Genomic DNA, 72089 nt, shown 5'->3' with positions numbered 1-72089 from the left:
TTAAACCCAAAATTAGTCTATATTGTAAAATTAAACTAATTACCAAATTATAAAATTTATAAAAATTATTTGATCCTAAATTAAAAGAGAACAAAGAACAATAATCTAAAATTATAAACAATAATTGTAAAAATAAGCCAATTTTGTGATTTTTCCCTTTTTAACAAAACAAATAACTAATTAATTAACCCTGTAGACTAAAACCTAAATGCAATGCATGATATTTTTATACTTTTTCACGATTTAAATAAAACAAACATGCACAGAAAAATGCAAACAATTAACAAAAATCCTACAAAAAATCTACGAAATTGCAAATAATGGGAAAAAATTATTTCTTGAATTTATGGGAGTAATTCATATAGGAAAAAAATCATGTGCTCACAATGACTTGGCGGACTTGAATACTGCAACTTTAAGACCTAGCGGGCTTGAATACTTCAAATTGATGATGTAATAGGCTTGACAAAATCAACTTGACTTAGAATTAGAGCCTTCAACTTGAACATTTAGCCTCTTATTAAAGTAACTACAACCATTCCATCAAAGACCTCAGTTTGACATGGAAGTCTTGCCCCCATTGATCCACCAAGATAAGACAGAGAGTTCAACGAAAGAATACATGTACACCTAATTTTCAAGTGTCAATCAAGTGAATTACACTCCATCAGACCTCATCTGAATAATGCCTTGGGTATTATGTATTTTTGAACTCATATGACTGAACTTAGAATGAAACTCTAAGCTGCCTACGTACCTCGGTGAAGAGGATCAAGTCATTCCGTAGTTCGAAATGTGTGAGTTTTTTTTTTTTTTGCGTCCTAACATTTGCCTAGGCCGCCTCTTTCGAGATTTTCAACCTAGCGGACTTTATTTTTTTTTGATGTCCTAACTTTCGCCTAAGCCGCCTCTTTCGAGGTTTTCAATCTAGCGGACCTTTTTTGTGGACCGTGCACAGTTTATACTCTTGCGGGCCAGGAGTAACATGTAGTTTATGCTCGTGCGCCGAGGAGCATATTTGTTTTCTTCAAGGATAGTATCTCTTCATGAATTTCTCATTGATGGGGCCAATCCGCAAACCTTCTGAGTCAACTATCTTGTAAGCGCCACTTGAATATACCTCTTGTACAATATATGGTCCATCCCACTTAGCAGAGAATTTCCCCCAGATCGACAAGAGGTAATAATAGGCCTTTTGACCACCATAACTTCAAATAATAATAATAATAATAATAATAATAATAATAATAATAATAATAATAAACATGGTGTAAATCGTGGGTGCGTTTCACATGGCGCGGCTTGCAATGTGTACCAAAACGACAAGTGTACGATATCGTAACTTGTTCAAGAATTAACTCCATAAATACTAAAAACGGTTACAATTCTACTTAAAAGTGGTAAAAGATAAAATGCACAATAGGCTTTTAGACATATAATAAATCAGATAATTATGCCAACTATTAATTTTTGAGCGACCGTACTAAAATCACGAAACTCAGGAGTGCCTCACACCTTCTCCCGGGTTAACAGACTTTCTTACCCGGTCTTCTGTGTTCGCGGACCATAAATAGAGTCAATTTCCTCGATTTGGGATTTTAAACCAATCCGGTGACTTGGGACACCATAATAACTATCACAAGTGGCAAATCTAATTAAATAAACAATCTCATTTCGAACAATGTCACTTTAATTGGAAAAACTCCCATATTCTTCGGAAAAAAAGGTGCGATAGCTCGGGCGACTCTGCTAGGGAAACTAACCCAGAACTTCTGGTTCAGGGTTCAGAATTCGAGCTTAGAATATCTATTATACTTGGTTTTGTGATTGTCTGATATTACGTGTTTGGGCCTAATGTGCTAATTGTCGCGCTTTACCGCTTTGATATTTCATGAACTATATATAAAATTGTTACAGCACCCTTCTTCTCTCTAAGTCTTCTAAATCTTCTAGGAAGCGTGCGCTTCGCGTGGCTTCTTTTCTGTTACAGTCAAACCCCTAATTTTAAAACGAGGATCGGACAAGTTTCAAAGCCGGTCAGCTTATGTATTCCCGATATGCTGCCCTCCTCGGCTCGAGTTGTCCGCTCGGGTAAGCCTTGTTTAGAACTCCAAACCGTGAGGTCAAAGCTTATAAGAACAAAGCCTTATGCCGGTTCCCTAATAGGTACGCTTGTTTGCATCATGTGCATTTGATTTTAGGGACTCAACACAGGGGTTGGGTCCGTCTAGGACAGGTGTGCCCCCAAAATAAAATACCATCCTGATGCATCTTACTTGTTACTTGTTACATTTGTTTGATCTAGTTTTCATGTTGACTGGCTTCTAAAATAGGGAAGGAAAATCAAGAAAAAATAGGAGAGAGAAGGTAGGAGAGAGAAAATTGACTAGGTTCCTAAAAATCCCGGTATTTGAAAAAAAAAAGATCCTGAAACTCTGCAGAATTTGTAGGAGGTTGTCACAAATGAGTCCGAGTTTTCAAAATAATGACATTTTCCCCCGGTCCTGAAAAACTGGCCGAACTACGTGAATCTGATTCTCACAGTTCCATAGCTTCTCGAAGATAAGTACACACGTCTCCGTGCCGATCCGCGAGACTCTAATAAACCAGTTTGTTACTCACGACTCCTATGAACCTAGAGCTCGTATACCAACTTGTCACAACCCAATTCCTCCCTCCGTGGACTGTCGTGACGGCACCTAGTCTCTACGACTAGGTAAGCCTAACGCATTGCAGAAATGAAAACAAAAGCATGAATATTAACTGTTGGCCACCCAACTATCCATTAAGCAACTAAATTCCACTCGGCATATACAGTCAACACCTCAGAAAAAGTACCGAACAATGCCCAAAACCCGAAAACTCGCAAAGTCACAAGCTACGAAGATGTTCTAACTGTTCTATACATCATCTCTACAGAAAGAAATAGAAATTAACATAAGGGGATAGAGGGGGACTCCGAGGATCTGCGGGCGCGGGCAGATGTACCTTGAAGTCTCCAACAGGCAGCAGCGACTGCAACTAGTGATGAGGCAGGTACGATGAACCTGGATTTGCACACGAAAAACATGTGTAGGAAAGGGCATGAGTACACCACAGCGGTACCCAATAAGTGACAAGCCTAACCTCGGTCGAGTAGTGACGAGATCAGGTCAGGGCCCTACTGGTTTATATATATAATAAGATAAAACAGTAAGAAATATCGCAGTAAAGATAAATACTAGCAGTCAACAAATATGAAATCACAGAAAAACAACAACTCAGTACATAGAGATAGCAGCGGGGGATCTCCTAAGATACCATCCCGTAGTCCCAAACGTAAATGTACAGAGGATCTCCCGTGATACCGTCCCATAGTCCCAAACATAAATGTTCATGGGGATCTCCCGAAATACCTTTCCGTAGTCCCAAAGTAAATATATCCAGTACAGGGGATCTCCCGGGATACCGTCCCGTAGTTCCAAATATAAATGTGCAGGGGGATCTCCCGGAACACCGTTTCGTAGTCCCAAAATAAACATACGGCTCAATCAATATAAATAACAGTTTCAATAAGAAATTCTATAGTTTAGATTAAATTCATATCATAGAAGACAGGCGATCCTTACTCTAAACATGCTGCACACAGTCCAGGTAGGCAGTTAAGACAGTTAAGGCACGTAAGCATGATTTCCTAAGTTAAACAGGATGGCTACATATACTAGTACTACTCAATTAAAGAAAAACATAGATATTTACTCAGTGAAAACGGGATTTTTCAACAATTATCACGTGTACGCACTCGTCACCTCACGTACACGTCATTCATATAACAACAGTACCAAATCTTAAGTGGAGTTCCCCCACACAAGGTTAGGCAAGCCACTTACCTCGAACCAAGCTCAAAATCAATCCGAAATCATGCTCTTGCTACGAGTAGCCAACTCCAAGTGGCCCAAATCTAATCAAATCAATTACATAACGTAGATATAGCTACAAGCAACTAATTTAGCTAATGAAATCAAAGCTAGGTTAAGAAAATAGAAAAACGCCTAAAAATCATCCCCGGGCCCACGTCTCCGAATCGGGTAAAAGTCACAAATTACATGAGTTCACTCATACAAAAACCATCCAAAACCGATACCTAATTCCCACTCAACATCAGATTTTCGATTGGGGAACTTTTTCCCCATTTTCCAAACTTCCACTCTCAAATTACTTAATTAGATGAAGAATACAACAATAGATTAATGTAATATGATCAAAATCGAGTTAGGATTAGTTACTCAATAGCTCTCCTTCAAAATCCCTCGAAAAATCGCCTTCCACCGAGCTCCAACTTGAATTTTGTGTTATGAAATTTCAAACCCTCGAAATCCCCTTTTCTGCCCAGCGATTTCTGCCTCTGCGCTCATAGGACTGCATCTGTGGTCCCGCACCTGCAGACAAATCATCGCAGGAGTGAAAGCCACTTAACTGGGCTGGGGCCGCATCTGCCGGCACTGGGCCGCATCTGCGAGCCCGCTTCTGCGGTCCCGAAGCCACACCTGCGGTCTCAGCTTCCAAGATCCATATCCGCTTCTACGGCTCTCTAGCCGCTTCTGCGGCACCGCACATGCAGTCCAATATCCGCAGGTGCGACAACAACAGGTGCAGTAAACTTCAGCAAAGGCATAAGTCCCAAACCAATCGGTTAAGCATCTGAAACTCACCCGAGGCCCCCGGGACCTCAACCAAACATACCAACCAATCCTAAAACATCATACGAACTTAGTCGAGCCTTCAAATCACATCAAAAAATGCTAAAATCACGAACCACCCTCCAATCCAAACTTAATGAACTTGAAATTTAAAAATTCTACAATCGATGCCTAACCCGACCAAACCACGTCCGATTGACCCCAAATTTTGCACACAAGTCATATTCAATACTACGGACCTACTCCAACTTCTAGAATTGGATTCTGACCCCGATATCAAAAATTCCACTATCGGCCCGAAACTCCAAAAATTCGACTTTCGCCAATTCAAGCCTAAATGAGCTACAGACCTCAAAAACACAATCCGGATATGCCCCGAAGCCCAAAATCAGCCAATAGACGGAATCGACAGAAATCCATTCCGCAGCCGTCTTCACACTGTTCCGACTACGGTCCAAATTCTAAGACTTAAGCTCTCATTTAGGGACTAAGTGTCCCAAAACACTCCGAAACTCACAATAAATCATCCCGGCAAATCACAATAGCAGAAAAAGATACGGGGGAAGCAGTTAGCAGGGGATCGGGGCATTAATAGACGACCGGCCGGGTCGTTACATCCTCCCCCTCTTAAAATATTCGTTCGTCCTCGAAAGAGCATAGAGACATACCTGAAGTGGTGAAAAGATGAGGATAATGGCTGCGCATATCCTGCTCGGTCTCCAAAGTCACCTCCTCGACCGGCTGACCCCACCACTAAACCTTTACTGATGCAATGCTCTTTGACCTCAACTTTTGAACCTGCCTGTCCAATATAGCCACTAGCTCCTCGACATAAGATAGATCCTTGTCCAGCTGGGCTGAACTGAAATCCAACACGTGAGATGGATCGCCGTGATACCTCCGGAGCATCGAAATATTAAATACCGGATGAACTCCTGCCAATCTGGGAGGTAAGGCAAGCTCATAAGCAACCCCCCCCCCAACATGCCGCAACACCTTAAAGGGGCCAATAAACCTTGGGCTCAACTTGCCCCTCTTTCCAAATCTCACAATGCCCTTCATAAGCGAAACCCGAAGCAAGACCCGCTCTCCCAACATAAATGAAACATCGTGAACCTTTCGGTCCGCATAACTCTTCTGTCATGACTGGGCTGTGCGAAGTCTATCTTGAATCACCTTAACCTTCTCCAAACCGTCCTGAACCAAGTCTGTGCCCAATAATCTAGCCTCACCTGGCTCAAACCAACCCACCGGGGATTTATACCGCCTACCAAACAGAGCCCCATACGGTGCCATCTGAATGATGGACTGATAACTGTTGTTGTCGACAAACTCCGCAAGTGGCAAGAACCTCCAAACTCCATCACGCACGCACGGAGCATATCCTCAAGAATCTGAATAGTGCGCTCGGACTGTCCGTCCGTCTGGGGGGTCAAATGTTGTGCTCAACTCCACCCGAGTACCCAACTCATGTTGTACGGCTCTCCAGAACCGTGATGTAAACTGAGTACCTCTATCTGAAATGATGGAAACTAGAATACCATGCAAGCGAACAATCTCTCGGATATAAATCTCAGCCAACCGCTCTGATGAATAGGTAGTACACACAGGAATGAAGTGTGCGGACTTGGTCAGCCGATCCACAATCACCCAAATAGCATAGAACTTCCTCAAAGTCCGTGGGAGTCCAACTACGAAATCCCTGGTGATCCGCTCCCACTTCCACTCCGGAATCTCTATCTGCTGAAGCGAACCACCCGGTCTCTGATGCTCATATTTCACCTGCTGACAATTGAGGCGCCGAGCTACAAACCCAACAATATCTTTCTTCATCCTCCTCCACCAATAGTGTTGCTTCAAATCCTGGTACATCTTTGTGGCACCCGGATGGATAGATACCGCAAACTGTGGGCCTCCTCTAGAATTAACTCCCGAAGCCCATCAACATTGAGCACGCATATCCGGCCTTGCATCCTCAATACCCCGTCATCACCAATGGTCACATCTCTGGCATCATCATGCAGAACCTTGTCCTTGAGGACAAGCAAATGAGGGTCATCATACTGACGCTCTCTGATACGATCAAACAAGGAAGACAGAGAAACCACACAAGCTAGGACCCGACTGGGCTCCGAAATATCCAATCTCAAAAACTGGCTGGCTAAGGCCTGAACATCCATCGCCATGGGCCTCTCTGCTGCTGGTAGATAAGCCAAACTCCCCAAACTCTCCTCCCGACGACTCAAAGCGTCGGCCACCACATTGGCCTTCCCCGGGTGGTACAAAATAGTGATATCATAATCCTTAAGCAGCTCTAACCACCTCCTCTGATGCAAATTAAGATCCTTCTGCTTGAATAGATGCTGCAAACTCCGGTGATCAGTGTAGATCTCACAAGGGACACCATACAAATAGTGCCTCCAAATCTTCAAGGCATGAACAATAGCAGCTAACTCAAGGTCGTGGACAATAGTTCTTTTTATGCACCTTCAACTGTCTGGACGCGTAGGCAATCACCCTACGATCTTGCATCAACACCGCGCCGAGGCCAACTCGCGACGCATCATAATAGACTGTACAAGACCCCGAACCTGTAGGCAATATCAATATTGGGGCTGTAGTCAAAGCTGTCTTGAGCTTCTGAAAACTCTCCTCACACTCTTCTGTCCACCTGAACGGAGCACCCTTCTGGGTCAGCCTGGTCATAGGTGCTGCAATAGATGAGAATCACTCAACAAATCGACGGTAATAACCCGCCAACCCAAGAAAACTACGGATCTCTGTAGCTAAGGATGGTCTGGGCCAACTCTGCACTGCTTCCACTTTCTTCGGATCCACCTTGATCCCTTCACTCGATACTACGTAACCCAAGAATGCCACAAAATCCAACCAGAACTTATATTTCGAGAACTTCTCATATAATTTCTTTTCTCTCAAGGTCTGAAGCACTGTCCTCAGGTGTTGCTCATGATCTTCCCAACTCTGGGAGCACCTCAAAATGTCATCAATAAAGACAATGACGAACGAGTTAAGATATAGCCGGAATACACTATGCATCAAATGCATAAATGTTGTTGGGGCATTGGTCAGCCCAAAAGACATAACAAGGAACTCGTAATGACCATACCGAGTCCTGAAAGCAGTCTTCGGGTTATCTGGCTCCCGAATCTTCAACTGATGATCACCTGAATGCAAGTCAATCTTAGAAAACACTCAAGCAACCTATAACTGATCAAACAGGTCATTAATACGAGGCAAAGGATACCGGTTATTCACTGTAACTTTGTTCAAATGGCGATAATCAATGCACATACGCATAGAACCATCCTTTTTCTTCACAAACAAGATAGGAGCACCCCAAAGTGACACACTAGGCCGAATAAAGCCCTTATCAAGCAATTCCTATAACTGTTCCTTCAATTACTTCAACTTAGGAGGAGCCATACGATAAGGAGGAATAGAGATGGCTGAGTGCCCGGCAACAAATCAATGCCAAAATCAATATCTCTCTCGGGCGGCATGCCCGGAAGATCAGCTAAAAACACATCAGGGAAATCGCGCACTACTGGGACTGAATCAACTGTAGGGGTATCAATACTGACATCTCTCACATAATCCAGGTACGCGTCACACCCCCTCTCAACCATTCGCTGAGCTTTAAGAAATGAAATAACTCTATTGGGAGTGTAATCTAAAGTACCCCTCCACTCTAATCGCGGTAAACCTGGCATAGCCAGCATCACGATCTTGGCGTGACAATGAAGAATAGAATAATGGGGTGACAACCAGTCCATGCCCGAGATAACATCACGATCTACCACACAACAAGAGAATCTCCCACAGGAGTAGAAACATAAACAGGGGAACTCAAAGAATCCCGAGATACGCCCGAATGTGGGGCAAAATAAGAGGACACATAGGAATAAGTGGAGCCTGGATTGAATAGAACCGATGCATCTCTATGACAGGCCGGAATAATACCTGTAATGACATAATAGGAGGCAACATCCTCAGTACGGGCAGGAAGGGCATAGTATATGGCCTGGCCTCCCCCTCTAGGGCAACCTCTACCTCCCCGACCTCCATGTCTAGTTGGCTGGGTAGGTAGGGTGGCAGCTGGTGTTGTCATCATAGCCTGGGAACCCTGTGGAGCACGCTGTGGCTGAGAAGTCTGTGGAGGCGCACCCCTCCTAAGTCTAGGGCAATCCTCACCATATGGCTTATGTCGCCACACTCAAAACAAGCTCTGGGAGGGCGTGGCAGCTGTGACTGGCCCTGGCCAGGTCTGCTGGACTGACCACTAAAAGCACCCCATGCAGGAGGCGCACTAGATACTGGAGGTGCATAATAAGGCTCCTGAGATGTAGGAGGAGCTGGAATACCACTGGCTGCTAGAAGAGCTGAATGAACGGGGCGACTCACATAACCCCTACTATGATGAACTGCAGCTGGGGCACGAGCACCAGAATAATGGCTCGGCTCTCGAGACCTCTTGGCCTCTCTCTCCTCCCTATCCCGAGCAAGCATTCCCTCTACTCTCCTAGCAATACTTACCACCTGTTGATAGGCGATATCCATCTCTAGCTCCCGAGCCATGCTAGACCTGATGCTGGGAATGAGCCCCTTCAATAAACCGGCGAACTCTCTCATGAACTGTAGAAACCAAGGCCGGTTCATGTCTAGCCAAATCACTGAAGCGGACAACATACTCCGAAATAGTCATAGTACCCTGGCGCAAATGCTCAAACTCCGCGCGCCATGCATCCCTAAGGCTATGAGGGACATACTCCCTCAAAAACATATCCAAGAACTGGGTACATGTAAGGGAAATTGCCTCAGCCGAACTGTCCAACTCAAAAGTACACCACCACTGATAGGCTGCCCATCAAAGCTGGAACGCAATGAAAAAACCCCACTCGACTCTGCTATGCCCATTGTGCGGAGGATACGGTGACACTCCTCCAGAAATCCCTGAGCATCCTCTGATGCTAGACCACTGAATGTAGGAGGATCGTACTTCTTGTACCTCTCAAGTCTCCGCTGCTCCTCCTCTGAAGCAGCTGCCTTACCCTCGGGCTGAACTAGGATTACAGGCGGTACCGGTACAAACTCTGGGATCTGATCAACCTGAACCCGCTGCTCTGGGGTGCGGGTGGCGGGAGTCTGTGCTCCTCCCCTGGCCTGAGATGTGGCTGCAGCAAGGGGAATCAACCCTGCCTGAACTAAAGTGTTGTACATGCTCATGAACTGTGCAAGGTCTCCGGGAGAGCTGGAAGAGTAGTAGTAGTAGGTGTATCAGGCGCCTGGGCTCCGGCAGGAGCTACTGATGGCTCCTCTATAGCAGCTCGCGTGGGTGCTCTGGCTGCACCACGTGCGCGTCCTCGGCCTCTACCCCGGTCCCGGCCTCTGGCGGCTCTGGCAAGGGGCTCGGGTGCCTGGTCATCTCCGGTAGCACGTATCCTCACCATCTGTGAGAGAATAGAAGACAGAAGTTTAGAATTTTCAAAGTCAATAATCTTGCACGACAAGGAATCAAATGAAGTGGAATTTTCCTAACAGTTCCATAGCCTCTCGAAGATAAGTACAAACGTCTCCGTACCGATCTGCGAGACTCTAATAAACCAGCTTATGACTCACGACTCCTATGAACCTAGAGCTCTGATACCAACTTGTCACGACCTAATTCCTCCCCTCGTGAACAGTCGTGACGGCACCTAGTCTCTACGACTAGGTAAGCCTAACACATTGCAGAAATGAAAACAAAAGCATGAATATAAACTGTTGGCAATACAACTATCCATTAAGAAACTAAATGCCACTCGGCATATACAGTCAACACCTCAGAAAAAGTACCGAACAATGCCCAAAACCCGTAAACTCACAAAGTAACAAGCTACTAAGATGTTCTAACAGTTCTATACATCATCTCTACAGAAAGAAAGAGAAATGAACATAAGGGGATAGAGGGGGACTCCAAGGATCTGCGGGAACGGGAAGATATACCTTGAAGTCTCCAACAAGCAGCAACGACTGCAACTAGTGATGAGGCCGGTACGATGAACCTGGATCTGCACATGAAAAACATGTGCAGGAAAGGGCATAGGTACACCACAGCGGTACCCAGTAAGTGTCAAGCCTAACCTCGGTCGAGTAGTGACAAGATCAGGTCAAGCCCCTACTGGTTAATATATATAATAAGATAAATCAGTAAGAAATATCGCAGTAAAGATAAATACTAGCAGTCAACAAATATGAAATCACAGAAAAACAACAACTCAGTACATAGAGATAGCAGCAGGGGATCTCCCAAGATACTGTCCCGTAGTCCCAAACATAATTGTACAAAGGACTCCCGGGATACCGTCCCGTAGACCTACTCGAGACCACAACCAAATATACCAACCAATCATAAAATATCATACGAACTTAGTCGAGCCTTCAAATCACATCAAACAACGCTAAAATCACGAATCACCCTCCAATCCAAACTTAATGAACTTGAAATTTCAAAATTCTACAACCGATGCCGAACCCGACCAAATCACGTCCAATTGACCCAAATTTTGCACACAAGTCATATTCAACACTACAAACCTACTCCAACTTCTAGAATTGGATTCCGACCCCGATATCAAAAATTCCACTATCGGCCCGAAACTCCAAAAATTCGACTTTCGCCAATTCAAGCCTAAATGAGCTACATACCTCAAAACACAATCCGGACACGCCCCCAAGCCCAAAATCACCCAACGGAGCTAACGGAATCGACATAATTCCATTCCTGAGTCGTCTTCACACTGTTCCGACTACGGTCCAAATTTTAAAGTTTAAGCTCTCATTGAAAGACTAAGTGTCCCAAAACACTCCGAAACTCACAATGAATCATCCTGGCAAATCACAATAGCTGAAAAAGACATGGGGGTAGAAGTTAATAGGGGATCGGCGCGATAATTCTGAAACGACCGACCGGTTCATTACAATATATATATATATATATATATATATATATATATATCAAAATCCAAAAAAAATTCCTTGTTAGGAGCTTCATGGTTTTATTTTTGTAAATTAAAATAAAAAGAGTTAGTTTATTTATTTATTCCTGATCTTCCCGAACTACGCAAAGATCTGATTCATGTTTTCATATTATACGTAGGCAACCCACATTAGGTTTTGTCGCGCCCCTTTTTCTCGCGAAAGCGGGTTTCGACATGTGACAACTCTTTTAAAGGAAGGGTTAAAAGAGAAGAGTCGCCACCTAACGATTTTTAAGGTGCATTAGGGCACCTATCTGCAAATGACTCAGGTTCAACTAGTTTGTTTCACTAAAGATTGGGTAAGGGCTCGAAATTACCTCGAAGAGAAGGTGTTAGGCACTCTTCGAGGTCCACAACTGTGGTCCCGGCCGAACTTGAATTATATGGATTAGTCAAATAAACAAAGAGAGAGAGAGAGCATAAAGTTTTGGAATTTTATTATTATAAAAGACTTTGAGTAAATGAATACAAACACTTGATATGGTAAAAGGGAAATAAGATGGGGGTCCTAAGTTTTTTAGCCAAAAGGATCACCCCGTGCAACATAAATAATACTTCGTAACTCCCTCTAAATGGGGTGTTACTCGTATTATTCAGCGGGCATAGACTATTATCTCCTGCTACCCGGTTACTATCTTTAAGTTGTTACCTAAAGCGCACTAGTTCAATTATAAGTCGTACCTTATGCGTGCACTACCCGTCCCATGCCTATGGTCCAGGAGGCGTTGGACCTCTCTTTTAAGTGGTTCTAGACTTTACTTAGGCAGCTCAAAAAATGTAAAAAGCTAGGTGACATACAAAACACATTGGACTTCACATGCGATGCAATTAAAGGCTCAAATTAACCTCCACAATTAAACAGCAAATGCACGCGAAAAACAGATTTTCATGTTAAGCAGTTCAAGATTAAAGAACTTAAATCCCTAAAGACATGATTTCTAGGTGACCTTGGATTCAAACGCGCATATATATAATTACATCCATAGTGGCTTAGACGAGGACGCAGTAGACCATTTGCTGTTAACGGTGGTTTTAGATACCAGTATTTAAAAAAGTGGCGTTGTCCTATAGGCATGATATCTAATAGTGACATAGTTAAACAAATGAAGATAATTCTGGGAACCCAGCCTTGACAAGGGGATAAACAATGTTAAGCGAGTGACAGTATCCTATAGGCAGGATCCCTAGCAATTGACAATCGAATTTTGATTTTATAACCCATTACCTTTATTAACATGTTATCTAGGCGGAGCAATATGAACCATAGCAGTAGATTATTGGTAAGGTCCTATAGACATGATTTCTAGGTGAAAATCAATAGAACATAAACTAGTGAGATCCTATAGGCATGGTGTCTAACGAATATGCTATAGTCATACAAATCGAAAGAAAGTTCATTGGCATTTATTTCCTGCATGTTGTCTAGTAGCACATAGCAGTAGAATAAATAGAGTGTTTACACCCATGTTTTGATGGTGGACAAGTTATGTGTGTGTGTGTGTTTCCTAAAGGCATGGTTTCTACTAGTGGAAGTTAAACGGCATATATAGCAAGTCAAGTAAATCACATGAATCCTATGGGCATGTTTTCTACCCTTGCATATTAATATTACAATCTACCCCATCCGCTTTTACTAACACCCCAATCGCTTATACAAAGATATTATTATAGACCTAAGTTAATAAGTAAAGTAGTAATATTACATGACAATAAACAGGCCTATAGCAGGCCCCAAATAAAACAACTAAATACCCAGCCTTGTTGGGCCTTCAATACTACTTACATAGTGTACTTAAGCCTTCAACAAAGAAGCACACGATCACAGACCCATAGGGAAGTCCAGACCCCTTTCAATGAACCACAGCACCAAGTGCTGCACCACTTGGAACAACCAGTCTAGAACATAACACATGATAGGGAAATAGAGTATTAGGGACTGTTTTGGAGGTTGAGGAAATGATTAGAACCTAGCCCTAGTGTGTCAGAGTTCACAAGGGCCTCAATTGGACCCCAAGTAGTGCTCATACTAGGGAGGCCAACAATAGAACCTAGATAGCCTTGGCTTTCAGCCGGCTAAGAATAGGAATTTAGAATGTCAAAATAATAGGAAGAAGGGTAGACAGAGATCACTGAATTGAGCATACAGCACAAATGGTCAAGCAAGCCAGTAGGTTCAGCAAGGTTCACATAGTGAAATATCACATAAACAAACATCATAGGAAGAGATAATATTCAATGTTGAACAATCTATGAGGAGACCCAGCGAATTTGCAAATTGCTCACTAGTGGAGGTCGTAGATGTAATACTACAAGAGGAGGATGAGACTATTAATGTCAGGGATCCGTTGGAAGCCTGCCTGATGAATCTGGAAAATGTGGATGGTGAAGAGTTGGCAGAGTGGGTCATGGCTCTTGAAGGTCAAGGATTCTGGAAAAGGGAGCCCGAGTTCGAGCCCCTACACTTAGAAGAAACAACATCACCACCTGCGAAACCATCGATAGAGGAACCACCACAGTTGGACCTGAAACTGCTTCTGGCGCATCTCAGGTATGCTTTCTTAGGGCCTAATTCTACTTTACCTGGTATTATATCATCCGGTTTGCTAGCTGTGCAGGTTGAGCAACTCTTACAGGTGTTATAAGAATGTAAGACTGCTATTAGTTGGACCATAGCAGACATAAAGGGTATCAGCCCAGCTTTTTGTATGCACAAGATTCTCTTGGAAGAAGGGCACAAACCTTCTAGAGAACATCAACGAAGGCTGAACTCGAATATGAAAGAGGTGATGAAGAAGGAAGTGATCAAATGGTTAGATGCAGGTATCATCTTCCCATCGCTGATAGCAATTGGGTCAGCCCTGTTCAGTGTGTGCCAAAGAAGGAAGGAATGACGGTCGTACAAAATGAGAATAACGAGTTGATCTCAACTCGAACTGTCACGGGATGGAAAATTTGCATGGATTATCGAAAATTGAACACAGCCGCCCGGAAGGACCATTTTCCCTTGCCATTCATTGACCAAATGCTGGACAGGTTGGCTGGGTGATCTCACTTCTATTTCTTGGATGGATATTCGGGGTACAATCAGATTTCAATAGCCCCCGAAGACAGAGAGAAAACATCATTCACATGTCCGTATGGCATCTTTGCCTTTCGGAGAATGCCTTTTGGACTTTGCAATGCACCGGCTACATTCCAGTGATGCATGTTAGCCATTTTCACGGACATGGTTGAAGACATTATGGAGGCATTTAAGGATGATTTCTCCGTGGTGGGGGATTCATTCGAGGACTGTCTTCACAATTTAAGAAGAGTGCTCAGAAGATGTGTGGAGACAAATTTAGTGCTGAATTAGGAGAAGTGTCATTTTATGGTACAAGAAGGGATAGTCTTGGGGCATCGAGTGTCCAGCAAAGGAATTGAGGTTGACCATGCTAAGGTTGACGTGATTGAGAAGTTTCCACCGCCCACTTCGGTCAAGGCAGTGAGAAGTTTCCTTGGGTACGCCGGGTTCTACCGGCGATTCATAAAAGATTTCTCTAAGATTGCTAATCCTTTATGCAAACTCCTTGAAAAGGATCAGCCCTTTGTGTTTTCTAATGATTGCAGGTTAGCATTTGAGGAGCTGAAGAAGAGATTGGTGACTGCACCCATCATTGTTGCACCCAACTGGGAGCAATCGTTCGAGCTCATGTGTGATGCAAGTGACTATGTTATCGGAGCATTCTTAGGGCAGCCGAAGGAAAAGCTGATGCACCCAATTTATTATGCAAGCAGAACGTTAAGCGGTGCACAGCTCAATTACACCGTGACTGAAAAGGAGATGTTGGCTGTCATTTTTTGCATTCGACAAATTCAGGTCGTACTTGATTGGTTTAAATGTTATTGTTTATGCTGACCATGCAGCAATTAGGTACTTGATAGCAAAGAAGGAGTCAAAGCCACGCTTGATCTGCTGGGTTCTTTTGCTACAAGAATTCGATCTGGAAATCCGTGACAGAAAAGGGACAGAGAACCAGGTAGCAGACCACCTCTCAAGGTTGGAAGGAGCTGAAAAGAAGGTAGAGGTTGAAGATATAACAGAGACATTCCCTGATGAGCAGTTACTAGCATGACAATGGAGGAGACACCATGGTATGCTGATATTGCTAATTATTTAGCAAGCGGTATTGTACCTTATGAACTCTCTTCAATTCAAAAGAAAAAGTTCTTTCGCGATTATCGGTTTTATTATTGGGATGAACCTCTACTTTTTAAAATATGTGTAGATAACATGATCTGGAGTTGTATCCCCGAGAAAGATCAACCTTCTGTTTTGCAGGCTTGCCATGCTTCACCATATGGTGGACACTTAGGAGGGATTCGGAAAACAGCTAAGATGTTGGAATCGGGTTTGTATTGGCCAACTCTATTCAAAGATGCCCATGCTTGGGTGAAGAGCTGAGATGAGTGCCAAATCTCGACGTCACGAGATGCCGATGACTACCATTCAAGAGGTGGAGGTATTTGACATGTGGGGGATTGACTTTATGGGGCCATTCGTCAGCTCATATGGTAACAAATACATACTGGTGGCAGTTGACTATGTCTCCAAATGGGTTGAAGCTGTGGCTCTCCCAACCAATGATGCAAAGGGGGTGACAGGCTTTCTAAAGTAAAACATCTTCACACGTTTTGGCACCTCAAGAGCTATAATCAGTGATGGTGGAACCCATTTTTGCAATAGAGCATTCGCACGGCTATTGGAAAAGTATGGAGTTCGTCATAAGGTGACCACCCCTTATCACCCACAATCGAGCGGGCAATTTGAAGTGTCAAACCAGGAAATCAAAAGTGTCCTAACCAAGACAGTGAATGCGACAAGGACTGATTGGGCGAAGAAGCTGGATAATGCATTATGGGCGTACCGCACAACATTTAAAACTCCAGTTGGTATGTCACCATACAAGTTGGAGTTTGGCAAAGCATGTCACCTTCCGGTAGAGCTCGAGCATAAAGCCCTTTGGGCACTGCGATAGTTGAATTTGGATATGGAGACCGCAGGCACCAGTAGAGTCACTGGGTTACATGAACTTGAGGAATTCAGGTTCCATGCATTTGAGAATGCAAGATTGTACAAAGAAAGGATGAAAATGATGCATGATAAGTATATCCTGAATCGGAACTTCAAACCCGGAGATCTAGTGTTGTTATACAACTCGAGACTAAGATTGTTTCTGGGTAAATTGAAGTCCCGAAGGTCAGGACCCTTCAGAGTGGTGCAAGTGTTCTCAAGCGGAGCTGTAGAAATTGAATCCGAAGATGGAACGAATAAGATCAAAGTGAATGGGCAAAGGTTGAAACATTACCTTGGAATGGTCGAAGAAAAGGAGGATAGAGTGGTGATATCGTTGGAATAGCCCCAATATATGAGTGAAGAGTAATAATGAAAGCCTGTGTCGTGTCGCGATGCTAAATCAGGCGCTTCCTGGGAGGCAACCCATGGTTTGTTGTAAATCGTCGTGCCGCGATGTTAAATTAGGCGCTTGTTGGGAGGCAACCCATCATTTTTTTTCTTTGATCTTATTTTTTTGTAATTGATTTTTGAATGGTGACAATATTGATCGATCTACTAAGGTGCAGGAACGAAGGTATGCGTAGCGGAAGGACTCGGGGTGACGAAAGTATCCCGGAGATAGGCAAAAATGTGAAAAAGCAAAAGAAATCGTGGATGCCTAATCCGCGGCTGCGGATCAACCGCGGAGTTTGCAAATGTTCTGTCTGCGGCCGCGGACCTGGCGCCGTTCAGGTTTCATTTTTTTATTTTTTTTTTCGTTTATTTTCTTCTCCCTTCCCCCCTTTTTTTAATTAGTTTTTTCTATTAAAACCCCCCCATCCGCCTTATCACCCATTCTTTGACCCCCCCCCCAACCAAAAACAACATAACAAAAAACAAAACCCTCCCCCTTTCCCCAATTCTGAAATCAACGAAACACTTCCCCCCATCTTCACCAAATCTCCTTTCCTTCTCCCTCTTCTCTACTCACCCACTACTCAAGCTCCAGTCCTCACAAGATTATCAAGTAAGTATATGCTTCTACTTTTTTCTTTTAGTTTTTTTTGTTTTGTTTTTTTTCGATTTTTTTTTCATTCTTTTACTCTTCTATTGTAAGTGTAGGAAAGTAGAAATATGGGTACTCTTATCTTTGTTGTATTTGTTGGTATATATGTTGGTATGTGAGGACATTAGGTTGGTTGGGTTGGGAAAACATTGTTGAATTGTGAAGAATGGGAGTTTAATTGGGTCTTTGGGTACATTGGGGGGGGCATATGCACAGTAGGTGTTTGTTGAATTGCCCCAATGAACTTTTGAGTATGAATTGTGACCAAGGGTGCGACTGAAGTCTGAGTAACCGCCCTTGGGTCACCTATTCCGCTGATTATTGATAATGGTGGTTGTTGTGTAGGTACAATGAGATCTTCAAAGAAGAGACGCACTACCGGTGGCTCGTCCCAGGCACGGGCATCAGCCAGTTCAGAGCCATTTGATAGCACCAGGTTTGTCTCCAGAGCTGCCCAAGACCGTTTCAGTTGGAAGGCTATTAGAAAGCATGTACCAGAAAGGGGAGTTGACAGGGGTTCCCTCCAAGCTGAGTGCTCTAATATGTATAGGGAGCTGATCAGGCGCAGGCTAGACATCTTCTTCGAAGAGCCGGAGGACGGTAACTTGTTACTTGTTAGGGAATTCTACGCCAACTGTTCTGAACATGATGCATTGTGCGACAAAAGAGGGTGAATGCCTCGATGGAAGCCATCACGAGAGTGTATCGCTTGCCTGCATTTACTGGGGACATGGATTACTATGATACTTACAAGCAAGAACCCACAAATTGGCAATTGTTTATCCAAACTATCTGTAAACCAGACAAGGATGTAGTATGGGTTGTACCGGGATCTAAGTTGCACTCCGCCTCACTCACCTTTGAAGGAAAGTGTTGGTTGTACATCATCAATAGTCGACTGCTGCCGTCCCACAACACCACTGAGGTCAATGGACCGAGAGCTGCTTTGATCTGGTGCTTCGTGAATGGCTACGATTTTGATATGGCCAAGGTTATTCACTATGAGATGTTCATGCATTCAACATTGAGGAGGTATGGGTTCTTCTTCCCATCTCTGGTCACTAGATTGTGTCGGGCTGTAGGGGTGTCAGAGAACCCCAATGTGGATGGCAAGGTGAAGAAAGAAACAATGTTTCGGGCATCCAAAGTGACCATTGGGAAAGACACGGTGGCACCCAGTTCAACTGATAGTCACGATTCTGATGCATCAGAGGAGAGCGATGAAGAGCAGGAAGAAGTTGGGCCTTCTTCAACCCCACAGGAACAAGTTGGGCCATCCTCACCCCCACGGGATCAAGTAGCCGCGGTTGGAGGTTCATCTGCAGTCAGACAGAGTACGCGGCTGATAGCCTTAGAACAAGAAATGGCAGGGTTGCGCACTTCCGTCGCGGATTTGGGGACGAGAGTTGATGCTTTGGCCACCCAAAATGCAAAGTCAGAGAAGAAAATCATGGGCTGGCTGCGTGCGCTTGGGAAGGCATGTCATCTCGACCCCGGCACTGTCTCCGCTCAGGACTGATCTTCCAGGGAAGTTCTTTCACCTTGCGTTACTCTATTTTGTATGACATGGGGACATGCCATCCTTTTAAGTGTGGGTGGGGGATGCTTTGTGGTATGTTGTATGTAGCATAGTTTTGTAGTTTATTTACATAAATCATTTTCGACTTGTCCCGACGATGGATATCATTCAACGGGTTTCTTGAGGCACTAAGTCGACAAAAAAAACAAAAAAAAACACAAAAAGATTTTTCTTTGTAGTAGTGTATCAATTCCCCCTTGGTTTTTCTTTAAGCCACAGTTCTTTTCCAAGGGTTTTATTTGAACCGGGCTAGTTAGTTTTTTTATTGTTAGTGGGAACTTGTGGGCTATGGGCAGAACGAAATAGAATCTCTTAACGTCATAATGCCTTGAATATAGCGGGTACTTTAGTGTGACGCTTAGGCTCAGTTGTCGACTCTTGTAAGAATGCCTTAAAATGTATGTTCTTAATTTGGCTAAGTACCCTGATTAGAGTGTTTGATGACCCAATCTGGAGTGAGTCATGTGCCATGTGTGTGTGAGGCTTGTTGTATTCTGTGCACGACATTTGATGCCTAGAACTTGCCCTGTGTGTCTACAAAGAGAAATAGTAGTCTTGTTTAGTTTGGGAAGTGATATAGGCATTTCTTTGTTGAACCATATATATACTTCATCCACCCATTTATTATGTATCATAGTTAACCCCGTTGAGCCTGTAATCCTGTTTCTTTGGCAACCACACTACAAACCTTTTCACCTCTCATGAGCACTTGAATTGTATGAAATTTGTAAAAGTTAAAGTGTGGGGTGGTTGGTTTGGCTTTTGAGTGGAACTAATGAGATAAGGAGAAAGGTGCCCTGTTTTAAAAAAGGTAAGAGCCACTTGAAAAAAAATATAGTTGTGTTGTTGTGAAAAATATTCCTTAATAAGTGGTGGCTCTTGATGTTATTGTGCTTAAAGATGAAGGGAGTTAATATATAGTGATGTGAAGGTGGAGTCATGGTTTGACATAAGTGTGGGGTTTTGAATGCTAATGTACATGCATTAAAGTGCTTAGGGAGGTGTAGCCACTCGTATATCTAAATGCATCCTACCCGTCCCGCAGCCTACATTACAACCAAATAAAGCCCTAATTGATCCTAGACAGAATGAGCTCGATTAGTAGAGTAGTACACTACGGGCAAGCCTATGGTGCATCTTTTGTGGCATATGAATGTCATTTCTAAGGGTGAATGAATTTTGTGTATATTGAAGTTCCTCAGTGTGTGTGCATGTTATTGATTGTGGAATGAGTCTCTTTTTGTTGTGAGCAGGCACTTGATTCATGAAGGAGGGGTAAGTTTGGACCTCTGAGTTAGGGTAAGTAAGCCGGTTAGGAATACTGCATGGCTCGCGGGAGTCAACTCTTGAGGTGTGGATGTTACACTAATGTACTCAATCTATGAGGAATATTCTTGGTGTGACGAGTTAGAGAAGTCGCTCAGGGAAGTTAGGCCTCTGTAGAGTGTGGTTTGATTGCTAGAGGACGAGCAAAGGTTTAAGTGTAGGGTGTTGATAGTAGACGATAATTATGCTATTTAGATACTATTTACACTCTAATTTGGCCGCACTTTATCAATGTTTGAATGTAAAAGATAACAAAATGCTCTAATTAAGAGTTTTATGTTTTGCAGGAGCCACTTCAAGCTAGGAGGAAGCTAAAGAGTGTTTTGGAGTCAATATGGAGCGTGGAAGGCCAATCGGAGGATAGCCCAGTCGAAAAGGAGAAAGAAGAGCAAGTACCAGCTCCGCGATCAGATCCGCGGCTGCGGACAGAACAATTGTCAAATCCGCGGTCCATCCGCGGCCGCGAACGGGCAAACGGGAGCCAAAAATCCAAGGTCAATTATGTAATTTCTAGGGTGACTAACCTAAACCTATATGAAGCCTAATTCGTCCAAGAGAGGAGGGAGCTGTTTTTAGAGAGATTTTGAAGGCAAGAACACAGAAAAAAGACAAAGAATTTTCCTTATAGTTTTATTCTTCTTCTTTTAATTGTTGATTATGACTTTATTTATTGAATTTTCATCTATTAGTATGAGTAGCTAAACCCGTCATCTAGGGTTGATGGAACCAGTTGTTGGATGAAGTCTTGACCATGTTTTGATATAATTGAGCCATTTTTACTCTACGATTGTTCAACTACATGTTGTCTTGTGATTAATTGAAAGGGCCCTTGATTAATCGTGTCTAGTTATCTTGTGTTGCTTGAGAAAGAACACTTAGTTAGAGTGTTGTTGAACAACACCACTTTCGGGTAAGTTAAGAGATTAATTACTTGAATTTAAAAGCAGGGTTAGAGATAACGAAGCTTTGGTGGAATCATTCTGAGTTGCATAAATTGTTAGCTAGAGTAGTTCGAGAGAATGCTTCTAGTAAATTATCGTAATTGATCGAGAGATAATTGCGGTAACCCAGAACTCATATTTCTTATAGAGTGTTACGGCGAAATTATAGCTAACGTGTCAGGAATTAATCTGACAATTGGGGAATTTAATAACCCTAGACCATTTTACCATTGAATTCAACTCTATTCTAGATTATTGCTAGTTTCATTGCTATTTTTCCTTAGTTAACTAAATTCTACTCATTATCCATCAAAAATCTTGCAACCGGAAATTGTTTGAACTTGTCATTAGCAGTGGTAAAAGTTGTAGTAAATAGGTTAGTTCCATGTGGGATTCGACTCTAGAGTGAACTGGATTATATATTTGCAGCGACCGCTGAGTCCTTTTTATAAGGCATAGTTGGGCGTGATCAGGATTCATGAGAGGGGTTTATATAGTAGCATATTTCATACATAAAATAGGAAACACGGTAAAAATTAAACACAGAATAAGGAAAAATATGCCAGAATAAATTAGAATCAATTTTAGTGCAAATAGCACATAGAATAAGGAAGTTCAGTAAATTAAACAAAGAATAAGAAAAAATAACATGCAAGAATCAAATAGCACTCAGAATAAGGGAAATAGGTTGAACAGGGAATAAGGAAAAATAGCATACGAAAATCAATTAGAGTCAGTCTTAGGGCAAATAAAAAATAGGGAAATATAGTGGGTTAAACAAAACGAAGGAAAATATCAGTCAAACACAAGAAAGGGAAGAATATCAATCGAAAATCAGTAAAGAATAAGGGAAAATCTCAAACCCTAGTTGAGATTGACGACTTGAATCGGACCAAAATGCAAGGACCGTTCAATATAACATGTATAAAGATGAAAGATCGTCCAGATCTTCACAGAATCAAAGTAAATGGACCGTTCTTGAGAAGTAGTTCTTGCCAAAAATAGGGCAAGAACTAAGTGATACCATAAACATGCGTATAAAATTCATATGGAACTAGAATAGTCATACCCGTGGAGGTTAATGATCTTTACCTTCAAATCATTATGAAGGTCGGATTTGAGGAAGAATCACTTGAAGTTTTTTGGAAAGTTTGACCACAACATACCAAGAAGACAGACATGTTCATCAATGTTGTGATCGTGAAAGGATACTATTTTAGGTGTTCTCGAGGCTGGAGGCCCTTTTTCTGCTATCCAAACACTTTATACCCTTCGTTATCCCTTTTGAGCTTGTGTTATTTTCTTTGACCACCCTCTTTTGGAATCAAGTTTCGAGTTAAAAGTAAAAAAAAAGGAATAAAAATAAATGAAAAGAAAAGTCTATGCCCCAAGAGTACAAATTGGGGCAACTCTTAGAAAATTCAAGCGAAAAAAAATGAGACAGAAGAGAGATCTGGAAAAGGAACGGATACAAAAAACGCAGCCTCCTTCTTGTCCAAAGTCCAGCCATAAACACTCCATTATAACCCAAACTTCAACCCCAAAGGCCACGAAACCCAGCAAAATCACCCCCAAAAGCAGAAAACACAGCAAAAGATCTAGCAAACATCAGCAGCTGCAGCTTCTCCATTCCACTCCTAAAATCGGTTCTGAAGCCATTTAAATTCATTTCCACTAGGCCACTGCCTTGTCGGCGTTTCGCCCGGAGTTTCACCATCTCCGACCATCTCTCTTTCATTATAAAATGTTGCAGCTTCATCTTCATTAATTGTTGTTGTTCTCTTAAGTTGAGCTCAGTCCGTCAATGTTGTCGAGGACTCCGGCGAGTTTCTATTTGAATTTCCGTTGTTGAGCTTCTTTTTTAAGAATTTCTGAGTTCATAGAGGTCCTTTTCTCGGTCTCTTCTCATTACTTCTTGCTCTTTGTTAGCTTGTTAAATTATATGAAATTCTTTCAGCTCATTGAATGTCTCCGAATGTGTGTTGTTCGCTTCTGTTACATATAAAGCTATGAAAGGTCCATTTCATTTTCAATTATTTTAATATTACATATGTCTTAGATGTTTTCTTTTAATTAATCGTTGTGCTAGTTTCTCTCTTTAGATATCTTGTAGATATTTGCTGGTTTTGACCTTTTACTGGATCATATGCAATTGGCCTCAATAATTCTCTGAGATATGTATAGTTTTGGAATAGGCAACGATAGTATAATAAAGAAGGCTCACTTGGACCGTATGCATGGTCACTAAACTTAAGTAGTTTAACTTGAGGCTCCGATTGATTTGAGACCAAATAGATCCTGTTAACTAGCCTATTTATTCCCCAATAAAATTTTATGCATAAAGCATGACTTACAACAATCTCAAATAATTATGCATCGCTAGTTGCTTTAGACACGATTAATAATAAATTATCGTGATTATGGGTACGGTTCCCGTGGCATAGTCATGATATGTAACCCCAAATTCAAGTGCACGCCCGCCTGACTTGATCTTTGATCACGCCCAACTACGCCTTATAAAAAGGACTCTGCGGACGTTGCAAATATAACCCGAGTATTACGCCCAGGGTCGAATCCACAGAGAGTTAACCTATCAACCACTATCTTCAGACCCACTAATTCTTCAGAACCAGATTCCCAAATATTCAAATCTCAGTTGAATGTTCTTTAACAACTACGCTTGCAAGTAACTAAATGGCTGTAAACTAAACTGATAAGGTTGTAAACAATTATGATAAAAAGCTAAGGCAATGATTTCCCCTATTGATGGAATCCCTTCTGTTTATGCTCATAAAAATTTATCAACACCTCTCTATCAATCATGAACGCTAATCTTACCGTAAATCTCTCCCGAGTAATCACAGTAATTTACTATTGCACTCTCCCGAGATACACTAGCTTACTTTATTTAGCACGGTTCACTTTAGATTACACTCAAGGCTTCGTTATCCCTAATCCCGCCTTTAAACCCGCAATTATAGATTCCTCTAATAATCTAGGGGTGGAGTTGTTCAACAATACCCTAAATATGCACTCTTTTCCAAGTTATGCACACTAAATAGGCACAGCTAATTGAGGATCCTGTCAATTAACTACAACAAACACGAAGTTGAACAAATAGAGATTAAACTAGCAATTTGTATTCACATAAACAAGAAGTTCATCACCCAATAGGTTCCATCAAAACCTTAGACAAGGAATTTAGCTACTCATGGCTATGGGAAAATAAACTAAGATAGAATTCATCATAAAAATCAAAAGTAAAGAAGAAAGATGTTTGGAGTATTCTCCCACAATGGTTTTCCTTGCTAAGAAACCTTACAAATCAATACATGCCTCTCTTGGGCGAAGTCTAATATTTTAAATAGGGTTTAGGTCTAAAAATCCTGTGTTTTACACTTTAGTCCCTGAAGTTTTCTGCTTCCGCCGCGGTTCTGCCGCGGTCGCGGTCAAACCGCAGCCAAAAGCCTTCTCTGAATCTGAATTTATCCGCAGCTATCTTCCACCGCGGTTCTACCGCGGTCGCGGTGGAACCGCGGTCAACCTAGTCCTCTGAATCTTCAGGCCTGTTTTGCATGGTTTACTTGGGAAATTTCACAGTTGGCCTCTTTTTCTTCAATTTTGACTCCAAAACTGCTCCTTAGCCTTCCTTATACATATATCACCTGCACATCATGAAAAGCACTAATAAGAGCATTTTGTTATCACTTTTAGCACAAAAACTACACAAGAAGGTGATTATTTAAGGTGTGATTATAGTCAAATTCACCTATTATCAATCTTACAACTTCAAATAAGTTACAAATAAATATGTTGTAAATTGCGGGTACGTTTCACATGGCGCGGTTCGCAATGTGTGCAAAACGACAAGTGTACGACAGCAGAACTTATTTTAAATAAATTCCATAGTTGTTTAATATATAAAATAAAAAGCGATAAAAGATAAAAATGCACAATAGGTCTAAACATGTAATAATCGGACAATTAAGCCAGGTGTAATTGTAAAGCGGCCGTGCTAAAACCACGAAATCCTGGAGTGCCTCATACCTTCTCCCGGGTTAACAGAATTCCTACCTAGGTCTTCTGTGTTTCGCAGACTTATACGGAGTCAAACTTTCCTTGATTTGGGGTTTAAAAATAATTGGTGACTCGGAACACCGTTAATTAAATAATTCCGAGTGGCAACTCTAAAAATAAAAAAAATAAAATTAACTCAATTTCAATTAATGTCACTTAAATTGGAAAAACTCCTCATTCCTCGGAAAAAAGAGGTGTAACAAATGTTAAAGTTGGATACATAATTATTTTGGAGATAAGCTCAATACAAGATGTGCAGGCCCTAGTGCAACATTACATGTCGGGTAACATGGAGTTGATGGAAGCTCAAATCTCCCTCGACTTCTTATCCGATACAGGTATGTAGCCAATAGTTTATACCTTCCAAAACACACCTTTTGACAGCACATAGTACAAGCAGTTAGGTTATATGGGTTTTAGCGGTAATAAAATGATCAAACCTACGGATGATCGAACAATGACATATTGTTGATGAATAGGTTGGAGGTTTTTGTGATCAAATGAAAACCTAGGGACTAAATTTCTCCCATTCGTCATCCAGCTTCAAACCAACATTAACCCTTAGTTGTTTTTGAGGTAGCATACATTATGGTCGATCAGTGTACAAACAAGTAAAGATAAAGGAGGAAGATAAATACTTCATTTTGTCAGTGAAAAGTTTCTTTACATTTTCTTTTTGTAACCAAAGCAAATGATGAATTTCCATATTGGTCTAAGCTTTTGGATGTTTTTAACAAGTTTCACACTCGCATCAAGTCCAGTACATGTAGCTACAGAGTTTATTGTAGAACTAGAGTTCCTGGAAGGGCGGCCATGCATTGTATGCATCAAACCGTGATTTAGCATTTCATTCCTTCTTGGTTTCAAATTATACATCTGTAAATGAGGCGGAGGCAGGACAGTGTTAGTTCCTTGGCTGTGTTGAGGTTAGGTCTCTTATTGACTTGTTATTTATAGATCATTATGTTGCATTATTTTTTATCCCTCCAAAATAATCATGCCAGGTGGATAACGCTATATGTATAGATCTCAAACAAGGACCTGCTGGATTTGTCTTGATTCTGAATGGTAAGTTTATAGTAGTACTTATCGTTTTGCACCATGAAATGGATTCAAGAGAAATATATATTTCTAGTCGCTTCCAAAAATAATAACCGACAAAATGTATAAATTTTGCATATGTATATATTGTATACATATAATATACATATTTTATACTCTTTTTAGTTAGCGAATGTAATTAGTTTATGTTGTAATTTGCCCAATCATAATAGCTGCTAGTTGTGCAGGGATATTAGCGGCCAAGGCAAAGGCGTCTCAATAAAAGTCGTGGCCTAAAGCCAAATTTTAATAAGGGGACTTTCTTTTTTTTTTGCCTATAGTATAGTTATCTTGCAAAATATATTACTAATATTACATTGGTTTCTTTTTTTCTTTCTTTCTTTTTGTCTATAGAGGATTTATCTTATAAAATATATAATATTAGTATACACATTGGTAAGAAAATTCAAGTTAATAAGATGCTAACCACGTATTTAGAATTTGTTACCTTGGATCTTATTGTAATAAACGTTACTTATCAATATGAAGATGTGAGTATCTTAATTCAAAGTTTTAAAATATTTTTATTGTTAAAAAATAGATAGTCTTTCTTTCCTTTTTATAAATATTTTGTATTTGTTTTTCGTTTTTCTATAAACTTCAATATTGTCTAAGCGAAATAAGATTGTAAATCCACAACTAAAAATATTTTTGGGTCCCCCAAAATTTAGGGGGCCTAGTAAGCAAAGGCTTTACTAGCCTCCCTTTGAGCCATCCCTGGGCCAAGGGGACTATAACGGGCGTTACTGGGTAACTGAATTGTGACAATGGCTCATGTTTGCCCACTCTGACATCTTGTTCATCACGAATTAAATATAAATGTTTTCTTTCTTTTCGATAGTAAATTATACTGCAATGCTAGGTTCCTTGTGGCTTCAGACATCAAATTGTCTCAACTCATAACTGGTGCTTCTTTGTCTTGTCGTTAATGATCTTGATTTTCAAGCTTTTAACCTCTGTTTTCCAGAAGTTGCATATTTTTCTTTTTTGCCCTTCTTGTCCTTTCTTCTTGTTTTGGTTTGGTTTTACCAAAAACCTAGCAAATCAAACCGTGAATACCCCTAGCAACGAGCATTGGCTCCATTGTCTATGACAATCAACTAAGCAAAGGAGGAATGTTGAAGTTTTGTTGCTTTCAGTTACTGCATTAACTTTTTTAGTATAATAAGTTGCTTAGTTTAGGATGAATTTCAATTTTAATTTTTATTAGATTGTTTAAGTTAGTTGAGATATTTTAGGTTTTTTGAATTTTAAATTATGTGGATTTTTGTTCCTAATTGGCTATTTAAAAGTCTTGTTACGCTTAATAAAATTATTGAGAGACTTTTTCAATCAATACTTTAAATCTTTTTACTGTCCCATCTTTTAAGAAACGGAAAAGGGCCAAAAATACCCCTATCGTTTAATAAATAATTTACTATTGAGCTCTGTCTACCTATTTGTCTGAAATACATCTAACGTTATCTTGAGGTCTAAAATTACCCCCGCGACTAACGAAATATTGTGTGGCCTTTTTTTAATGAGCTGGCATAATTTTATTGGGTCACGTGATACCTCAGTCCGGATTGAACAAACCCGCCCCAAATTTCGACCTGCCCCCCTTTTTGTAATAGAAATATGTTTCCGCCACTATAATCTTTCCTAAGAGAACTAATGCACCCGACTCATCTAATTTACCACTAGTACTGCTCGGATCATTTTCCATTTTTCAAATTACTACTTCTTCTTCACTAACACAAGAATCTGAAACTAGGACGAGCTGGGATTTTCTTGTTGAATCTGCAAATTCCGAAAGTTGTAGCAAAGTTGAGGTTTTAATATTGAGATCAACTTTCTTTGACTTATAGGACGATAGCTGGGATTAGATGTAATATTTATGAGTCGGGTGTAAAGAGTCTTGAATAGATAGCTAAGACGGCAAAGAAGAATTCAAAGAATTAATCTCAGCCTCCTAGCTCACTTCTAAGAATAGAAGTGAGTTAGTGTTGGTTTTTTTTTTTTTTTTGTAGGAATTGGTGATATTCGATTTGAAGAGGCAGCGGAAAGAAAGAAGAAGAGTGGGCAAAAATTTCATTAAAGGGACTTGTAGCTCAATTTGAAATCTCCAGATCTAAATTTTGTTGCTCCAAATTGAATGGTATGATTTGAATGCATTGGAATCAATTTTAAGGACCTAAATCTGAAGTTTGAGAAGGTTAAAGATGGTTTGGGGTAACCTTAATTCACATTTTCAATTGCAAATTTACTGCAAAACAAAGTACTGAACCCTAAGTTCCGGTGTTGTTTGAGCTTGAATCATTATGAGGAAGAAGATGAATGGTATGAGGGTGTTACTTTTTATTAACTCAGGTTATATTGGAGTTTGGGCAGGTCGAAATATGGGGCGGGTTTGTTCGATCCGAACTGAGGTGCCATGTTGCCCAATAAAATTATGCCAGCTCATTAAAAAAGGTGCCACACAATATTTCATTAGTCATGGGGATCATTTCAGACCTCAAGACAACGTTAGATGTATTTTCAGACAAATAGATGGACGGAGCTCGATAGTAAACCATTTATTAAACGATAGGGGTATTTTTGGCCCTTTTCCGTTTAAAAAACCAACAATAGGACTCAAATAGTCAAATGATGCTATTGCATCATTTGCAACTCAACTTGGGAAGACAGATGTGAGCCCTATGTATGAAAATATCCTTTGTAGGGAGCACTTCCTCCCGAATGGGGTCTTACGCGACTCGAATCCGGATATAGTCGGGTTCCAATGCGGGTACCGGACACCGGATGGGAAACCAAAAAAAAGAACTTGTGTAGAAACAAAATAAAAAATTTAACTAAATTGTGAACTAGCACATTTCACCATCTAGGAATATACTATATAATATTGATATTTTCAAAGTAATATTCATAGCCATGTAGATTCATGCCACGTGGACCATAAAATGATGGCTGAAATCCATTTAACTTCTATACTAATAAAAAAAGAACTAAAATGGTAGAAGTTTGCCTAACTCCACCATTAAGAATTAACCCAAGGTTCTCACTTTCCTTTTAATATATCAAAATATGTCTCTTACTTCTAGCAAAATAAAGCTACAACTTAATTTTATCAAGAAAGGCAATTAAAGATGGGGGGAATCATCTATCCGATTTTTTTACCCGCCAAAAGAAGCTTTTCCCCTTTGGAAAGATCATACAGATCATTAAAAGATATGTATTCATCTTTTACAAGTATCTCATCTTATTTCTTTTCCTAAGAACCCCAAAAATTTCATTGTTGCTATCGTCAACAACAAACAGTGAGTCTCTTGAGATACAAGATTTTATTCTCTACCTTTTCTTATATTATTAGTTATTGATTGGTCTTGTTAAATTTAATTGTGTTTATTATTTTAAGTTTGATTAATTGATATTTGTCTGATCTAATATTATATGTTTCATCCATATGCCTCATCTGACAAGCTGCATATACAAGAAAGTTTCATTATGATTATTTAATTTATGATGATGTTAATAAGTTTGTACCTTTTTACGTTTGAATCATTGTTGAGAACTCCGTAGTGTTTTAAGTTTGATTTTTTTTTTTTTTTAGTATAGTTGAGATTTTCGGATAGATGATTCCCTAGTGTAATCTTACAAGTGGGGTATAGGGAGGCTAAGCATACACAGCCTTAGTCCTACCCTGGGAGGACAGTGAGACTGTTTCCAATAGCAAATCTATCTATATATTAATATAAAGGAGGGAATAGAAATGCCTATGTGGCACCTCTCTTAGGCTTGAAAAGATATTTATCTATTTTGTCAATTTTTTGCTATTTTATCTCATTTGTCTACTTTAAATATCTATTTTTCCCTTTAGTGTAACGGTTCCAACAGTTAGCTGTGGTTAAACTTGAATTTCTCTTTCAATTTTGCACAACATTTCGGTTATTGTTCCATACTCCATTTAACTCCCATTTTCTATTCGAATTCCATACATAAATTTTTAGTTACACATTAAATTCTCATCTTACCCAATCTTCTTTTATACCTGGTCCATCTTCCTTTTTTGCTCATCTCCTCTCAAATCCTTTACTAATCAATTCTTTCTTCCAAAATTTCTTCCTCGGCCATGGTGACCAGCCTTATTTTGTTAAATTGTCATTTTTGTCTCTCTTTGATATACATTTTGTCACGACCCAACCCCGGTCGTGATGGCGCCCAACATACTGCTAGGCAAGCCCGACCATTTAGACAACCTTAACCGATTAATCACAGTGAATAAATAAGTTTTCACAACTAAAATACCAAGTTAAATGCGGGAAAATCCTGAAATAAATTCTAACATTCGGAAAGCCCAAAATATAATATACTATTCAGCCCATAGAATCTGGTGTCACAAGTCTGAGCCTCTAATGCATGAGTATCAACCTACTACATAACATTTCTCTAGAAATGTGAAAAAACAAATAAATAAAATAGAAGGAAGATTAGGACTGCGAACGCCAATTTGCAGCTACCTTGAATCTCCCGAATGTGATGCTAGGCAGAGAAAGATCTCACTCAGCCTCAGTGGGTGCGCCTGAATCTGCACACAAGGCGCAGGGAGTAATGTGAGTACTTCCAACCCAGAAAGTAATAAACATAAATACAGTCTGAGAATAAGAAATCCTAAATAGGCACAAAGTGAAGCCATAAACACAGCAACATGAACCAGTAGCATGATACAGTAAAACAGTGAAAACAATTATAGAATTATCACATTAGAATAAAGAATAAATGACAATTAAATATGCAATGCAACACATAAACCGGTACTCTCCAGTACCCACTGCGGCGTGCAGCCCGCTCCATTTATTTATCGTCGACGGCGCTCACTGGGGGTGTGAAGACTCCGGGAGGGGCCCCTTACGGCCCAAGCGCAATAATAAGCCATATCGTGGCATCAAACAGGCCCTCGACCTCATATCAATATCAATATCATACCGCTGCGGCGTGCAGCCCGATCCCATACTCAGCCCAAAATCACATAAGCCCCTCGGGCACAATAACATAAAAATATTCAGCCCAAACTTCATTTAAAAATATTAATTTAGTTTCTTCTTTGAGAAAAATGGCTGAGTTTACAAAACAGTATTAAATATCAGGACTGAGTTCAATATTTATATTTATGATAAGAAACCGGTAAAAATAATCTCTGAAGGATTCAAGTAGTTGGCACAAAGCCCAATTATGACGATTAATTCATTTTTATAAGGATGTTACTAATCTACAATCAATTAGGTGGTAATTTTATTAAGCGGGACGGACCAAGTCACAATCCCCGACGGTGCTGTACCCCACGCCCGTTATCCAGCATGCAAGTCACCTCACATAGCACTACATTGTGCAAATTCGAGGTTTCAAACCCTCAACACAGCATTTACATTTATTAATAACCTCAAGCCGGCCAAAGTCCTAGATTGCTATGCCTTTGCCTTTCGAATTAACCTCCTCGCGTACCGAATCTGATCAAAACCACAACGAATACATCACAATATGCTAATGGGACAATACCCAATCGAAAACAATCGAAAAATAGTGAAATTCCTGAAATTAGCAAAAATCCGAGCCCCGGGACCACTTCTCGAAAATCAGTAAATTTACCATCAACGGATTCCTTATCTCGCCACGAGTCTATACATATAAAGAACACCAAAATCGGAGTCCAAATGACCCCTCAAATTTCCATTTTTGTTCTCTTAGGTTTCAACCCCTAACCTCCATTCTTGACCTTTAATTCCTTGATTTTTCAGTCAAAATTCATGTATTTGCATCATAAAATTGTGTTCTAAGTCCAAGAATTCTTACATGATCGAAGTCCTTGAAACCCTCTTCAAAATCGCCCAAAAACTCTCCAAGTCCGAAGTGAAAATATGAACTCTTTTGAAATTTCGCGAAGGAATTAAAACTCCTTTCTGATCAGTTGTTTCCGCATCTGCGGTACAGTTGTCGCTTCTGCGACTTCCGCTCCTGCGGCCTTCTTCCGCTTCTACGGAAATTCCCAAAGTCCCAAGGTCCGCTTCTGCGACCTCATTCCCGCATCTGCGGCTTCGCAGATGCGGCTCCTCCAACCGCTTCTGCAGAAACAATACTCAGGCCAAATATCGCTTCTGCGATCCTCCCTTCGCTTCTGCGTGACCGCACCTGCGGTCCCACAACCGCATGTGCGAAAATACCAGATACCAGCAGACCTTAACCATGCAAAAATTCCGAAACTCTCCGTTTAACCATCCGACATCAACTCGAGGCCCCCGGGACCTCAACCAAAAACACAAACATGATCCAATGCCTTGTTCAAACTTGCTCCAATCATCAAAACACCTCAAACAACCCTAAAACCATCATTTCTCATCGAATTCAAGCCTAAGTTCTTCCAAAACTTCTGGAACATACATTCGATCAAAAACCCAACCAAAACACCTCCGAGTGACCTGAAATTTTGCACACACATCCCAAATCACCTAACGAAGCTACTGCAACTCTCGGAATTCCATTCCGACCCTTGGATCAAAATCTCACCTATCGACCGGAATTCACCAAAATTCTAACTTTGCCAATTCAAGCCTAATTCTACTCCGTACCTCCAAAATCACTTTTGATCACACTCCTAAGTCACAAATCATCCCCCGAAGCTAACTGAATCATTGGAATTCATATCCCAGCCCTCTAACATAAAAGTCAACGTCCGATTGACTTTTTCCAAAACGAACCTTCCTTAAAGAGACTAAGTGTCTCATTTCCTTCTAGAACTAATCCAAATCAACTCTAACACATCAAATACTGATAATGAAGCATAAAGAAATAGAAAAGTGGGGAAAACGGGGCGGTAACACACGTGACGACGGGTTGGGCCGTCACACATTTCAGTTTTATACTTCTGCTTTCTTATGCCAGATTAGTATGGGACTTCAACAATTATTTTTCCTTTGAGATTAATAATTTTCTTCATGAATATTAATTTTGAAGATTTCATTAGCTTTTATAGTTGGCTTACTTTTGAAATGTATGAAATATTGTTATCGAAATACTTGATGAGAAATTGATTGTTTGTTAATAGTTATATTAAAGTTTGATTTGATTTTGGAGCAAGAATACAAGATATTTCATCAGTATTTTAGTTTATTTACGGTAATTGTGCTGTCTTCATTAATAATTTACTAGTATTGTAGTTATTTCATGATGTTCTGATCATTTATTTTTGAGTTTATTTACATTCATCTTTTAATTTTATGTTTTGATTTATTTTTTTATCAGTATGCCAAGCAATTTTCTTGAAACCCCTTCATGGATAAGGTATGAAGATTGTGTATTTTTCTTGCTCTGTTATCTTTGGGGTGTTCCGAACAAAGTTTTGTTTAATTTTTATTTTTAAATTGATTAATGTGAAAAACGAAAAAAGATTTAAATTGATTAATGTGAAAAACGAAAAAATTTGGTTTTACGTTTTAGTTTTTGACTTTTTAGTGTTGTGTCATCGTATCCATTTCTTTTTATTTCGCTTAAAGTTATGTTTTGGTTAGAATTTTTTGCTTGGTTAGAGAAAATTTAAGTTTAGTAAAATACCTTTATGTGGATGTTATATTATGAAAAAAGCTTAAAGATATCCTAATTGTTGTGAAAACGTTTAATTTAGTTATTTTAAGATTAAAATATTAAAAATATATCATATTATAAATTTAATTTCTGAAAACACTAAAAAAAGTCAGCCACATTAACGAAAAAGTATCAAGCAAAGTGACAGCCTAGAAAAAATTACATCACATAGTTAGTTATTTAATTAAAATTAGTTAGCGATTATTATTTTTAAATTTAAATATCTATAAAATTCGAAAATAAGAAAAAATAAAAGACTACCAATTCAAAATAGGAAGTAGTTTCTTCCTAATATGATAGTCTATATCCAAGTGTAACAACAAAATTTTAACAAGTGTCATATTTTAGGACAACCTCCTACAAATTTGGAGACTCAATAATTATTTTAAAAAAAAATAAAAGAAAAGAAAAAAGAAAATAAAAGAAAGAGATAAAAAAAAATTAACTACCTAAATTTTAACTACTCAAACATGGGTCAGTGTTGGTTTACGTTAGTTAAGTTCTTTGTTTCTTTTGTTTAAATCATTTTCGTTTTCTATAAATAATAAAAAGTGTATTTGTTCATTAAAGTTGAGACTTCAGACAATATTATTGAGAATAATAGAATAAAATTTAAAATAAAAAAATAATTTAGGAGTAATAATATATATATATATATATATATATATCTTCTATTATTACAAAAAAAAAAGTAGTAGATAAAAATATTAAATAAGATAATATGCTAATAAAAATTTCTATTAATAATATAATAATACTAAAAGTTGGATAGTATAATAAAAAATATACAGACCAAAAAATTATTTGATGACTATATAACTCCCTTCAATTTATTAAAGATTTTATTCATTAAAATAAAAATAGAACAAACTTCAAAATAAAAAATATTTTGAGAGTAATAAACTATACCACAAAATATCAAACAAAGTAATATGCTAATAAAAATTTCTATTAACAATGTAAGAATACTAAACATTGTACTCCCTCTGTTCCAATTTATGTGAACCTATTTCCTTTTTGGTCCGTTTCAAAAATAATGAACCCTTACTAAATTTGGTAACAATTTAACTTAAAATTACACTTCTACCTTAATGAGAAGCTTCTATAACCACACAAATATTCTGGACCCCTTTTTGACTTGTTTAGGACCACAAATTCTAAAAGTCTTCATTTTTTCTTAAACTCTGTGCCCAGTCAAACAGGTTCAAATAAATTAAAACGAAAGAAGTATAATATAGTGAAAGAATATAAAACAAAAAAGTTATTCAATGACTATATAAGTTCCTTTAATTCAATAATTTTTTATTATTGTATCATAGACAATACTGATAAACAAGATGACAATTGTGACAATTGAAACTTAATAAAGTAATACGATCTAATGTTCAAACAAGCTCGATCAAAATTTATCAAAATAATTTAAGTAATATTTTTCAACATTGACCGCGACTACTGATTCTTTAATAAAAGAGACAGATAAACGAAACCCCACTCACTAACGAGACAAAGAAATTGCAGATACAAAACCGCAAAGCATCTACGAACACATTATTGCAAGAACTCAGCAAGATACCAGAGCCGAATGACTCTTACCATATCAGTGAGAGACACTAGTCCCTCTAGCAACCCTTGTTCATCCACAACCCAAACACGATGCACATGATTCGAAACAGCTTTCTCTACCGCTTCCCCTAGCGATGATTCTGGTTGGCAAGTCACGAGTTCCCTCGACGAAGATCTCAGCCCTGTAGATTCATAGAATTGTGCTTTCGATAACATCTTCAGGAAATCAACAACCCCTTGATTTAATAAAGGCTGCAGCTGCCATACAGGACATCCTCTCAAGTCTGTCGCCGAAAATGTTCCTATAATCTTCCTCTGTTTCCCCTGCATATATCATATGAAACTTTACAGTGTAATAACCACAAATAACAATTCAGAATAAGTATGCCTAGCAACCTTGAACAGTAAAGAAAGTAGACTAAACTGGAAACTGGGACAAGAGGGGTTGCTCAGATGGTTAATGCACCCCACCTACAACCCCAGGGTCGTGAGTTCGAGTCACCATATGTGCAATAGCTCCTTTTGTGGGATCAAAGGGGAGGAGAACCAACACAAAACAAACAAAAACAAGTGTATACTAAACTAAATTCACAATGAGTGACCAGACCAAAGTTTTAACTTACATTTACAAGCTGAGTATGATCTTCTACCATGTCATCAGACGACTCCACGATTGGTACAGCACTGAGCGAACCTGTTCTCATACATTTGATGACGTCGATAACTTTTGCCTTATTAGTAACTCCGAAAACAGAATCTGTGACTGCTTGCAATTGGTTGTCTGAGACCTTATGCGACATGATAGCTTTAAGCTCTTGGAAGTCATTCAAAAACCTTAGCAAATCCATTTGTGTTAGCATACGATAACATGATGCAGACTCCGTGAGCTCAACACCAGCTACATTTTCTGATTGTCCATCGATTGGCACCATCGCGCGGTGTATACCTTTGCTAAACACTTCCATACAATCCACAATGCTTAACATATAATCCAGTAAACGCAACCAATCAGTATGACAAATTCGTCAAATTAGAAAGTCACAATAAAACACGCGAGTAATGAGACTGCCTAGCTGTCCAACAACTGAAGATTAATTGCAGCATAGCTGACTAGTTTAAATTTGGTGCTAAAAGTAGTAAGAATAGCCTGATACAAACAGTTAAATTTATTTGACTATGTAGAAATTTTTCTATTTATTAGGAGTGACATAACTTACCCCCTCCGTCCCATTTAATGTGGGATCATTGGACTGGACATAGAGTCTAAAAAAAGACTTGTGATCCAAAACAAGCCATATACATTAAACATTTGTGTGTGTGGCTCTAGCTCATCAGCTTATTAAGGATAAATCATCTTAAACTTAATTATTTCCAAAAATAAAAAGGTAACATTCTTTTAGACAGATTAAAAGAGAAGTGTGTCACATAAATTGGATCAGATGGAGTAAATCTTAGCTGGTTGGACTGAAATTGTACTGATAACAAATTTTTGGTCTAGTATCGCAATCAGTATTTATACTATAAAAGTTTTTAAATGAAACTAACCAGGAGTAACTTAGGCCTTAGCCCCTTTTAATTTTTATTGTTGCTATAAGCTAAGCACCTTATATAAGCCCCTTAAACTCATCATTGTTAGTTTGAACTTCACATATGCAATCAATTTGAAAAATAATTACCAACAACATACCTAGTATTAGGACTAAGGGTCCACAAACTAAGACTTTCAATACAATGTCCTATGATAGAGGAAACAGGGACCGCCATCTTTTTAGCAAGATCAGCATCATCAGCACTATCATTTCCAGCAATATGAGCCAAAACATCAAGCATGGTAACCATCCCTATATAATGTTTCCTTACAACACCAGTTTGTTTATCAGATTCCAAAATCATAGAACCACCAGCTCCTATCCAATGCCCCGGCGGCGCAGCCACCGGAACAGCCACCACCTTGTTAGCCATCAGAGTATTTATTGTATCTGCTAACGTGGCTGTATATGGAACCTCCACTAGCCTTCTTTTGTCTACCAGTAGATCCTTTACTTGCTTGTCTTTCAGCATTTGGTGCTGATTAGGTTTTTTGGGGCTTCGTTGTACATCCATAGTTGCTTGCATGATTTGTATATACTCTGTTTCTTGATTTTGAGACTTGTTTTTTTTTGTTTCTTTTTAGTTGCTTCAAACTTGGGTGAAAAACAAGAGAGAAGTAACTGTGGTAGACTCGAGAAGTGGCCTAATATAGGTCAATCCAGAAGACAGGAATGATCTGGCCTAATACGTGTCAGCATTAGGGAATGGTAGAATGACATGTGTTGTTTTTGCTTGCTACGTGGTACTTGCGTCTTGAGCAATACACTGTTGAGCGATTCTCTCTTCCTATCCGTTTTAAAAGGGGAATTAGTATAATTATAATTAGTTATAGAGATGTTTAGAGCGTTTTATCATTAATATAATGGATAATCTTTCATTTTAGCGGAATCATTAGTTTTTAACTTATATGCACTGTAAGTTTTTTTTACACCAATTGGTTATAGCAGGTTAGCTGTTGTTTAATTATCCAGCAATTGGAGAAGCTATGAAATATATGAGATGATTCAAAGTATACTGATATACTTTCCACTTTGTTGGACTCACTATTTCTCAAAATTATATAAAATTCGAGTGGACAATGAGTCACTTTAGCACAGTACTTTCAAACCACGAGTGGGCTAGGCTACTAACAGCCTTGCTAAAAATTTCTTTGCAACTTGTCTCCCCTGAGAGGTATTTCCTGATTGTGTGTCAGTTTTGCTCTATCCAACTTCTGCTGCTTCTGCTATTGAACCAGTACCATTGGATAATCTGGAATGCGACTTGGCATATACCCGAAAGCCCTAAGAAATGCAAAGGAAAGAAGGTCATATTAACCCCGAAAAAAAATGATCCAAAAATAGATTTGATCTAAAGTTTCAAGGTATGTTCTACCGAAGATTTTACCTACTCAATAGTGAAATCCTGCAAATAAAGCAAAACAGCTCCCATAAAAATACATAATGGAAATGTGCAACCACATAGAGCATGTCTAGCCCAGAATTCGCCAGAACTATTCCAATGAGTCCACCTATGGTGAACAATAAGATGAACCCTACAGCAAATAATATGGGTCCACGGATGCTTGCATTAGTATACGTTGTTGCTTACATGTAACATTTTCCCAGACCCTGCGTGAATGCGAGATGCGTCGTTCATCGGAGTCCCTTTTTACCGATAGTATCACTTTGCCTGGAAGGCAGAAAAACAGAAAACGGAAGGATGGAGCTATGATCTATATATAACATAGAACTGAGAAATCTAAGCAGATCGTATTAACTGATCCTATCATATAGCACAATCTTTCTATGAGCACGCTAGCTACTATCTACTGCATTGAGGAGATTGGAGTAACTAAGATAAGCATTGAGCGCTTTGATAATAACAATTGAAACAGCACTCACAAATTCCAGATTGAACAACCTATTCACAATAAACAAAATAGATGATAACAAATTATCTTCAAATTCAATAACATATACAGCACCACAAGCAGTTTGACACCCTTTCACTCTACCTGATCAATTTTTCAGCTCTAGTCAGTATTCAAACTTCTAAAGACCCACTGGTAGCATAGTGAAGGGGAATACAAGTCCTAGAGCTTTCTTGTGGCCCAAAATTTTGATCGAGATAACCATCCTTTAAAAAAATGAGACCGCTTGAATTTTGGTGCAGGAATTGCATCCTCGTCTAAATCTCCAATTATTTTGCTCTTCTCTTGGGCATCACTGTTGGCATTACCTTCAACATTCTCTTCATGCGCATTTGAACTGGCAAAAAGACTGTTAGAGAATGCCACTAAAATTTTATTAACAGATGATCTAGTTTATATACATGCAGTGCTACATGTAGAAGCCAAAACATGTGTTCTCAGCAATTGAAGCTGCTGTTAGAACTCGGTTATTTGCTGCTTACCTGGTTGCAACTTAACTCTTTGGCTGCCGACGCTCTCCGTTTAGTTTTGCACTAAAGACAAATCTCATCTCTTTTTACAAATGAGTCTGCCCAAAATTCAGGGATTGTCTGATACTAACGCTCATGTAACCATTTTAGAGGATAGGATGTTGGCAGACAAGTAGAAGAAGATGGAACACAAGCATAACACTTTCCAGTTATGGAGTCTCCACATTATATCAGGTAAGAAGTATTGACAGTACTTATGAACTATGAAATGAGGTGGAGGGTCAAAACTCATGGTCACACAATCCTCAATGTAAGAAGGGTGAACCAACCTAAATATTCATACCCAGGCAACAATGAACTTCTAGGGGAATATAGGCCTAGACTTAAGCTAATCGGTTCTTGAAAATAACATCTTACACAACCAAAAGAAAGCATCCAGGCATAAGAAAAGCAACCAGGTTCCTTATCTTTATCTTAAAATGTCTAATGGGGAAATATTGGAGTATCAAAATGACATACAAATGAAGTGGTATACTGGTATCAACTATATCTTTGGTCAGTCAAATTTGCTCTCTTCAGAAAAGAAAGGTCACACATCTTAGGAATGCCCTTACATAGAGCATTCTTTGGACTGGTTACTCTGGCTTCCCCATTTTTGTTTAGCTGGCCTGTACTCCAATGTCGCATGCTGTGCAAATTGAAGCTGCAGACTCCACACAATAAAGAAAAAGAGTGTAAGACCACGGTTGTAAGAAGCACAAAATGAGTGTATTGGGAGACCACTCTTGAAGTTCATAAGAGCATTTCGACTAATGAGAGCTTGATTATGAAGTTTTCAGAAAATGTGTGTGTCTACATACATTTATGTGTATGTTTGTGTCTGTACCACGGAGGCAGAAACTGGGTATAGAATGTTCACTGCTTGTTCTATAAGCCATATAGGTTTTCCAATAACTAGCTACATTTATCAATTCAGTGCACATCCAAAGCAGATTCACATTCAAAAGCAGAATCATATCCAATAAGTAGATACATTTATCAATTCAGTGCACATCCAAAGCAGATTCATATTCATTAAACTGGGATGAATTTCCAATACCTCGAATCCACATATTATCTCTCCTAGGTTCCAGTCTTAGTTAGGATACAGGTACTAGCTTATCTTTGTCATAGGAACCAGCAAGAGAAGGGCACAAATTCAGCCGAGGCAGATTTATTACTTGATCAAGAATTTATTCTAGCTGGAAGATTCAAACATATCATGAGGCTGAAAGCAAGAAAATTGTATGCTTAAGAACAAATTCTTTGCTTTGGTCCCGAAAATGTGGAGCTATGCTAACTTAAGTAATATGTGATGCCTGAGCTAGTATGTACATACGGTTCTTCAAGCACTGACTGCATCATAAGCCCACATGGCTATCCAGAACTCATCACATCTCATAGTTCCTTTAGCTTCTTTTTTTTTTTAAATTCCCAATCAGTAAGTAACATAGGCTACTGACCTGATCTCCATCTTTGATTCCGAAACAGCTAACCAAAGCTTTGTCATTAACAAGTTTCTGACTTCCATAGCACAAACAAAAGTGGCTCCATACGAGCGACCTGCATCAACAGGCAATACAATTTTAAGACCTACCATATTTACATCAAGATGCAAGTTCAAAATTTCCTCCAATCTTAATTTACTCCATTTATTTTCAGTCAATTTGCATTCAACAAGATTGCTGTCACTGACACTACACAGTGAAAATTTCAAACACCAATTACTAGCAAGCAGTTGAATTAATGACAAATTCTATTATAACAACCAATTCTAGAACTTTCTGAACCATTGCACCAAAAAATTGTAAAATTTGACTCCATTTCCATTATCATATTATCACAGCACATCTACCGAGTTCTTCTTCATTTTTTTCCCACTAATACAGTGCAACAAAAGCATGTCTCCAATATGGTAATGCCTTCTCGTAAATGCGGATCCAATATTTAAAAACTCACAATTGATGAGTCCATTATATATGAATTTAATTATAATTCCCCTTTTTATGCATAAGTAACCGAATTAAAAGCAATAAGCTCAATTGAACCCATTGCAAAGGCTAGATACGCCTCTGTTTCTCGTGTAGGGTCAACAACTGTACAAAATAATTTGCTTTAATTCATACCACAAAATTTTTCCTTCATCCTCCCGCGAGAAATTGAAAGCTTCCTCAACTGCTTGCTTAAGGTCCGCTACTGTAGCATTCCTCGCTACATGAATTACTATTCAAAAGTCCATTTAAACAACCGGCATTAGCCATAATACAACAACGAAATGCAAAGAAAACTTAACTACTACACTCCAGTATTCATCTAATTTTACCGAATGAAGAGCCATCCAATTTGAGGACGGAGAGATTGAGTAGCTGTTCAGGAAGTTTGCGGTAACCAAAACTCCGAACGAGTCCATTGTTTAGCAGAAATGGAGTCCAAACCCTAGAACTCCGATTTGGAAGCTGAAAGCACGCTATGATCTTCACCATTATTAGTTCACACTCAAAAATCCCTAGTTTTTTTCTATTATACACGGGAAACGAGAGAGTGGAGAGACATTGAAACAGAAACTCAGAGGCGTTCGGTTTTTTAAAGAGATGACCGTTAGCTTGGTCACGCTTTTAAGTAGGAGATCGAATTTATATTCAGCAATTTCAAGTTGCACGCGCTGTCAGTCAGTTAATTGACTTATCAGCTTTTCCATATGCGCGCGAGTGGAGACAAAAAAAGTTACCGAAGGGGGATTGGGCATTTGTCAATTGGCAGTTTATGAGGCGTTCGGACGAGATTAGGAGAATATTTTGACAAATTAGTATAGAATAAACGGAAAAGGGCCAGAATTGACCCTGAACTATAGTTTCAGGGTTAAAAATATCCTCCGTTCACCTATTGGGTTATTGGTGTCCCTTACATTATTTTCATGGCTCTTCCATGCCACTCCGACTAACGGCTCATAACTAAAAAAAAAGGTTAATCACTAATTACGTGACAATTTCTCATTGGCCTATTTTGAAACAAGGGACCCCATTACATATCTGAACCAGCTGAACTGTACCCGCCCCAAAAAATCCACCCGCTCCGACCCACAAACAAATAACCTAAATTAAAAACGGATTTCACCTTATTTCTTAGCCATCGTTCTTCTCTTCTCTTTACGGAGCAAATTCCCCATCTCCCACCTCTCAATTTGGATTCTCAAATGCAACAAAATCAGGCAGGAGTCCTCTATAATGTCGGAATCTTCTATTTCTTTTCGTGAATCAGGTCAATCCAACACATGCTTTTGCGGATTGATTGCCAACCAGTTTACTGCTACGACACTTATGAATGGTGGTCGTAGATTCTTTAAATGTCCTCGTCCTGAAGACATTGCTTGTCGTTATTGGGAATGGCGCGATGTAGAACTTTCGCCCCATGTGTCAATGTTTATCCACACCCAAAAGATTTTATTGAATACTCGTCGTAAAGAAAGGAACAATTTGAAGAAGACCCTGGATGAATTGTTAGGTAGTAATGCTGCACATTTGAAGAAAGCGACTTGCTTGGAGAAAAAAGTGTCGAACTTGGAATTAAAATTGCAACGATGAAAAAAATTTTGTTGCTGTCATGGACGTTTTTTGTTTGTTTTGTAGCAGTGAAGACCGTGTGTTGAAGTTGAAGTTGCATATTTCTTTTGTTGTATTATGTTATTGGCTTGGTCAAATAAAGTTGTGTGGGTGTTAAATGTTAGTTGGTATCCAGTTTCAGCATCTTAGTTGTTGTGGGTGTAGTAGAAAAATTTGCAGGTGCACTGCAATGTACCCAACTTAGTTGGTTCTTTTTGTTTGTCACGAACAAATATGCAATTTTTATAGCAATTCTTGTTGTTTTCAATCAAGCATGGGGCCTTTTAATTTAACTAATTTGAACTTAATTAAACTAAAGAGTCACGCTCTTTAAACGCCCTATAAGAAAAGAAGAAGAAAGAGGCTTAAGTCATCGCTTCCAATCCGATAAAGGGCTTTTTTCTTTTCCACGAAAGTCCGTCCCAACAATTGTTGCAGAGGATATAAATATGAATATGAAAAAAAAGGTAACCGCCTGGAGAGTCGTTTTTTAGTTTTTAAGTGGAATGTTCATTATTTGACTATTCCTTAATTTGTTTGTCTCTTCATTGAATTGCAAAGGAATTAATCGTGTAACAACCACATAAGACATTTATCAAAGATAGATAATTAGAAGACATTCCTCATAGATAATTAACAAATGAAAAAAATAGCTAAGAAGTGAAAAAACAGTTAGAAGTGAAAGAAACAGTTAACAAATAAAAAACAGTTAAGAAGTTAAAAAATAGTTAAGCAAATAAAAAAAAACAATAAAGAAACAAATTTCTACCTTAACTCTAATCTCTTCCAACATCTTGATTATAGGTTTTTGTCTTGCTTCTAAAATTTATTTGTTGAAAGATTCTATAAAGTTATTGTCCACCATGTTGTTCTTGTAAACGGTGTCAAAATATGCCCTACACCAATTTTGGGGTGGATATCCTACTACGGTCTTAGCAGCTTCTTCAATCACATCACCCATGGACTTCAAATGATCTTTGAGTTCCTCTTCATATGTGCTCCAAGCAAACCACCACAAACGCTTCTTTAACTCCAAACCCCTCCACTTCTTGCTCCAGTTAGCTTCTATATGCCTAAACACCATCTGTGATTTGCACTGGGAAGCACAGTAGAAACAGCATCAAGCAAACCCTACAAGAATGAAAACAATCTAAACATATAGTCAAATAAGTAGAAAGAAACATGTGGATAAAAAATAGTTAGATATTACCTTTTGCATATTGGATATAAATCTCACTCCTTCACCATCTTGCAAATCCAAGGAGCTTCTTAGCATCTCTAGAAACCACTTCCAAGTCCTACCAGTTTCTTTATCCACCACTGCCCAAGGTAGGAGATAAAAATGTTTCACTGAATCTTGTGTCATAGCAACAAGTAATATTCCCTTACACTTTCCTTTTAGAAAAGTGTCATCTAGACCTATTAAAGGCCTCAATCCTCCTTTCCAACCCTTTTTCAAAGCATAGAAACAAATGTACATTTTGAGAAATTTTCTTTTTCCTTATTCCAAAGCATCTTTGGATATGTTTATCACCACATTAGATCCAACATTTCTATCCCTCAACTCTTGACCATAAGCCTCTAATCTGTTGTAATCATCAATGTAGCTACCCTCCAATTTCTCTAACACAAGTCTTTAACCCTCTTCATTATGGAATAGCTAACATTAAGTTTGAATTGATCCTCCAGATTCACTCTCATGTCTTTTACCTTGTACTTTGGATTATTTTGAACATTGTTCTTGAAATAGTGTGCTAAAGTATTGGCAGTAGCTCTTCTATTTTTATAAGCTGGGTCACAGTTATGTTCCAAGTTTAAGGTCTAGATTTTAATTCCTTGTTCTTTTTTATTCTTGGATATATGGCACACAAAAGGACATCATATGTCACATTTATATCTCATCCTAGTAGTGTCACTCTTCTTTGCTTAGGCCCTTGCTAGCAGCAACTGCATAAAATCCCATAACTCTTTTAGCTTCAGCCAAGCTTTTAAAACTCATTTCGTTTTCTAGTTCTTTATATTTTTCTAGTTTTCAGTGGCTTCTTTAGTTATTTCCTTCCTAAAGAATTCCAACTGCTCACTATCATAATCACTAGAATCAGTTTCACTACCACCCTCTTCATTAGAGGAGTCACAATCAGTACCAATATGTAATGTGCCAATATTTTGTTCATTATACTGAATAATGTTATGAGCTATTACTTGTTCTTCACCTGCATGTACATCAAATAATTGAACCACATTGAACTTGGTAGATAGTACAGATATTAGTTTTCTAATGCCTTCATCACCCTCAACCACATAGTATCTACCTGAAGACCCTGTGACTAAAATCTGTTTCATATCCCTTAACCTAAGGACTTCAGTGTATTCAACACAAATATCAATATAAGACAGCATATCTACATCATATCCTTGCAACACATGATTTAGATTTTTAATGTAAATCACATGAGGCTTCAAGACCCGTCTGCCCCCATTATTAAAGACCTTCATTCTCAAGTATTCTACATATAGTCATATGCAAGCTATACAATAATAAGATAAAGGGACCCATCCAAAATATAAAAACAGAAAAATAAAAGACAAACTAACGTTCTTTATTGACCCTAAAAAACAGACAATAAAAAAAGGTAAGGGTCCACATGCAACCACCAAGGAGATAACAAATAAAAAGCTACGAATAGATATTTGGAATTAATCACAAATGAGACCCCATATGAATAAATACAGAAGAAATCAATTCCCAAACCCTACCAGAAACATAAAACATTAGACCACATGCAACCAACAAACAACTAAATAACCTAAAAGCTTCAAATATAGAGCATGAATCAACAAAATAATGGACCACATAAGAATAAAGAAACCAGAGACCATTCCCTTAAACCCTATATTTCGGACAACACAAAATAAATTTGGACCACATGCGATGTGAAATTGACTAAACAAAGGCATCGAAGCATGGAAGAAAGAAGTAAATATTCTTATAACTTCAAATGCAATAAAAGTTTACATATTCAAGAAAACCCTAAACATATATTATTCACAAAAGTAGTAGAATCTTACTTGAATGAGAGAAAATCTTGTATTTTAACTTCAGTCCTTCAACTTTAACGAATATTTTACTACTCAATCTCTATAAAGTGGCAGACATTTTCGGGATTATGAAATCGCCTAAACAAGAGAGAAGACGATGGCCGAGTAAAATAAGGGTTAGAGTAGGTGAAATACATATTTTATTTGTTTGTGGGTTGAAGTGGGTGAGTTTTTTGGGGCGGCTATGGTTCACCAGGTGCGGATATGTAATAGGGTCCCTTATTTCAAAATAGGCCAATGAGAAATTGCCACGTAATTATTGATTAACCTTTTTTTTAAAATTATGAGCCGTTAACCGGAGTGGAATGTAAGAGCCATAGAAATAACGTTAGGAACACCAATAACTCAATAGGTGAACGGAGATTATTTTTAACCCTGAAACTATAGTTTAGAGTCAGTTGTGGCCCTTTTCCGTAGAATAAAAAGGGCAGTATGGTGCACCCACCAAGTTGGATTGTAAATGATGTTGTAGCATCATATGAACATTTGAGACATGCTATGACGTAATATAATGCAGTTGTTTATGGGGTCGGGGGGGGGGAGGGAAATCTCGCGTTTATGCAGATTATGCGGAAGAGCCGCTCCAAATGTAGGAAGTCTAGTTTGATGCAAGCATCAGCGGCTGTTTCCATGGCTGGAACCTATGACCTACATGTCACATAGAAATAAACTAATTTCTCTTGGGATCCCCTTCCTAGTTGTATAGGGTTAAATTGGTTCATATTAAATGCTCGTATAGTAAAGCGACACGTGGAACCAGAGACAAATGAAAAGCGGGACGGGTGGAAGCCAAGACCGGAGGCAGCAGTCTCCATTAGCACCGGGAAGCCCCCGAAGGGAATTTTGCTCATGAAGACAAATGAATGTCTGTCACCCAATAGAATTCAATGAAGAGTATTCTGTAGTATTAAATACATAGTCTGTTATAGCGAATATGACATTCATAGCCTGCTGTTACACATTATTCAATGGCCCCCCATAATTGTCATTTAAGAGGGGCTTGATCCTAGAACCTTGTTCCCGAGATGCCACTATAAATAAACCAACCATTGTAAGGACACGAATTTTCTGACAAACTTATGCTATACACATTATTCTAAGCTCAATAACACTTTATTTCTTGTTTATTGTAATTATTACTGTCTTCGGAAGCTCTGCTCCCGGAACAAGGCTATTTGTTATCTTACCTCGATTTCAATGCTAAGTCTTGTATTTCTATTTAATTTATTTATCATTTTGGGATCAAATCAATTCTCTTGTCTATGAACCACGTATAGATTCAACTGTACCATTTTGTAGGTAAACAGTTTAGCGCCAACCGTAGGGCTTAGACAGTTACGTAACTCGGTTGATCCTTGCATCTATTACTAACCTATTTAAATTCTTTGTCTCTTATCAAAAAATCATAAAAAATGGCAGATAACGATGTCAACAACACGCACAAGATTGAGGCCCAAGGAAATTAGCCTCAACACGAAGATTCGATCAGCGATAATTGCAATGAGGAGGGCATAGCCACGCCGGTCCATGGCAAACAGTATACATAGCACATTCGTGAGGCGACTCTTGAGGATGCCGAAGACGAACATGTTGTGGAAACAGTGAAAATCTTAAGGGAGCAACAAATGGCTATTATGGGTCATCTATTATGACAACATCAGGTCATGATGGAGTTGAAGCAATCATTGTCGGGCGCTTCCAACAACGTGAATAGATTTGGGAAGACTCTCATAAAAGGGGCCCTGACATGGTACTCACTTTTGCCCGAGCACTCAATAAATTCTATGCTCGTGGACTCTTTTATCAAGGCCCATGCCGGGGCTAAGAAGGTACATGTCCAAAAGGCCGACATATTCAGAATTGCATAAGGATAGTCCAAATTATTGCTGGAGTTCGTGATCACGTTTCAGAAGGAGTGACCGACCGTGCTAGACGAATAAGCAGTGGAGGTATTTACTAAAGGTCTAAATACAAGGAGTTCTGACGCTTCCTGGAAATTCAGAAAAAGTCTGCTCGAGTTCCAGGAAACGACACGGGCAGATATTAACCACCGCTACGAGTCGAAGATAAATATTGAGGATGACCATCTCGATTTCCCGGCATCAACCAAGGGTCGAGACCGAGAGAAGAATAAGAAAAGGTTGAAGGATGATTTCGACGCAGACCGGCAGTCTTCCAAAGGTTGGTTTTTGCCCTACGAGAGGGTCGAAAGACGTGGCAGAGGTTTTTGATCGGCGGATAGATTTGCTACCGGTAAAAGAGCTGATCGCGCCCGGAATAACATACCATTACAAGACAAAGAAGTATCGGGCTCTTGGGACTCTACCTACCCCAGGTTGTCCGAGTACAATTTCAACGTCAGTGTAGTGGAACTAGTGTCGGTTTTGAGGAACATTAAAGAAGCTCGATTCTCGAGGGCGATGAGATCCGACCCTAGTCAGAGGGATCTAAATCTATGGTGCAAGTACCATGGGACTAACTATCATTAGACAGGGGACAGGGGACTGTCGTCATTTGCGCGAGAAGGTGACGACACTGCTGAGAAACGGGCATCTCAGAGAATTCTTAAGCGACCGGGCTAAGAATAACTACTGTCGCAACTGGGATAACACGGAACCCTCAAAAGCAGGAGAAGATCCCCATCGTCAAACAATCAACATGATTTTCGGAGGGGGGGGGGGGGGGGAACGAGTTTAATGATATAACTTTTTCGGCAGCAAAAAAGACAAAAGAATCGGTGAACTAATAGAAAGAGACTTGATAAGTGGGGATACTTATTAGTGCCTTTTATCTTTTGTTTTAGTTCAAAAGCATTTAATTATGTTTCCGAAAACTGATGAAATGTGCTCAATTGTAGGAATATTGAAACATGGACTCCCGAGATGAAATCCAACTCAAAAAGGAGTAATCTAAACTCAAGGCCATAAAAGGCACAGAAGCCCAAAAGTGCGGACCGCAGATGATGAAGGAAAAGTTAGCAGAGTTTGGTGCAAAGTGCGGTCCGCACATGAATTATGTGGCTGCAAAAGATTACTAGGACCAAAAGTTCAGAGAATGTGCAGTCTGATTCCCCCAAAAGTGCGGACAACACAGGAATTGTGCGGTCGCAGAAGAAGAGCTACACGGCCGCAGGTGTAAAAGTGCGGGCCGCAAAAGATCAAGTGCGGCCGCACATGTAAAAGTGCGAACCGCAGAAAGAGTACCTTGTGGCCGCAGATCAGAATTATGCGGCCGCAGACCTCCAGTTTCTGACAAGTTGAAGAAATCTGCAGACTACACATGGAATTGTCCAGCCGCAGAGCCTCCGGAAGGGCATTTTTGTTCGAAATTTCTAGCGCTGTATAAATAGACAAGTTTCACAATTTTAGGTCAACTTTTGAGATCAGCAACTACAGTAGTCGTTTCTCTTTGCTTCTTTTAATAGTTTTTTATATTTTGGCATATTTTAACATAGATTTTATCATTTTGATTTTACAATATGAGTTTAATTAGCATTTCTTCTTCTATTTCTTCAATTTCAAACATGAGTAGCTAGATTTTTACTAGAGTTATGACCCAACCCTAGTGTGTAAACCTTATAGGTATTTAATTTAATGCTTGTTTATGGTTGAGTGTTTATTATTTAGCCTTGTTCATGCTTTAATTTATGGAATTAATGGTTGCAACCACTAGTTCATGCCTATTTGACTTAGTCTATACTTGAGAAAGAGAGATCTGGGCTAGGAAAACTTGGCTAACAAGAAATTGGGTCAATCGAGAGATTGATAATCCCAATTAAAGGGTTCAACCTAGAGATCGTAATAACCCGACTTGAGCATTTATCAACCGTTTTGAGTGGGTAATTGAGTGTTGATAGCTATAATACACCTCGATCAACAAAACAAGCATTAAGGTTCATATCCTATTAGGCAAACACCTAGGTGATGGTCATAGCCCTAGGCTTTTTACAAAACTTGAAAAGCAACAAAAATAATTTCCTAGTTTCATTTCTTAACTTTGCAATCTTAGCTTGAAATAGACATAGAAACAACCCCAATTTGTGGAAGTGTAAATTGAGATAGTTCAAACTCACGTACTATAATATATACTCATAATTCCCATATATAGCTCCCTGTAGAAATCGACCCCAACTCTTATTGGGTATTATTATTGCAATCGACCGTTTCATATCCTTGATTTGAGGTGTGAATTGGACGAGATCAAGACTCCGGGAAGTCGCTGAGGACGACATCACCTTCTTGGAGGAAGACGTAGATGGACTCCTACTACCGCATAACGAACCCTGGTAATTTCTCTTAATGTCTTAGATTTTAAAATTTAACGTGTTTTGGTGGACCCAGAAAGTTCAGCCAATAAGCTGACCGGAAGTATCATTTCGGCCACAAAGCTCCTCGCCGGGTTCAATTTAGTAAGCGTGACAACCCGAGGGGAGATTCTGCTTCCTACGAATGCAAGGGATAATGAAGACGGCCCTTTTTGAAGTAGTTGACGGTGATATGGGCTACAATATTATTCTTGGGAGACCATGGCTACACGAGATGAAGGTTGTGTCGTCAACATACCATCAACTTCTAAAATTCCCAACTCCGAAGGGAATTAAACAGATAAGAGGAGACCAACCAGCAGCAAGGTAGATGAACGCGATCTCAGTTTCCAGTAGCAAAGGAAAGGAGCATGCAACATAGAAATTGTAGGAACCGACGCCTGCTTTTGAGCCAAACGAAGACAACAAGCGGGAGGAGTCATCGGACTCATATCAGGTACCAAGATATTTCCAAGTACTAGAAGAAACGGACGCAACAAAGTCCACAGCGAAAGAACTCGAGCAAGTCTCATTGTTAGAAAGTTTTTGGAGAGGAAGTTCCACTTTGGGACAGGACTAAACCCCAAGCTCAGATCAGGATTCATAGAGTTTCTTAAATTTAACGTTGACTTTTTTGCGTGGTCGGATGCGGATATGATAGGTATCCCACCAGAAGTGGTCGTGCATAAGTTAAGCTGGATCGTAACATCCCTCCGGTGAGGCAAAAGAAACGCCCTATTGCCGAGGTCAGGAACAAATTTGTCAAGAAGAGGTAACTTGATTGCTTGATATCGGTTCAATCCAGGAGGTAAAGTACCCTGACTAGCTAGCTAATGTAGTAGTAGTTCCAAAAAAGAATAATAAGTTTTTCATGTGCGTAGATTATAAGGTCCAAATAAGGCGTGCCCAAAAGACTCGTTCCTATTGCCAAACATTGATCAAATGATTGATGTGACGGCCGGGAACGAGTTGATGAGTTTCCTCGATGCATATTCCAGGTACAACCAAATCAAAATGAACCCAGAAGATCACGAAAAATCTTTGTTCATAACAAACATTGGCACATATTGCTATAATCCGATGCCATTTGGGCTTAAGAACGCTAGAGCCACTTATCAGACACTCGTGAACAAAATGTTTGAAAAATAGATAGGGAAAACGATGGATGTTTACATAGATGATATGTTGTTTAAGTCTTTGAACGAAGGTGATCATCTGAAACACCTCCAAGAAACCTTTGATATCCTAAGGAAACACAACATGAAGCTTAACCCCGAGAAATATGCATTCGGAGTCAGCTCCGGTTATCTTTTAGGGTTCCTGGTGTCGCAAAGGGGGATCGAAGTCAATCCCGATAAAATTAAAGCCATCGAAGATATTCCCTGACCAGCTGTCAAATGTGAGAGAGGTTCAGAGGTTAACACGAAAACTGGCTGCTTTAAGCAGGTTCATTTCCCGGTCTTCAGAAAGGTGCCATCACTTCTTCTCACTTCTGAAGAAGGATAACAATTTCTAATGGACTTCGAAATGCCAGCAGGCTAAAAAGGTATTTATGGAGCCTCTATTACTATCGAAATTGGAGGAAGGCGAACAGTTGCTGATTTACTTAGCAGTATCGGAGGTAGCGGCAAGTGCCATTTTAGTCCAAGAAGACGAAGGTATGCAATCTCTTATTTATATGTTAGTAAAATTTTAACGGGAGCGGAAACTCGCTACCCACACCTCGAAAAGCTGGACCTAGCTCTCGTAGTCGCCGCTCGAAAGTTTAGGCCTTATTTCCAATATCAGCCGATAGCCATGGTGAAAACCTTTCCCCGGCGGAATATCCTTCACAAACCTGAACTTTCAGGTAGACTGACCAAGTGGGTAGTCGAAATGAGTGAATTTGACATAGAGTACAAACCTATGACTACGATCAAGTCACAAGTTTTGGCCGACTTTGTAGCCGATTTCAGTCCTGGGTTGCTGCCTTTGGCCACCAAAGAAGTGGTGATGGTGTCGGAATCGACATCAGGAGTCTAGACCTTGTTCACGGATGGAACTAACAACGTGAAAGGGTCCGGGCTCGGTGTAGTATTAATCACGCCTTCGGGAGAAACCCTGAAGCATGCCCATAAGAACTGTTCCCTTGACTAACAATGAAGTAGAGTATGAGGCCTTGATTGCAGGACTCGAGTTGGCCTGGGGAATGGACTCCGAGGACATAGAAATCAAATATGATTCCCAACTGGTAGTAAATCACGTCTACGGAATCTTCGACACCAAAGAGGAACGCATGCAGCAATATGTAGTTAAAGTCCAGGCTCTGCTTGCACGGTTTAGGGAATTCTCAATAACTCATATTCTGAGGGAAGAAAATGCAGAAGCAGATGCACTGTCCAATCTAGGCTCGTCCACGGAAATGAAGGGGTCAGACTCCGAAATGGTCGTGCAGCTTATGCATTCGGTATTGGATATAGATAGCTATTATGTAGTAAACGTAACCAATTTGGTCTGGGACTGGAGGAATGAGATCATTGACTATGTCGAGCATAGAAAACTACCTGAAGATCCCAAGGCATCTCGGGCACTGCGCATTAATGCAGCTCGATAGGTCAGTTGTATAGAAGATATTTCTAAGGCCCGTTGGCCCGATGTTTGGGAGCCTCCGAAGCTAACTACGTCATGAGAGAAGTTCACGAAGGAATCTGTGGAAATCACTCGAGCGCGGATTCCTTGGTATTAAAGCTAATAAGGGCGGGATACTACTGACCACGGATGGAACAAGACGCTAAGGCTTATGTTTAGAAATGTGATAAGTGTTAATGCCACGCACCGTTGGTGCATCAACCGACAGAGCTGTTGCATTCAGTTTTGTCGCCCGGGCCATTCATGAAAAAGGGGATGGACATAGTCGGTCCGCTACCACCAGCTCCCGATAAGGTAAGATTTCTTTTAATTTTAAGTAATTACTTTTGTAAGTGGGTTGAAGCAGGTCCGTACCAGAAAATCGGTGAGCACGAAGTAGTCGATTTCTTATGGGAGAACATAATTTGTATGTTCGGGATACCAAAAGAGATAGCCTGCGACAACGGGCCACAATTTATAGGTGCAAAGGTCACAAAATTCCTTGAAGACCTGAAAATCAAAAGAATCACATCATCGTCGTACCACCCGAGCGCAAAAAGAGATGCGGAATCTACGAACAAAGTAATTATTCAAAATCTCAAAAAGAGATTGGAAGCAGCCAAAGGAAAATGGCCCGAAGAGCTACCGGGAGTGCTATGGGGCATATCGAACAACGGCCAAATCAAGCACCGGGGAAACACCTTTCTCTCTTGTATACGGAGTATAAGCTTTGATCCCAGTGAAAGTAGGAGAACCTACCATGAGATACTTTCGGGCGAACGAAGAAGCAAACAACGAAGTAATTATGGTCAGATTTGAGCTGCTCGACGAATGCAGGGACTTGGCGCATATAAGGATGTCGGCCCAAAAATAAAGAATAGAAAGATATTACAACCGAAGAGCCAATCTCCATTTTTTAAAAGTGGGAGACTTGGTTTTAAGGAATGTGACTCAAAATACCCGAGAGCTCAATGCAGGAAAGATGGGTCCAACGTAGGAAGGCCCTTACCGGGTTTCGACTGTCATCGGGAAAGGATCATACGAATTGAAAAATAAGACAGGGTAAAATTGCCGAGCGACTAAAATGTGGCATACCTCAAAAGATATTATTGCTGATGAGCACCGCCAAAACTAAAATTATGTGCTGCATTTTTTTCCCTTCGTCGAGTTTGTATCCTAATTGGGTTTTTCTGGCAAGGTTTTTAACGAGGTAATAACGGAAAGCATACTACGGAGAAAGCAACGTCAGCACAAATAAGACCTTTAGATGACAATGCATGGAAGCAATGAGACACTACGAGACGGTTAGATAGTCTTTTGCTCGATAACAAAATTTCTACCAGGAAATAAAGCTTGCTATCGGGACAAAGGTTACCCGACCGTTCACGAGTGCAAGTCAGTGGGGTGGTTAGGTAATCTATGGCTCTATAGCAAAGTTCCTAATGGGAAATGAATCTTGCTATCGTACCAAAGATTATCCAACCATTCACCAGTGGGATCTTCAAAGGAGCAAGACTTCCAGTGTTCAAATTCGCATTCGAACACTAGGTAGAATGATATGAGAATATGGCAATATGACTGAAACATACACCGGGTCTACGAAATCCGGGAACAAAGATGTATCATTGGGACCGGAAACTGCTTGGCCAACCCCGTAGAAATAAGTTGTACAAATTAGCCACAAGTAATGGCAATTTCTTTTCTAGCACAACGAATGCTTATGTACTTTTGAAAATGGAAGGAATAAAGTAAAGTCCTTTTATTTTATCTTGTTTCTTGTCTGAACGATGAATTAATTTTATCATTTGAAAGTTAATCAAGTACTTCAAATGCTAGTGCCATAATGAACATGAGACGTCCTCTTCAAGAGCATCGTAGGCATAAGAGGCCCCTCTCTTATGAAACCCTCACGGTAAAGGGTTGGTTCCGGAAGAACCTTTTCCCAGAATCCAAATGCTATCGGGGAAAAATACACCCGAAGCCTTGCATAACTCGACGCAAAAAAGTACATTTGCGCTATGCTTAAATGAAAAAGCACTTTTATATACAACAAATGTGCCAAGAATCATAAGTACAAAAGTATAGAAAAGAAAAGCAAAGTGAAAAGAAAGAAAAAAGCTAAACTACTGCATCCCAGAATCCGGGGGAAGAGAAGTATATGCGCCCCCAGGAGAAGTAGGTGGATCTGCCGCCGGTTCTTCTTCAGTTTTCGAGAACTCGAAACCGGAACCAGAAGAGTCAGTAGCATCAGATTGGACCAGGAGAGCCCTTCGGGCAGTTGACTCCAGCTCACGGGCCTTGGCAATCTAGGCATCAAAATCAATGACCCGCTTTGGCCTCTTCCAAGGTTTTTCTCCTCATGCTAGACATAGAATATGCTTTTTCAACAATGAGGGAAGTCGCTCGATGCTGAAGTTCTTCCTTAAGCTGGTCAACCTCGGTCAAAAGGTTATTCCACTCAGATCTAGCGACTTGGAGGATAACGTCAAGGTCGCGAATAGTGGAGTTATAAACATTATTATTCTCCATGACCTTCCTATACCTTTCTTCCACCCGGGCATGCTTTTCCTCAACAACAACCTCTTCAGCTTTAGAGTTCAAGGATGTCTCCAGATTATTCAGTCTTTTAGTAGAGGCAGCCTCGCGAACGGCAACGACATTTGGAACTCGACCCATGTTGCCTTGGCCTCTTCTAATTTTACCCTTAACAGGTCGGCCTCTTGGCTGAAGGTCACCACCTCTTGCTCTCTTTGCTGCAATCGAGCCTCCAACTCAACGGCCTTGGCAGCTTATGCTTCCAGTGCAGGGAGGCGAGCAACAATTTGATCTCATTCGGCCAACAATTTATCCCGCTCGGATGTGAGTTTCTCTTTATCAAGGATCAATTTTAGAAGGACCTCGGAAGTAAGAAAGTTACCCTGCAAAGCAAAATTTTAAATCAAAAATCCTGTCATAGCATGGTAGAAGAAACAGTAGGAGGAATAAAGATCGTACTGCTGTTGCGTTGTGCATGGCGTTGTTTACCATACACTTTACCGAGAGAGACTGTATTTTATTCCTATCTTTCTCTAAAGACAGAGGCTTCAGGTAATTGGAAAGTTCCACCGGTTGGGACAATAGATGGCACCCGGTAGAGACCGAGAGAGAAACGTTCCTCCTCCTCTGAGGATCTTCGGAGAGGGGCGAATAGTTATGCCCCAAATTTCCATGGATTGGGGACTAGGGAAGAGGGACATCCTCCTCTCGGGTGTATGCGGCCGATAGAGATGATGTAACAGTTACTGGTGGAGAAGGCATGATTGGCGAGGAAGGAGATAAAGCTGATGGCATTGTTGGTTGAGAAGTAGATGCGGCAAAAGCACTGCTAGTTATTGGTTTCTCCCCAACCGAAGACGGAAAACAACCGGTACCAAGCCTCATGGTATCGGGAGCAGCGACTGGGGCCCGGAAGTGAGAGTTGGCATCTTCTACTATATCACTTTCTCCCAGAGCGCCTGGACCTCGTCCTCGCTTAGTGCAACGAGCTCAATAGATCGAGCAGTTTGTTGAACTGATGAAGGTCGTCGTCTTCTATGTAGAGAATCCCCTTCATCACTGGCTCCTCCATCATCATCGATCACCGCGGTGTCTGCGGTCGGCTCGGGCGCGACACTCTTTACCTTTTTATTTTTACCCTCAGCCGTAGAGGAGAGTTGCCTTTTTTGTTGCTTGTTCTCCATCCAGGGACTCCTAGAGGGGGCACCCACGCCGGAAGCAGGTCTGGCGACACCTGTTAGGGCGAAGGCCTCCTGCAACAACCTCGCCGCATCTGTGAGATCAGCCAAAACCTCCTCCTCGGGGATGCTAACAAAGCCGTGCGGAAGACCTAAATTCAATAAAAGGAAAAGTCAGCCAATTTTCTTATATGTGAGATAAGGAATAAGATAAGTTCGAGATTCAACTTGCCATGATTTTCTTCCACCCATATTTGAGGGCCAGTTCTTTCCACCGGCAGGTCTAAGGCGTGGTGACGTCCAAAATCTTCTGGACTCACTGGTCCAAGCCTTCAACCCTTGGTGGTATCCACCAAGTTGTTGTATTAATGAGAAGAGAAGGATCAGTAACGACACTAAGAGATCTTTAATCAAAGAAAAGACAGACGTTGAACTTACGTGTACGATTCCATAATTCGGGAAAGGATGGAGTTGTGTCAGGGTTGATATTCCCAGTGGCAGCTTCAACAAATCGCTCCATCTAGCCATGGTCGTTATTGTCATCCATGCTGGTGAGCAAAGCATGCTAACCACGTTTGCTGAAGTTTATCATTCCCACACGGAAAATCTTGGGGGAATAGAGGTTCATCAATCGAGCCAGTAAGAGCTCCTCCCTCATCTCCTGGCATAACTGCCAAAGACAGGCTACCGTCTGCCACATAGAAGGGCTCACTTGTGCCAAGCAGAACTGATAACGGAAGCAAAACTCCAAGATTACCGAGTCAAGTCTCCGCTCAATGAAAACGGGCCCAAAGTGATAGGGTACGTGTAAACGTATGTAAAACCCCTTCTTAGAGAAGGTTACTCGCTTCACTAGATCGAGAGCGATGATGTTCAAATCATGGCAACCACAGTCTTCCTTCACAGCAGGGATGTTAGACGGGCGGATGGAAGAAGGGTATACACCAACATCCTATATGCGAAAGTTAGTAGAAGGGAACTTCTCTTCGAAGTCCTTAGCCATAGTAAGTTTTTTGGGGATAATAGTTCTCACCGTATGAGGAGCAACATCATTAGTGCTTTCTTTGATCTTTTAAGAACTGGAGTTTTTGGAAGCGGAGACCATAGTTAGCAGAAGAAAGTAAGGATTTCTCTGAAGAAGGAAGTTAAAAACAAGAGTGAGTTGAGTAAAGAGAGTTTGAGAGAGTTCGAAAAATTATGAAGGGTAAAAGAAGAAGATTGAAGCGTATAAGAATAGGCGGCTAAAATCGTGGCAATGATTACCTCGAGAACTGGCGAAAGTATTATTGATTCGTGGGATGACGCGTGTTCGGGGCATTAAATGTGGAGAGACGTGCGTTTAATCAATTATCAGAAACTTTTCAGAGGGAGTCAGTAAATTTCCCGCCAAGAAAGGTATGTTTACCAACTTCCCGATAAAACAAAGATGTGCCACCAGAAAGTAGGGGGACTATTTTTATAGGGTAAAAGCGGTTCATATTAAATGCTCGTATAATAGAGCGACGCGTGGAACCAGAGACAGATGAAAAGCGGGACAGGTGGAAGTCAAGACTGGAGGCATCAGTCTCGGTTGGCACCGGAAAAGCCCAGGTGGGAATGTTGCTCATGAAGACAAATAAATGCATGTTACCCAATAACATTCAATGAAGAATATTCTATAGTATAGTCAAACCTCTTTATAACAGCCTCGTTTGTTTCGAATATTTCTGGATGTTATAGCGAAGTGTTGTTATAGAAAACATATATTATAACATAACATGAATTTGGTTCCGGAAAAGCTTGACTTTTATAGTGAAGTATTATTATATAGGGGTGTTGTTATAGAGAGGTCTGACTGTATTAAATACATAGTTTATTATAGAGAATATGTCATTCATAGCCCGCCATTACATGTTCATCAATGGTCCCCATAATTGTTATTTAAGAGGGGCTTGATCATAGAACCTTGTTCCCTAGGTGCTACTATAAATAGGGATTTCAAAAACCATTGTAGGAACACGAATTTTCTGACAAACTTATGCAATACACATTATTCTAAGCTTAATAACACTTTATTTCTTATTTATTGTTATTACTACTGTCTTCGGAAGCTCTGTTCTCGGAACCAGGCTATCTACCTCGATTTCAACACTAAGTCTTGTATTTCTATTTAATTTATTTATCATTTTGGGATCAAATCGATTTGCTTGTCTATAAAACACGTATAAATTCAACTGTTTCATTTTACGGGTAAACGATAGTATAAATTGAAGTATCTTCATACTAATTGCTCTCGGGCTCTCCTTCTTTTGATAATTGTAAGTATCTTCGATTTGGGACTCAGTGAATAATGTGTCTGCTTTTTCTAATCGTCGATCAAAATACTATAGCTTTCATCTATTGCAAAGTGGAATTGTGACGAGCGCTCTCATATATTATCACTACATCAAAGCCCCGATACATAAAACAAACGTCTTTTTTGAATTTTATTTCACAAGAACACAACAAAATTTCACATCCTAAAGAATTTTCCGGAAACTTTGGCTAAAGTCTTTGTAGAAAGTGTATTCTATTCACAAAAATCTTATTAGAGAAGATTCACTATATCATTTACTAAGATCCAAGCCATAAGGCTAAAGGAAACTGAAGTGTTGTTGAGCCTAAGTGAATCATGATGTAGCATAATTTAAATCAGTATGTGTGAAAAATTATTGCTCCACTATATCTAAGTAACAAATTATTGTGTATGATTAGTTTTTTATTTATTTATCTAGTACTAGCAAGTAAATAACCCAATAAATATGTTTGCTTGGGCGTTTATCCATAAACAAAACGTTAACGGAAAAAAACATAGCTGGCAGGAAATTCATTGAACATGATCCGAAGGACATTTCAGAGAAACAGCAATAAAACTCTACCGGACACCAAAGAGAAGCCTACAGCCCTAACGAGATCTTATCATCAAAATCTAAATATTGATGCTGAAGTAATCATGGTCAAGAGGATTCGGCCTCAAACTTCCTAGCACGATGATCAGTAGTTGTGATAATTGAAGCATTCTGACTGCCTTCCAAAACCACCTTGTCATCATAGAATTCAGCCTCAATTTTTCCAGCACGATGATCAGCAGTTGTGACGATAGAAGTATTTTGACTAACTCGCAAAGCCGCCTTAGTTGTATCCAGCGGCCGGGCACCTTTTTGCAGTGGCAACATATGACGACGACGAGATAACACTACGAATGATCTAGGATAAATAGTCACCCCTCCCCTATTCCTGTTTCCTGGAAGCCCAACAATTCCGACAGCATCTCCAAGCTTCAGACCAGAATGAAATTTAGTAAATTCGTATTGAGTCAACAGAGAGTCGCTAACATGTGACTTAACTTGAACGGTGGCGCCTTCATTCTCTAAATCATAGCAAAACAGCATTGCAGAAGCCACACGTTTGTTTATTATCCTTCCAGCCAACACCTCCTCTTGATCCCAAACATATTGCCGTGTCCCTACAACTCAGGGATGGTCAAAGTCACTTGGAACTTGTGTGGGTAATGATTTTCATTCAGATCCATGCCCTCATCATCGGTTGCAGAATGCTGCTGTGGTATCTCCATTTTTTTTTACTCCGATGAGAAAAAACCCTAATTGACGACACAAGAGTTTGTAAATTAAGGGAAAGGGAGAACTCCTAATATGTGAAACGACGTATGATTAGTTTAAAATTTTCGTAATTGGTTTAACCTAGGAACCTCATATTTTTTCTAAGTTAGAGATTATTATGCATAGATTAATAATAAAAAAATTATTATGTGATAATTAATCAAATGATTGTTATATAAATTTTACGGGTATTTTTAAGTAGTCTAATTTTCATATTACTTATACACATAATCTTATTTAAGAATACATAAATTTTTATCCAAACAAGCTTGGATGGTTGTTACGTATCGTTTCATAATGTATCGTATCGTACTGTTTGTATACTGTGTCGTTTGATAAATATAATGTTTGGATAGATTGTGTCGTTTGCCATCGTTTCATGATATCACGCACCAGCTATATGAAGAATAAACTTGCAATAATATAAAGAAAACTTATGATACTGCGTAACATTATTATTATATAAAAAGGTAGGGTAAATGATAAAATAAAATTATTTAATAATAATGAAGGGTGAGATTGAGAGAAAAAGACAAGGTGACGATGCGACCACACCTAATCGGTCGTTACATAAAATGACACATTTCGTCGTTATGTAATGACAGATTTAACGTTACGATACAATAAAATTTAATCAACAATCAAAACAAACATCGTATTTAAAGTAACAATACGATACAATGCAATGGGTAACAACCATCAATTATTATGTAATATCATTGACCAAACATTACATTAAGAATTGTCATCCATTTTCTTAAACTTTGATATGATTCTTGTATGTTCCTTTTCACCCTCCTCAAAGTTGATGATGTTGTCACTAGAATATTGTAATTCAGAAGCGAAATAATCAAGATAAAAAAAAAAATATTAAAATGACTATATAATACTCCCTCCGGTCCACAATAAGTGATTATTTTACCCTTTTTATTTTGGTCCAAAATAAGTGTCCATTTACATAGAAGGAATTAATTTTATTTTTTCAAAATTTGCCCTTATTTACATATTTCAATATGTCAAGGTAACAATTAATTAAGGTTAATTTAGTAAATATATCTTTTTTTTCTCAAAGAGTGTGTATTTCCTTAATGGGTGTGTCAAAGGTAAAATGGTACATGAGGGAGTATTCAATTCTTGTTTAAAACCCATTTATTTGAAGGTTAAAAGTGTTTAGTGAATATTACAGAAACTAAAATCGAAATAAATCAATAACTGAGGGACTAAAATTACAGTTTTCCCTTTTCATTATTTCTGCACTATCCCTTATCCAATAGAAAAAGTTTAAAACCGAAGAGATCCCAACATGCTATGGTAAACCTCATCCCAGGCCACCATGAATGCATTCGATCACATTCAGAAACGCGACAATAGGCGCGTGTTTGCTATCCTCTTCCCCACCCCGTCCATCCCTATCAACATCCTACTAAAGTTTTTAATACTATAAAGAAAGGGACCTACAAAGCGAAGCAAACAAGGAAAAGGTTACAGCACAAGAAAAGCTTTGAATCTCAGATACCTCTCCCCTTATCTATTTTCATGTCGTATGCAACTTCAAAACCCTATATCACTATCGCTAAATCCTAACTATCCGATCACAGAATCAGCTGAATTGTTATTTGAAGGTGCGACAGTAAAATGTCTGCGATTGTTTGCGGCAAGAGATCGTTCTTCGAAGATTTACAATCTCCGTCGCCGACTTCAGCATCGCCGCCTATTTCTAAGAAGCTCCGGTGTTCCTCGAGCTCTCCGATTCGACTGTCTTCTTCGCCGCCGCCGCCAATGCCGGCGGCAGTCATCGATCAGCTGAGAGCTTTGTTTCCTGATATGAACAGTCAGGTATCCGCCCCTCCTAGAAATTTGTTGTTGTAAATGTTCGTTAATTGGAGAAATGTTGTAGAACGTGCTAATATTCTTCTTTCTCCTTTTTTTTTGGGGGGTTTTTTATTTGGTTATTATAAGTAAATTATCTGGTATCGAAATGAAATGGTCCGAATGTAAGAGGATGAATATTATAGATGACTTGTCCTACCATCTCTAGCTAGTCTGAGATTCAGGTAGTTAATTGATTTTCGTTATTGTAAGTATTTCTCTGCGATAGTAAAGGATAAACCATTTTAAGTTACTTTTTGGGCCGGGTGGGGGGACTGGTTTTGCAGCTCTTTAAGCTCAAATGTCCAAGCCTGTCAATGAACGACTTTGGAGATGAACCAAAAACGTATCGTTATTTCATCATCTCATGTTATGTACACGAAATTCATTTCAGTTTGGGACATTTCAAAGTGTTTGATACTATTTCATTTCTAAACAACTTTCAAAGTACATTCAAATGTATGAAACTGTTCAACTTTTAAACTCAATGTAATGCTTGCTAGGCTACCTACATTACACTACACCCCATTGGGCAACGGCTCTTCCCGGATCCTGTGTGAACGCAGGATGCTCTGTGCACCGGGTTGTCTTTATCCTGGGTGGTCTTCTACTATAAGAATCTCGAAAGCTGTAATCAATTACTTACTTACACGGTGCAAAGATTCTAAATTTTTGTGTATTTCTGTGGAAATACATTGCTGTTGCTTTTGTTTGACAAGTTTCTGGGTACTTAGTGTTTTATTATCTACTGTTCAGCTTCTTGAGAAAGCCTTGGAGGAATGTGGCAATGATTTGGATGCTGCCATTACGAAACTGCATGGACTTCATGTTAGATATGCAGAAGGAAATTCAGTTACTGCTTCAGAAGCTGATGGAGAGATGGACGGTAGTATGTATAAACATTATGTTTCGATATTTTGAGTTTGCTGATTAAGGAGATACTAAGTTTTTTCTCATGTTTATTATTCCATACATCTCAAAATGATTCCTAATTTTGTGACGTTGGAGTGAATACATATGTACACAAATGTATTGGCTATCTTATTAATTGCATAGCGTTGCAAAATTGTGTGGAAAAAGTTCAACTACATCCCTTCCTGTCAGCCAAAGGGAGATTGTGGGATCAACTTAAGTACTCCTAAATAGGGTTTAGTTCTCAGTGACATGACAGTGGATTCTATTGTGTTTGCTGGTCATTGAAATAGACATTTTCTCCGGAATTTTCTGGCCCTGTCTGTTCCCACGATTGCTACTCATTTTAGTTACATACTGCTCCAGCATGCTATTTTAGGGTATAGAACCTCGTTGATATAAAAAAGAGTTGTATAAAAATTAACTAAATAACACAAATTGGAGTTATAATTAGGATACAAATTAGACTGTTATTTATTGCTTACTGTGGATAAATAAAAACTTTGTAATGGCTTGTGCATGAGGTTCAAAAAGAAAAAGCCTACTAAGTAACTATATGTATTGCTGATACATCGCAGTTAGAGCCATATGTCTGATGTTATAAGATAAGCATCCGATGGTGCAAAGAAATTTCAAGATATGTTCATGTGACTAGTTCTTTTAGAGGAACTCATACATGTGTCCACTTAGCAGTTCATTTGAATCTTGTGACCCACGTATATTTATCTGAATCTGTAGGAATTAGTGTAGAATGGAATGAAAGTATTTAGTATTCAGGTGCACACAACTCGGATGATATCAGGTGCACCTTCTACGTTGAAAACTTTGGCATCAGTCCTCTCTGATGAATTACAGGTTCTTGTTGATATACAAATGTCATGCCATTTCCCTTATTTCTAGTGAATCTTCATGGGATCAACTGAATGGTTGTTATATCTTAGAAGTAGATTAATCAAATACCTCATTAGCCAAGTCCAGATTTTCATAAATTGTAGAGGGACAGAGGTAAGGAATCTAATTTGCATGCAAAAATTTGCAGGTACAGAGCCCACTACTTATGTCCTAAATGATCTTCCGGCTGATGGTGCAGAATGGGTGGAGTTGTTTGTGAGGGAAATGATGAGTGCTACAAGCATAGATGATGCTAGGGCTCGCTCAACAAGAGTGTTGGAGAGCTTAGAGAAATCTATTTGTGCAGGTAGTGCAGAAGCAGCCCAAAATTTTCAAAAGGTTGGTATCGTATATATGTATATTGTAGTTCGTTGATTTTACCAGACAACAAATTTCCTGGCAAGGAATTGTGGGATGATATTTCACTTCTAGAAACTGCATCGGCGATATTCACATACTTTCTGGTGCATTTACTGATTGTGCTCAGAAGAGTTATGCTAGAAAACTGTTTTGGGAATGCCCATATTGTTGGCTCTCCAATGCATTCTAAGATTTCTTTGCTTTGTTTCATGAGCTTGCAGATACTCATGTTGCAACTTACCTTTTCAACATTCTAGTTTATTGACTTTTGCCTATCATTTTCTGATGTTCACCATGCCTTATATTTCCAGGAAAATATGATGCTGAAGGAGCAAATAGAAATGATTCTTCGAGACAATGCCATTCTCAAACGTGCAGTGGCAATCCAACATGAACGTCAAAAGGAGTACGATGATAGGAATGAGGAAGTACAGCATCTGAAGCAGTTGATTGTTCAATATCAAGAGGAATTGAGAACTCTTGAGGTAAAAGCTGGATCTTCATATATTAATTTTCTTGCTTTAACTCACTATACATGGAGATGTGTTCTATTTACAACCATAGCGAGACATCAGATTTTAATTTTATTTACTCCTGTATTTGCACCGTTGATGCAAGTTTGCTCGCTGTGCATGCGTATAGCCTAGTGTAATACGTAGTAACTATCATCCTGCTTCATATATAGACGTATTCAGGTTTCTCCAGTGTTAGACTTCCTGATTTCATTGTCATCATTGCAGGTCAACAATTATGCTTTGAAAATGCATTTGCAGCAGGCTCAGCAATGCAACTCTATCCCTGGACGCTTCCATCCAGACGTCTTCTAATATTGAGATGTTTTCAAACAAAGAAGATGCAACCTAGAAAGAGAGCAATCCGGTTGACATCTTGTTAGCTGTGACATAGGATGTCTGAATAAATTTCTATTATATCTGATGGTAGTCTCTCTGAGTTATAAGGTTATGTTGAGTTGAGCCGTCTGCTGTTGATGATCTCACACAGTAGCATGTACGGGGCATCATCTGGATAGTAAGGCCTAAAAAGGAGTTTCTTCGAATTATGTAACAAAGCTGTTTTACTGTCCAAATGAGTCACTTTTTTCTTGTGCAAATTCAATCATCTCATAGCCTCTTCATTCATTATGAATAGCATCAGTCCTCTGTACGATTTTATGTAATGATATGAATTATAAGTATATTACAACGTCTATAAGCAGTGGCGGACGTACGTGGTAGCAAGCGGGTTCAACTAAACCTGCTTTATCAAAAAATAATATTGTGTATATGTATAAATTACGATTAAAGTTGCGTAAATTTTGTATAAATATATTATTTGAACCCACTTGACATTTGAACCCACTTGACAACTACTATTTTACGACTAAAGTGATGTACTTCTAAAATTGAACTCGTCTGCACAAAATCTTGGGTCCGCCACTGTCTGTTAGTGTTTTAACCCCGTTTGGAGAGACTGCATTCTAGGTGACACGGGCGTGCAAAGTAGTAGTGCTATTTCACCTGCCAAACTTTGGATCACGCTCAGTTTTTAGTCATCCAAAGCTTGAAATCAGATTGTCAAAAGGGTACAAGTTTTACCTCTTCATGGTACTCTTGAATTTTTCCCTCTTTCAGTGCCAGGTTGATAAAATGTGCATCTTTTTAAACAATAGTCTTAATAGTTGTTATTGGTGCCGTAGACAATAAATTTGCGTCGAGAAAATAAAATCAAGACCGAAAATATCGCAACAATCGTAGTATTTTATTTCAAATATTTGAGTGTTACAATCTCTATGAATCCTCTGATTCTTCTTCTCAATAGTAAATAAATTCAATGGCCTTGGAGCTTGATCTTGAATCTATATTTGTTTCCACGAACGATGATCTTGTTCTTGAGCTTGAGCTTGATTGCTTGAACTTGACCTTGATTTGTTCTTCGTTCTTGAACTTGAACTTGATTTCTTCTTCGTTCTTGAACTTGAACTTGATTTCTTCTTCGTTCTTGAGCTTGAATTTGATTTCTTGAACTTGAAGCTTGAAACTTGTGGAGGAATTTGCAGCGTTTGATCCACGAGCTCTTTCTTGCTTCTTGTTATAACTTCTGGTGCCTTGTCTGAGTTATGAAGACCCCTATTTATAGTTGTGGAAAGGAAGAATTGTGATAAGAACAAACTCTTTCCGACCAATCATATTGAAGTGTGACATGGCCGCATTTGATTGGCCAGAACATGTCACTTGCACATGTGGCGCAATTTCATTGGCCTTTTAGTGTGACTTGGCATGCCTTGTCATTTTGACACGTGGCATGGTCCTATTGGCTCTTCCGTTTGACTTGGCGCGCCACGTCATTTGACATGTGGCACCAAATTGGGCCTCTAGGACGATGACATCTTGGGCCTAATGAATTGGGCTCATCACTTTAGCCTAATTAAACGGGCTAGCCCAATGGATTATGACTTATTTATTTAATCCATATATATTGGACTTATATAATTAATTCAATTATATTAGCCCATATATTTATTTGGACCAATATATCTCGAATTTAAAATATAGTCCAAATTATTTCATGGATTTAATTTTAATAAAATTTACATGCCTACAAATGCCCCCTACTTCAAGACTTGTCGAGGTGTAGACTCGTTGAAACCGAATCACGTCTGGAAGTACGAACTAATTTAGACATATTTCCATTTGCTGGTAGCTTGGATAAAAATATCAATTCTTTTCACAAACTCGAATCGTCTCCAAAGCTTAGGACAACTGGACCGTTCAATTTATTAAGTTTTACTTCTAAAGTAGCATTTTAATTCAGGAATACAACAAAATGGTTTCATTTGCCCATTGAAGTGGAACGTGCATGTCCTTTGACTATCACTTTCTTTGCAATTGAAATTGCATTGTGATCCATGACAAGTCAACCCAATCACACACTGTACTGAACTTTGGGCCTTCTAGTATCCATTTGGGTATATCTCATTAATTAATTCCATACCAAATATGAAGCACTTATGGATTAATTTCTAGGAGAAATCTAAAGAATCAAAGTTATGTGCACCTACTTTCACGTGAGTCATGTGCACCTCGGATTAGTGTACTAGAATCCCATTGGCAGTATAATAGCTTTGATAGCTTTGCTTGGCATGGCATAATTAAATCACCGCCTCATAGTAACCTTGCCCAAATAGGAGAATGATTCTTACAATATGGATCCTTTTTGGAGTTTGATTACAACCATCCCACATCGGTATTTATTTTCCCACAGCCACTTTGAAAAATCTATATAAACACCATATTCTCATATATTTTGAGTATCAATCAGCTATCGGCATCTTCAAGCTACTTTTGAGTTCGTTTCTTTAACGATCTTAAAGTGCTAGTATTTGAGGTAATTTTTTTTTCTTCTTTTCTTGTGCTTTTCTTGTTTTTTTTTTGTCCTTTTTTTTTCTTTTTGTAGGTCAAGTGAGAAAGATATGTTCTTGTTTAATAAGATTGTCACACCTCCTATTTCTTATTACACCCGCAAGGGCATAAAAGAGTTGTTCCACTTAAAGAACAATCGGAACAGGATTTATTATTAAGATTTCAGAGGCGCCACTTGGGAGATTCATGGCGTCCCAAGTCACCGATTGAATCCCGAACCGAGGAAACTATGACTGTTAACAGTCCGCGAACCAAAAATCCGAGTAAGGAATTCTGTTAACTCGGGAGAAGGTGTTAGGCATTCTCAGGTTCTGTGGTTCTAGCACGGTCGCTCAACCGCTTTTATTATTATATTTTTAAGAGAATTGCAACGTCGTGAAAACACGTCTCGAACCGCGTCACATAAATGCACCCGCGATTTTTGACACATTTCGACTTCATTGGGATTTGGATTTGGGTCACATAAATGTGCACCCGAGTTTAGGAAGGTAATATTATTAAATGCCGGGCCTAAAGCAACTAGCGTATTATTAACTTTGTGGGAGGCCATGAAATTCGCTAAATGGCTCGTCCCGAATTCTAAGGTTGAGTTAAAACCAGTTAAAGTGAGGGCCACGCAATTTGTGATTTTATTTGGGCTCAGCGCACCTCATTTATTTTAAAGGCCATCTTAAAAGATAAACTATTATTTTCTATTAGGATTATCTCTAAGAACTTAGTTAATTAGCATTACTAAATGAATATTATCGGAAATAGCCCAGGGGTAGTCTTCAGCACAGTGGCTTCAAAGCCAGCCCATGGAAAGGGAATTGGGTCAGCCCTGCTAACGTGAGTTATTTAGCATTTGGGCTTGTGATTGGCCCTTAGTGTTTTTGGGCTTGTGACTGGCCCCAACAATTATTTGGATCGCTATACCTTAAGTCCACAAATCTCAAGGCCATCTCAATGCCCAATTTCAACGGGGTTCCACTTCATGAACTGAACCTCGAACAATCATAAAGAAGCACAAATCATACCATACGAATTTGAATCAAAAAGCTAACTAACGAGGGATATTAGATGATCAATCAGATATTTGTGCATTGAGCAACTGAGTCTGCAACAAGTTAAACTCAGAGACCATTTGATATCTAAAATAAAGCTAAATTATGCATAAGATGTGATTACTGATTTTCGAATGAAACCATTGGACTGCTAAAGTAGAATGAATTGCGATTTCCAGTTCATTTACAATGCTTCAAATGCCAACTTCTAACCAAGTGTAACGCAATTGTCCAAGTCACAAACAGATGATAGACTATTATGACCTTAGAAACAATAACGTCCAATTTTCAATTACAAGGTGAAGATCCATGACCCTAGAAACAGTTTCAAATTCATGTATCTCTAATACTAAAATTAAACTAACGCAAAATGAAACTATATTCAAAGCTAATGAATAAATCGAGATCCAACAGTCCTAATTACACAAATAGGCTTAATCAATTCCAGAGAATACTCGTTCAAAATGAATTGTGCAACTAAGTATCAAAAAACTAGTAATGACTACAAGGAAAATCCAAGTGAAACAACAAGTATTTCTCTTCATCATTTGATTCTACAAATAGTTCATACATGTTGATTCAGACTTCCATATCACTTGAGTCATAGAGGTGTACCTGGAATCGGATCAGAAGAGGAGGAAAGAATTAGTAATGGCAGTCAACAAACAGCAGTTGCAACCAGCAGCCACAGAGGTAGTTTCAAACCCAAAACAACATCACAGATACCCAGGGATGAACTATAGGAGAACAACACCAAAAAAAATGACCAAAAATAACTTGATTGAATCCCAAACCCACTCGATGTCAAACCCAATAAACCTCTGAAGTTTCAGCAATCAGTACAAAGGAACATTTCAGCTATTTTTCTCTTTGAACTAAGCTAAGATTCAGAACAGTAGCTAAAAGTGCAATTGATCTATGAAAAACTCAATGCAACAGCATGTTCTGGAATTTTCTGTTGTTTTTGTTGGTTTTTTTTTTTTGGTTTTGAAGATTTTGGAATTTGAAATTCAAGTTTCAGGTTGAAACTTGTTGAACACCTTTTGGGGGAATTTTTGGAGGCTCCCAAAACTTGTGAAACAAGGCATGGGAATGCCATTTTATAGGCACAAAGAGGTGCAGCTTCAGATTTTTCGTTTTGCATATTAGTCCCTCACTTATTTTCAGTTTAGTCCCCTAATTATTAACTTGCTTCTCAAGTAAACAACCTAACTTTCTGAAAGTAGAACTAAAGTCCCATTTTAGAGGATTCTAGAGAATTCTAGTTTTAACTACATCATTCTTATGCATTTCTAAATACCTGAACTACCCCTGAACTTCCCTGAAACTACTGTGCTACCCCCTTTGTTCTACTGAAATTACTAACTATGATTAACTACTCCAATCCCTTTACCCGTGATTAACTAATACCTAGATGTTTCAGCAATCCAAACAAACAGCCAAAATAATTAACTACTGAAATAGTGGGAATTAAAACAATATACATATCTAGAATGATTTGCAGCCAAATTGGACTATCACCAACATTACCAAACAGATTTAATCAAAAATCAAATCAAGACTTAAACTAAAAGAAGAGATCAATAGGAATGAATTCATACTAAACCAAATCAGAAAAGGAGACAATGATAAACTAAATCTTATTCCTAACGAAGACAGACTGAGATGAATCAATAAACAATATCAGTACCTAATAAATCCTAATCTAACAAACTAAAATCTAAACAAACAAACAATCAAAACCCAATTAGAACGACATTGACAGAAATTAAAAACGCCCATTAAACTAAGTATAATAACAGAATCAAAAAAAAGAGAATTAAACAAAGAAACAGGAACAGAAAAGAAAAAATTAAAAACAATCGAAAACTCACTAATGTGGTGCTTCTTGATTTGAAATTGGAGAAAACTCGAGGCGATTTGAGAGCTACTGATGATGTATTTGAAATGAGGGAAGTGAGAAAGGGCCTTGGTGAGAATTTGGGGGCTGTCCGACGAACTAGGGTTTTGGTCCGAAATTCAATTTAATATTCGAACAATTCTGGTGAGATTTGAGGTACAGGGCTTGGGGAGTTTGATAGAGGAGATTAAGGCGGTTCTATGGTGTAATTTTGGTACAATTTGGGTTACTTTGTGTCTTGGCCGGAATATTTTGATTTAATATTCGAGGTGACTGGATGGGATTCGAGATAAATGAGTTGTGGATTTGGATAGAGGAAGAGGAGGGGAACCTAGGGTGTTATTTTGGTGGAATTTGGAGGTTCTCCGCCGCCGTGGGCGATTTCCGGCGGCGGAGTTAGGGCAGAGGAGTGGCGGAGGCGGCGAGGTTAAGGGTCTGATGAACAGGTGAGAGAGATGGGAGGGTGAGGGGGTCTGAGGGGGGGTAGGGTAGTGTTAGGACATATTTATATCACAAAACCTAGGCAGTTCTCGTCCGTTGGATCAAAAGAATCGAGGGTCGAGATTAATTGGGACCAAACGGTGTCGTTTTGAGGGTGGGGGAACATTGGACCGGGTTTGGGTGGACTTGGGCCGGCTCTGGGGTACGTATGGTTTGGGCCAGGTGTTAAAATGGCCCAATTCATGGGTCTCTGCTGAGACCACATTTGT

At 39.3% G+C, this 72089-nt stretch overlaps 4 protein-coding genes across 6 annotated transcripts; 2 read left to right on the top strand and 2 right to left on the bottom strand.

The window, feature by feature from the left end:
• The first annotated feature begins 16746 nt into the window (after nucleotides 1–16746).
• LOC109215622 lies at nucleotides 16747–17115 on the top strand. Its single transcript, XM_019379722.1, has one exon. It carries the CDS (start codon nucleotides 16747–16749, stop codon nucleotides 17113–17115), a length of 369 nt encoding a protein of 122 aa, XP_019235267.1.
• Nucleotides 17116–35796: 18681 nt separating this feature from the next.
• On the bottom strand, nucleotides 35797–38190 carry LOC109215628 (SNF1-related protein kinase regulatory subunit gamma-like PV42a). The gene is made up of 3 exons (XM_019379728.1): nucleotides 37703–38190; nucleotides 36639–36993; nucleotides 35797–36339 (listed from the first exon to the last, which is right to left on the bottom strand). The coding sequence occupies exons 1-3, from the start codon at nucleotides 38128–38130 to the stop codon at nucleotides 36001–36003; spliced, it is 1122 nt and encodes a 373-aa protein (XP_019235273.1). The 5' UTR covers nucleotides 38131–38190; the 3' UTR covers nucleotides 35797–36000.
• Nucleotides 38191–38617: 427 nt separating this feature from the next.
• On the bottom strand, nucleotides 38618–42668 carry LOC109215627. 2 transcript variants are annotated; one of them, XM_019379727.1, is made up of 5 exons: nucleotides 42350–42668; nucleotides 42153–42249; nucleotides 41490–41589; nucleotides 40602–40690; nucleotides 38618–39854 (listed from the first exon to the last, which is right to left on the bottom strand). In XM_019379727.1, exons 1-5 carry the CDS (start codon nucleotides 42507–42509, stop codon nucleotides 39680–39682), a joined length of 621 nt encoding a protein of 206 aa, XP_019235272.1. In that variant the 5' UTR covers nucleotides 42510–42668; the 3' UTR covers nucleotides 38618–39679. The 2 variants fall into 2 exon arrangements, 1 of the variants encoding a protein (XP_019235272.1); XR_002066382.1 differs by having other exon boundaries at nucleotides 39765–39854; nucleotides 40000–40690; nucleotides 42350–42666.
• A 19632-nt stretch (nucleotides 42669–62300) lies between these two features.
• LOC109215625 lies at nucleotides 62301–66212 on the top strand. Of its 2 annotated transcripts, none has more exons than XM_019379725.1 (5): nucleotides 62301–62821; nucleotides 63611–63740; nucleotides 64806–64996; nucleotides 65329–65502; nucleotides 65758–66212. In XM_019379725.1, exons 1-5 carry the CDS (start codon nucleotides 62621–62623, stop codon nucleotides 65842–65844), a joined length of 783 nt encoding a protein of 260 aa, XP_019235270.1. In that variant the 5' UTR covers nucleotides 62301–62620; the 3' UTR covers nucleotides 65845–66212. The 2 variants fall into 2 exon arrangements, with proteins under 2 accessions (XP_019235270.1, XP_019235269.1); XM_019379724.1 differs by having other exon boundaries at nucleotides 62303–62821; nucleotides 63611–63743.
• The last annotated feature ends 5877 nt before the right edge of the window (nucleotides 66213–72089 follow it).

Source organism: Nicotiana attenuata, unplaced genomic scaffold (genome assembly GCF_001879085.1).
Source record: "Nicotiana attenuata strain UT unplaced genomic scaffold, NIATTr2, whole genome shotgun sequence".
In the NCBI taxonomy this organism is placed as follows: Eukaryota; Viridiplantae; Streptophyta; class Magnoliopsida; order Solanales; family Solanaceae; genus Nicotiana; species Nicotiana attenuata.
This window is presented reverse-complemented; position numbering and strand designations above follow the sequence as displayed.

Excerpts from the sequence above, each read along its gene's own strand:
- LOC109215622 (XM_019379722.1), top strand. The coding sequence starts at position 16,747 with ATGGAGACCGCAGGCACCAGTAGAGTCACTGGGTTACATGAACTTGAG.
- LOC109215628 (XM_019379728.1), bottom strand. The coding sequence starts at position 38,130 with ATGCAAGCAACTATGGATGTACAACGAAGCCCCAAAAAACCTAATCAG. Across the intron at positions 36,994-37,702 it reads ACCCTTAGTCCTAATACTAG|CATTGTGGATTGTATGGAAG; the intron begins GTATGTTGTTGG and ends TTATATGTTAAG. Across the intron at positions 36,340-36,638 it reads ATCATACTCAGCTTGTAAAT|GGGAAACAGAGGAAGATTAT; the intron begins GTAAGTTAAAAC and ends TGATATATGCAG.
- LOC109215627 (XM_019379727.1), bottom strand. The coding sequence starts at position 42,509 with ATGGTGAAGATCATAGCGTGCTTTCAGCTTCCAAATCGGAGTTCTAGG. Across the intron at positions 42,250-42,349 it reads ATTGGATGGCTCTTCATTCG|TAATTCATGTAGCGAGGAAT; the intron begins GTAAAATTAGAT and ends ACTTTTGAATAG. Across the intron at positions 40,691-41,489 it reads GAATCAAAGATGGAGATCAG|CTTCAATTTGCACAGCATGC; the intron begins GTCAGTAGCCTA and ends TGGAGTCTGCAG.
- LOC109215625 (XM_019379724.1), top strand. The coding sequence starts at position 62,621 with ATGTCTGCGATTGTTTGCGGCAAGAGATCGTTCTTCGAAGATTTACAA. Across the intron at positions 62,822-63,610 it reads TTCCTGATATGAACAGTCAG|CTTCTTGAGAAAGCCTTGGA; the intron begins GTATCCGCCCCT and ends TCTACTGTTCAG. Across the intron at positions 63,744-64,805 it reads TGATGGAGAGATGGACGGTA|GTACAGAGCCCACTACTTAT; the intron begins GTATGTATAAAC and ends AAAAATTTGCAG.